The sequence below is a fragment of the Ascaphus truei genome, chromosome 4 (genome assembly GCF_040206685.1).
Source record: "Ascaphus truei isolate aAscTru1 chromosome 4, aAscTru1.hap1, whole genome shotgun sequence".
NCBI classification, from domain to species: domain Eukaryota; kingdom Metazoa; phylum Chordata; class Amphibia; order Anura; family Ascaphidae; genus Ascaphus; species Ascaphus truei.
The window spans coordinates 57479397-57551485 of record NC_134486.1 but is presented as its reverse complement, the minus strand read 5'-3'; the positions used below and the strand labels follow the sequence as shown (position 1 = coordinate 57551485).

General features: G+C 42.4%; 1 protein-coding gene across 3 annotated transcripts; it reads right to left on the bottom strand.

Annotated features, from left to right (window-relative positions):
* Positions 1-28065: 28065 nt before the first annotated feature.
* SOCS5 (suppressor of cytokine signaling 5) lies at positions 28066-63923 on the bottom strand. 3 transcript variants are annotated; one of them, XM_075595813.1, is made up of 3 exons: positions 63626-63923; positions 57978-58067; positions 28066-36149 (listed from the first exon to the last, which is right to left on the bottom strand). In XM_075595813.1, the coding sequence occupies exon 3, from the start codon at positions 36135-36137 to the stop codon at positions 34530-34532; it is 1608 nt and encodes a 535-aa protein (XP_075451928.1). In that variant the 5' UTR covers positions 36138-36149; positions 57978-58067; positions 63626-63923; the 3' UTR covers positions 28066-34529. The 3 variants fall into 3 exon arrangements, with proteins under 3 accessions (XP_075451928.1, XP_075451930.1, XP_075451929.1); XM_075595815.1 differs by lacking the exon at positions 57978-58067; XM_075595814.1 differs by lacking the exons at positions 57978-58067; positions 63626-63923 and adding an exon at positions 42312-42498.
* Between the last annotated feature and the right edge of the window lie 8166 nt (positions 63924-72089).

Sequence of the window (72089 nt, the reverse complement as noted above, 5' to 3'; positions counted from 1 at the left end):
TTGAACTAAATGACCCATCATTACAAGAAGAAAAACATCAAAATTAATCAAATAATGTGTCATATTGGATGTGCATTGGGGCCGCTAAGATTAATATATAGATGCTATTGTACCTGGTGCAGATACATTTCAGTGTGATGTGCGACACAATAACGACTTTGTGATAGAATTTGCCCTGTGATACATAGAGCCCATCATGTTCCCCCAAAGACAACCGCCAAGGCTGGTGGCAAAGTGTATTAGCCATCTGCTGCCAGTTGCTGGGTAGCAATATATGTGTGCAACACCTATCACCCGATATAAAGTTAAGAGCGCTTTCCTTCTGGTGGGTTAGCTCTTTGGAGCAGGGCTCTCCTTACCTATTGTGCCAGTGTTTATGTTATATGTTATGTTATATGTGTAGCCATGCATAACAATGTCTACAATCATCTCTCCTGCTGGCAGTAAAACCTGGTAAGTTACAGGAATGCCAGCAGTAATCATGGAGGTTTGCCCTCACACCCTGGTGAAGTGCCCTATGTATGGATATGTATGGATGGGAGTGGCTACATGCTCTGAGTCCCTAGTTAGTGACATCAGAGATGTGCCTGCTTCTTGAGGTATATAAGGCACTGAACTGCCTAAAGTTAGTGCGTGTGGTTGCTGCGAGTTGATGGTGCAAGGTGAAGCAGCAAGTTAAAGGTGCCCACTAGTGCAGTAACTAGTGGCACTAGTGGGGTGATCTCCCTGCAGGGAGAGGGAATCCCACTCCATTGGGAGGGCGTACCTTTTAAAGGGAATCACGGAACAATGTGCGGCTGAGACAATGACTGTGAGGGGCAGCTGGCCCTTATCACCACGCACAATAAAAATGGCTTGTTTAACGAGAACCCCATGGTGTGAGTCTGCAATTACTCTCCTGGGGCCCTCACCACCAAGAAGGAGTTCCTCATCAGGACCATCTACCTGCATACGCATAGATCCTGATGAGGTGGAGGCGCTGCACATGATGTAAGTAGGACTCGCACCCACTACCTCAGCTACCTGTCTGATTGACATCCCCGAATACCATCATGCGGGAGACTCAGGAGTCCTGTTGCCTACAGGTGCACCACCATACACCGACATGTAACGGGGCTGGATAGACCACAGGGGCCAATGTAAGATTGGGTGGGTCAGACCAGACACAAACGAGCATTACATATGTATATGTTATAATCTGCTGTCCGGCCTTCCTGCCTCTCACTGGTCTCCCCTACAATCTATCCTAAACGCTGCTGCCAGAATCACTCTACTCTTTCCTAGATCTGTCTCAGCATCTCCCCTCATGAAATCCCTCTCCTGGCTTCCGATCAAATCCCGCATCTCACACTCCATTCTCCTCCTCACTTTTAAAGCTTTACACTCTTCTGCCCTTCCTTACATCTCAGCCCTAATTTCTCGGTATGCACCATCCAGACTCTTGCGTTCTTCTCAAGGATGTCTTCTTTCTACCCCCTTTGTATCTAAAGCCCTCTCCCGCCTTAAACCTTTTTCAGTGAGTGCCCCACACCTCTGGAATGCCCTTCCCCTCAGTACCCGACTAGCACCCTCTCTATCCACCTTTAAGACCCACCTTAAGACACACTTGATTAAAGAAGCATATGAATAGCACTGTGGATATTCTGAACACATGATACATAAAGCTTGGCCCCCTGCAGACGCACTTACCAGAAGTCCCTCCTACTGTCTCTGTACGTTCTCCCTACCTACCAATTAGACTGTAAGCTCCTCGGGGCAGGGACTCCTCTTCATTAATGTTACTTTTATGTCTAAAGCACTTATTCCCATGATCTGTTATTTATATTATCTGTTATTTATTTGATTTTATTTTACCACATGTATTACTACTGTGTAGCGCTATGTACATTAATGGCGCTATATAAATAAAGACATACAATACAATACAATAATGTCATTATTATTGTTTTTACACCCCATTGTAATGCACTGTAGAATATGTTGATGAATTCTAAATAAATTATAATAATCATCCAGTAAGGCTGGGCCTGTTTTTATTATTAATTTCAAAGACTGTTAATGATGAGCGCTCTAATTTCTGAGACTTGGGGCCAGAACCACAAAGTTCTATTATGTCAGAGCTCATAACGTGACGTTACCTAAAACAATAACGAGAGATAGAGGGTCCGCATTTACTTATATTAGCATATTTCCCAGGTATCTCAGGTGTGTTCACAGGTATCTCTCCACGCACTGTATCAAGGAGTGTTTTGGAAGGCATATAAGTCATTGGTACTTTATTAAATTATGGCTATCCCTCTCTAGCAAAACCCATATCTGGATGGTAATGGCGCTTTGTTTAGGTATGACCTAACATCATGCTAAATCTCTGCGTTAACCTTAACAGAATTTTGGGATTATCCTATATACAGTTCGCCAAAGCAGTAAATCGCACCATTTCCGCCCAATATTCCCCATTGAAGTCACCGACCTCTTTTGCAGATATAGAATAAGCCCCTTTATTGGCTATGCGCAGTTAGGTGGAACACCTCCTTTGCATCTCATTCTAGTTAACGCAATGCTCTATCCAGGAGAATATGTCGCTTAATGTTACGTTATTAGTCTTTGAAGATATGTGGTAAGGCAGAACGTGATGTTAGCTTAAGTTAATGTCACGTTAAGTTGCTTAATGGAGCCTTGTGGACCTGCCTCTTGGTGTTGTCAGCTATGGCTGCGTCCATAGACACAATAGCCTTGCGGAGGAGTGTGGAGGCTGAGGGAAAGCGGGTGCTTTCCCTGGCCTTCGTACGCACGCTGTCCAGGGGGCGTGTCTATGGGTGGGCCAGTGATGTCACAGAGCACGTGACCGCCCAATTTTGTGACAAATCAGTTTTGACATTTGACGCGCATCGTGCGCCCCCTCCCGCTTCCGCGCACACGCACCCGCACGCTGTATATACGCGATCACTGCCTTTAGGCAGTCTCATTGCTCAGCATGCGGACGCGTCGGCGCGGTCTGCCCTTCTATGGACGCAGCCTAAGTTAACACGAATGTTCAGAAGTGTTTTTACTTATTTTTGTATGTTTCATTAAAACTTATAGTTATTGCAACAAATCAAAACTATTTAAAACAAAAACCATTTTGTTATGTCTCCAAAAATGTAAAAATACGAAGATATTTCTGGAATGCTACATTGTAACAATAAAACATGTTTGTTTGAAAGCAAATAGAATATTGATAGGTGAACATACTTTCTATGGTAATAACTTAACTGTCCTTGTAATATAAAATCCAAACATTCTTGTGAAGGAGTCACAATATTGTTCATTATAAGGTAATTAAAATGCAACAATGCCGAGATCAGGGCAATATCCCTCAAACTCACATCTAGCTTTGTTGCTGTGACCAATCTGGCAGTGACAGAGTTCACTTATTGAGCACTTGTAGAGACAAAACAAGAATCAGTGTGCATAGCACAGGTCTTCTCCTTTTTGTATTCCTTCCAAAAATTAGCCCTTTTTTCCATTACCCAGAGCAGCCAAAAATAGAGTTGTTAAAATGTCACATTATTTAAAAGAACACACAATTATTTTCTTTTATTAACCTTTTTTTTTTTTACCAGGAGACTACTCATTTATAAGAGTGGGAGTCTTTCTGAACTCCGTATGTTATTTCTATTGTATTTGTCTGACATGTTTGTGCAATATAAATACCAGAAATGCATGATAGTAGACAGTGGAACAAGAAAATGTCAAGCAAAACTATGCACATTTATATCAATCCACACAGACCCTTATACTGTATAAAGATAGAACAATGTGTCAGAACAAGGCGATTCTCCATAAACTTTCAAACACCTTAGCGTGTACTTTGCTGTATTGAGGTTTTTTTTTTTTAAATATTAAAAATGTTTCTAAACAATAATACAGTGTACAGAATCGACTACATTACCAAAAAAAAGAGGAAAAGGAAATGTCTGAAAAATATAGCAATCGATCCAGATTGAATCTGAATAAAGAAAATGCAATTAGAGGGGGGAAAAGGCGGAGAAGATAAAATAAGATTATGTGCATCCTATAATACTTACAGTTGCATCGGCCGTTACTGAAACACTTCTCGCGGTGTATACCTTGGAATACCCACGTCATGGCGCGGGATTTCTTTCAACCTTCCCGCCATAAGACGCGGGTGCAGAAAATGGCATTTTAGTGTTCTGGTTTTTAAACACCTGAAATTGACACAGTAGCACAGTACTGTACACATTACAATTCATTCATTTCATTGCATTTAATTGCACACAATCCATGAAATTTAAACAAAACAACCACGATAAACACGTGTGCCTGGGGCGATTGGCCGCATTCATGTCGCGTGGAGTTCAGCAGCGCACAAGAAAACGGCGCCGTGATTTGTTTGAATAACGACCGCGGCACCTGTATAGAAGACTCTCTTGTAACTACTGTACAGCTACTTTAAACATTTACAACTGTAGCCATGCATGTAAAATGGTCTGCAGTTGTCTCCCCTGCTGGCAGTAAACCTGGTAAGTTACAGGGATGCCAGCAGTAATCATGGAGGTTTGCCCTCACACCCTGGTGAGGTGCCCTATGTATGGGTGGGAGTGGCTACAAGCTCTGAGTCCACAGTTAGTGACATCAGAGCTGTGACAGCTCCTGAAGTACATAAGGCACAGCACTGCCCAAAGTTAGTGTTGCTGAGTTGTTGGAGTGCGTTGGGAAGGAAGGATCCACTAGTGCAGTAACTAGTGGTCCATTTCTACATCTAAGTGGATAGGAGCCACACTGTGTCCAGGGACCTGGCACAAGGGTGATCTCCCTACGGGGAAAGGGGATCCCACTCCATTGGGAGGGCGTACCTGTCAAAGGGACAGCAGAGCAATATGTGAGCTGAGACAGCTGGCTGTGAAGGGCAGCTTGCCCACCAAGCAACAATAAAGATGTCTTGTTCAAAGATACCCCCACTGTGTGAGTGTGAAGTTACTCTCCAGTGGAAGGCACCACCAAGAAGGAGTTCCTCATCAGGACCCTCTCCCTGCGGACGCATAGACCCTGATGAGGTGGAGGCGCTGCACGTGATATAGGTAGGACTCGCACACACAACCTCAGCTGCCTGTCTGGATTGACAATCCCCGAATACCATCATGCGGGAGACTCAGGAGTCCTGTTGCTTACAGGTGCACCACCAGACACGACCATGTAATGGGGGCTGGTTAGATCACACGGGCCAATATGAGATTGGGTGGGTCAGGCTAGAGGGAATACCCGTTACACAACCATAACTGTTTTGGTTAGAAGGAGGGCAAAACTCAACAACTCGAACATTTTGCAGAAAAATGCTTTTGTTGTGTGCATTTGATAAACTGCAGTGCAATTTTAAACAACTAAAGCATTCAGTTTCTGAAGAGGATGTTTACTGGTCAATTTATAATCTACCATAATAATAATTATAATAATAATAGCATGTTCTTGTATAGCGCTGCTAGTTGTACGCAGCGCTTTACAGAGACATTTTGCAGGCTGAGGTCCCTGCCCCGTGGAGCTTACAATCTATTTTTTGGCGCCTGAGGCTCACCGTTCAACAATATTTTCTGATAATACGTAGCCATTTAATTTGGTTCCCCAGAATCCCACTAACATCCGGACCAGGAACGAGTCCCACTTGCTGCATCATTTAAAAATAGAAAGGCGACTACTTCACATCATATTGCATAGAGGGCAATGGGCGAAAAATGACATTTCCCCGCACAGTTTAAAGACACTTTGGTTGTTCAGTGAACTACTTTCTAGGTTAATAATAAATAGCATAGCATTGTAATCCAGGGTAACGATGAACTCAATTAAGAGTTGCAACATGTACTGTAAAAATGTATCCTGTATCTCTCTACACTTCTAAGGCTTTGCCTATAGTGCCGCCGATGGCGACGGCGACACGATGGGTGACGTCACCCGTCGCCGTCGCCACCGGCGAAAGTTATGTTTCACCGGTCGGCGGCATCACGGGATTCCCGCAATTTGATTTGTTAAAAGGCCGTCGCGTGACGCTTATAAAAATCAAATTTTGCTGGCGGCGGGTTTTGGCGATGGCGACGTCGCTCCGTCGCTTGTCGCCGTCGCATGCGCTTATAGGCGGCGGCGGCAATGCTTTTGTTTTCGGGCGAATTCGCGTCGCCGGCACTATAAGCGCAGCCTAAGGCTGAGTCCCCGCTGGCGCTGAGTGTGCTCATGCTTGGAGAGCGCTCCAAGCATGAGTGCCAGGTGTCCTCGCATTTACGTGCGTGCGCGTGGGGAGCAGAGGCAGAGCATTGAGCGCACGAGAAAGTCATATTTTTGGGTTTATGTAAGCGCCAAGCGCGGGTGAGCAGGTGTGCCTGCGCACGCTCACTTGCGCACCGCGTGAGTGGGGATTTGCCCTATTACTTTTATTTAACTAAAAGCAGCAAGCACCGCCCGCTCAGCACCCTCAGCACCAGCGGGGACTCAGCCTAACACTCCAGAGATATCTGCTTGTAATTTCTGGAAGACAACAACATGGCTGCCATTTCCACAGTGGGAAAAGTTTTTGCTGCCCTGCTGCTGAAGCCTTTTACTGCTGGAAGAACCTGCAATGGATTTGGTTGGCTATTTCATCAGAGGGATTGCACATTTTAGTGGTAATAGAACCTGTGAAAATGTAATGCAATGACTGAGTAGTGCTCAACTTAGAAACAGTTTCTGTATTTGGCCATGGAAGCTACAGATGCAACTGCCGGTTCTGAGCCACTTGACAGGGAACATTTGTAGCCATCTCTCAGGCTTTTCATGTGACATATTCTCCCCGTTAGCGGGTATTTGACGAGTTGATGGCGAGGTGTCCACGGCAGAGAGGTGTCCCTCCTGTATTTAGTGGAATTATTATATGTGTGTGTAAGGATCCGCGCTGCGGGTACACCCGCTTCCAGCGCCTCCTTACCTTTGTTCCGTGCCGCCAGGCTCCCCGGTGGCGTGCCTCACTCCGTGCGGTCCCCTCCTCTGCTGCTTCCACACTTCCGGGTCGCGCGCGTCACCCCTACTTCAATTTGCTGGCGCCGGGTGCCTGACTCTGCCTCCTCTGACGCGGCGCACGCATCATGCGCTTCCCTGCCCCTGCTCCATCAGGTCCGCCCCCCAGGCCCTTCTCTCCTATCAGGCCCTTCCCCGGGCTGTTCCTCCGCTCCTCCCCTTGCTCTGACAGGTCCCAGCTACCCAGGCACCTCTCCCCTATCAGGTCCTCCCTCGGGCCACTCCTCCGTTCCTCCCCTTCCTCTGATAGGTCCCAGCCCCCTATTTAGTCTCCCCTCACCATTTCCTCTTTGCTCTGCATAGCTTCTGTACCTTGGTGCTGTCTGCTGTTGCCTGGCCCCTTTTGTCTTTCAGTTCCTATTCCTGTCCCTGGATATACTGCTGACCTCCCTGGATATCGACCTTTGGCTTTGGACTTCTACTACGCTGCTCTCTGGAACCCCTTGGATTTGGCTTTGGACATTACTACTCTGCAGACTTCTATATCCCTTAGACACGGCTTACGGACACCATACTACGCTGCTCTCTCCACTCCACGACCCAGGCTTACGGACACTCTACTACGCTGCTCTCTCCATCCCACGACCATTGGCTTACGGACTTTACCTTTCTACGCTGGAACTGGCAAGTACGGTACTCATTCTATTCTTGTTACCAGGACCACCTACGCTACGTCCACACTCCGGCCGTGCCCCCGTTTACTGCTAGGTGTGTGGTATTTCTCCTTTCCACCTCAGTCCCGGGGTCTCGTCTGGCTTGTGGGCAGGCCGAGCGTTACAGTGTGGTTGCAGTTCAGCGTGTGTCTGGCAAATGGCAAAGTGAATATCTTTGCCTATGGGTGACACTGAATGCTACTGTAGAGTTTATACTTAATGTCTGAAAACAGGTGTCTTTTAGGCCAGATAAAAAGTATACATATGACAGTAATCCATTGTTAAATGCGCTTGTTCACTTAAGACGTTGACGAATGTAGGCGTTTCACATTTTATTACAAAACAGAATGTACTGTACATTATTTTACATTGCATTGACTGCTGACTGCTGACTGTTGATGAGACATACATGATGCCAACTCCTTGTAGTCGACCCAAATGAAGTTTCGCATACATTATATTTTCAGCAATTAATGCAGGGACGGATAAGAAGGCAACTATATCTGACATCTATGACTATATCATTGACAAGTAAGAATACTTCAAAAATTCACCAAACCAGCGCTGATGGAAGAATTCTATAAGACACAATCTGACTTTGAATGATTGCTTTATTAGAACACCATGTCCCGGTTTGAAAGGAGGTTTCTGGTCACTGCACCCATCTTTTGCGGGTATGTTTGATCATGGCAACTTCAAAAGGAGAAAGATCGGGACCAGCACATTGAATAATCATATCACAGTGATCACTTTTATTAAAATTTCACACGGTTCAATAGTAGACAACAGGACTACATTTCACGCTATTTATGTTAAATACATTTTTCCCAAAGGAGGTGACTTTGCTGAATTACATGTTTACAACTAATGTTGTTGAAATAGGTGTCTGGTTTGTCAATTTGTCTTGTGGAGAGACTGTTATTTTACTTTTACAGGTTTTTAATTTATTTTTTAATGTAATAGACTTTATTTTAGGCAAAGTTATTGCCCCTGTATTTATGTATGTCCCTATGGCTATACATACATACATACATACATACATACATACATACATACATACATACATACATACATACATACATACATACAGGGACAATATATGGTTGTTATGTATTTTTATTTTTAATGCCATTGAATTGTTTTTCATGCCCATTTATTGCCCCTGTATTTATGTAAGTCCATATGGATATATATATATATATATACAGGGACAATCAATGCTTGTATTGCACATGCTTGTTTTACTTGTTTTGATGTATTTTAAGTGTATTTTGCTGGTTGTTTTGAAATGTGTGTGCAATGTAATTTTTATTTTTATTTAGTTAGATGAAATTTTGAGTGGTGTTTTCAAAAGTTTATTGCAGGGGGGCTTGCTTTTAAACAGTGGCTTATTTTGGAAGCTAGATTTTGGCTGGTGGTGTTACTTTGAACTTTAATGTATTTCATAAAGGTTTTAATTTGTGGTTTTAATAGTGAATTGTGTCATTTAATTTTGGATTGGAGTAATTGATGGTAATTTATTTCGGTTTACTTCTTGCTTTGTTTTTTTTTATTTTTGTTTGGATGGCATTGTATCTTGTTTGTAATTGTAATCTGCCCGTGTCTACTACCACCCTGATCCGTTCCTGCCAGCCTCCGGCTTCCTCAGACCACTGGCAAGCCAGGTAGGCATCCTTTAGGTGAGAGGAGAAGGGGGTGAGAGAAGAGGAGGGGGATTGAGAGAAGGAGAGGGTGAGAAGAGAGGGAGGTGAGAGGAAGAGGAGGATGGGGATGAGAGGATTATGAGGGGGTGAAAGGAGGAGGAGGAGAGGAGGCGTGAGAGAGGAGGAGGAGGGGAGTATAAGGGATCTGTCTGGATACCAAAGATACAAGAGAGGATGAGGCGGAGCATCTGCCCGATGAGAAGGTAACAGACCATGACTACTGAAATCACTACAAAGGCTTTATTGGCATGGGAAGCAACATTAACACACTCTTACGCATTTCGCACGGCTAACCGCGCTTTATCAAAGGTACTCTGAGGATTTATCTTGGCTGTTCAATCTATACCTACCTCGTGCTAGAGGTTTTGGGTGCCATACTACTGTGACAATTTAAGTTTAAGTGTCGGCGGGGGACATCACGAACTGACAGCTGTGGTGATTGTGGATTTCATTTGTATAGCTGCACGCTGCTTTCATTTTGCCGGTGTTTTTTGAGTTGCGCCACTAGGGGGCGTGGGGCTCCCTTCTTCTCTACAAGTCTTGGATACCAAAGATGGCTGCAGACAGGAAGTGACCTCTCGCCTTCACTGAAGCTACCGTCGCCATCTTGATTCCTGACAATTCCTCCTCCTCACTTCCTGGCAGGAAGCCAGCCTCTCTCTGGTCCTCATTGTCAGCAGCTGCTTATGGGCTTTAAATAGCAGGCAGTTGCTCCCTTCAGTACTCGTGCAAAGTACTCTGTACTTAGTTGTGCTTGAGCCCTGTCTTTGCCTCTGTGTTTACCTGATCGTGCTTGACCTCTGCCTGGACCTGTCACCCCTTGCCTGCAGCCTGCCTCAACCCTGGAATTGGACTTGACTATCACTGCATCTCAGGCCTCAGATCCCAGGCCAAGGTCGGTGTACTACTCCCTACCTCTGCCCTGCGGGTTTGTATCCTGTATTGCAGTCAGCAACGTTACAGGGAGTGAGAGGAGGAGAAAACAATGGGGAAGATAAGAGAAGGGGAGTGAGAGGAGGAGGGGAATAAGAGAGATGAGGTGAGTGAGAGGAGGAGAAGGAGGGGGTGAGAAAGAGGAGCTACTTTATAATGTTGGTGTTTGGAGAGGGTTAGAAGAGGTTAAATGTGGGCAATGAAGTCAGTATTTTTTGGAAAGCCTTTGTCATGTACTGTACGAATCCCCTGCTAGCATGTGACCTGCATACCGGACAAGGGTTAATACTCACGCTCGTAAGTGCTCCCACTTTTCACCTTTGCAGAGGTCCCTTGAATGGACAATATCTCCCCTAAAAGACAAGGATTAATACACCGCTTGCAAGCTGCCGCACTCTAAACCTTCACAAAGGTCCCTCAAATGAGTTAGTATCTCCCTAAATCCGTCCCAGTATACCCCCATCACGAACAGCACACAATTGAGCATGTGACTTAGATATGCAACCAGGGTTAATACCCACGGCTACTCTAGCCAATTTACCTTTCGCCTGTGCAAGGTACCTCCAATTAGTTAATATTAACCCCTAACTCAATTGCAATCATATCTACACACTGCCACCACCTGTGGTATGCAAATAAGAGATGTCAAATTAATATTTGCGAGGGCCCCAGATCCCTGTTTATTATAGAAAAAACGATGCACTGTAACACAACGAAAATACGTTGTAGCAAAATATGGCCAAAAATGTAATGCAGAACATGCAACAGTTCATTCAGAGATCAAAGCATTACTGATTAAATGTTTTAATATATATAAAAATACAGTGCTTAGGTTACAGAAAAAGGATTATGAAAACATACAATTACAAATAAATGCAGAATAGCTTCTTAAAATACAAGGATAAAGAAATCAAATAGAAATTCCTATATACTGTAGTATATTACCCCAATGGTTTTCTCCCAGAGAGGTCACTGGTTCAGAATATGAGATCTCACATATTTGGTCCCAAATACCCCTCTGTTAAGATCTCCTTTTCATAATATTTGCTCAGACTTAAATATTCTTTCTTCCCATGTAAACCACATAAACCCACCCCCTGTCGTAAATCAGCTCTGAGATTGATGGTTTTACGACAGAGGGAAAAAAACCTCTTACAAATGACGTTTGAATCTTGTCTCAATATTTAAATGTACTCATGACTTTCCTTAACTAACACTTACACACATCAATATTTTCAGGCACTCATGGCGGATACATTGAGACTAAATATGAACATCGTAATACTAAATTTAAGTGACAAATTAGTATCTGTCCCTAATTACCTCTTAAACATATGGTGTGATGTCAGAACGTGACCCTCGGTGACACAATTACAGATTTGTAACTTTTATTATGCAGAGGAGATGACATCACATGACATTCTAATTTTTAATAAAGACCCTCTTGGTTTGATATTGTGAGGATTCGCCATCCTGGCGGTTGCAGACCGTCTCCTCACCTCAATAAACCTTCCATGACGGACACTCAGGATGCGCCGTCGCGTGGTCCCACTACTCGCGCACGCGCGGATCTTGCACGGTCTGATTCCCCAACCACGGATTCCGTCTCTGCTCCCCGCTCTGACGCACGATGGTGCGTTCGTCCAGCCTCCCTGCTGACGTGCGTTCCAAGCCCCGCCCCCGCTCTGGTGATAGACAGGTCCGGTGTGGGAGTGACGGGCGCCTCAGGCTCTGACCCGTCCTCTTTGACGCGCGCGGGTCGGCGTGCAATCGGTCCCACCTCCATTTGCTCTAAGGATGTCCAGGACCAGCGTGGGAGTGACGCGCACCGCAGGCTCCGCCCTATGACCTCTGTGACACGTGCGGGTTGGCGTGCAATCGGTTCCGCCCCCATCCCTGATTAGGCTGCATCCTAGGGCACGCCTCCATGCACCAGCAGCCAGTCTTCTTCCTGGTTCCGCCCTGGCTGGCTATTGGAGGCTCCTCCTTTATATATCTTCCTGCTGCATTCAGTCTTTGCTGAGCATAGTCTAGTGTGACGCCGTGCCTTGCTGCATTCCAGTTCCTGTGACCTTGCCTTGCCTTGTTTGTTAACTTCTTGTTGCCTGACCCTGCTTATCACTTGGACTCCGCACCTCTCCTCTCCTGATCCGGCTACGAACGACCATTTTCCAGTCTCCAGTCCTGACCTTGGCTAAGTACCCCGACGATCCGCTACTCTCCAATCCCGAACTTGGCTACATACCCTGACTATCCGCAACTCTCCACTCCTGACCTGGCAAGTACCAATACTATTCCCCAATCTATAATCCTGACCTGGCTTGCACGACTACTCTACATCCTTGGCGTGCCCGCGTGGCTGTGGGTCGGCGTTAACCAATTCTCTACCTCAGCACCGCAGTCGCGCTTCGTTTGTGGTGAGCTACGCCTTACAGATATGTTCTTAGCCACGTCCCATGGCCATTCATAAACCCCCAAAGAAATCCAACGTTTCGGCAGAATCTCACTGCCTTTTATCAAGAAGAGGGCTACAAAATACACCAATAATTACCACTATATATACCTAATGGGTACTCACCCCTCCATGACTGCTGCTGCCATTCAAGTACCCATTTGGCATACAGTAGAGGCAACGTTTATTCTAACATTTGCTGTAAACTAGCCGGGTTACATTCTGGGTATGTGCTGGGTATGTTCTGGGCTAGTTTGAGGCACGTTTAAGGCATTTCTGCATTGACTAACGACCCATAAGATTAACACAGCAGGTATCCCTGGCATTCCAATTCAGTTTGAATGGGACTGCCAGGGACCCCCGCTGTTAATCTGATAGGCCATTAATCAATGCAGAAATGCTGGGGCTAGTTTAAGGAAAGTTTAAGGCATGTATTCAGAATGTACCTGGGTGTTTCCTGGGTCTTTTGGGGAATTGCCACTGGTTTTTGTTAGAATAAGAGTTGCCTCTACTGTATATAGTGGTAATTATTGGTGTACTGTATGTTGTAGCCCTCTCCTTGATAAAGGCAGTGAGATTCTGCCAAAACATTGGATTTCTTTGTGGCATATTAAATATCTTTTTGCATAAATATGTGTGCCTGCTTCCCTTCTCTACACTGTATTCCCCTGGGATGTCTGGACCTCCCTGGACCCAGTGCACCGGCAGATAAGTACCTCGCTCCATCACCATACTGCAGTGTGCATGTACTCCTCTCTATGACATCCATAAACCCCCTCCAGAAAATGCTTTGAAGTTTAGCAGTAAAATAATCGTGTTTAGAAAAGTTGTCACGGGGGGCAATTTTATTCCCACCTCTGCCCTTATCTGGAGACTATCAGCAACAAGCAACCCATCTGGCCCTTTTAAGTGAGCCATACAGGATATCCCACCAGCTAAGTTCTGTTTGAAACCCAGAACCCATCCGTGAATAGTCTGGGCTTGTCATAAACCCAATACATATTGTATTTTTTTTACTTCAAACTGTAGCTCATTAACCCCTGAAGCACCATATGGATTAAAATACATAATATCTCATGGCATTATCATGACAGCCTCCAAAAGATTTTTTTTTCTTTTGGTTTCTGCTTTCTCTGTAGAAATGGCTCTATCTTACAGGGTGTAACCAATAGCCATATAGTCATTTCTGCTTTAGATTGCAGCATTTTAAAGTTCAGTGGGAGGAGGCACTAAACAAGTAACGCAATATAATCCACAGTGTGGAAAATCATCTACCAGCATTTCATAACGCAGGCCTGAGATTTGTATTATTGTTGGCTATAGAACAAACACAACTCAATTCTTGAGTAAGGCTGCGGCCATAGTGCATGCAGCACGATCAAAACCCTGAAATCATTCAGACCGGCCATACTGCGCACGATGCGGCGTGCGCGATAGTGTGATGGCACTGAAAGATTTTGAAGACTACATTTTTTTTATTTTTCGCGTCTCTGCCGTGTCTCGTGAGTGTTTGACCCAAGCAGCGCGAACCAGACCGGTGACGTCACGGCCACTCCTCCCCATCACGAGCGCATCTGAGTCCACAGATCGCTCAAGCGACCGGCGCACGTGTCTCCTTGCACTCCGTCGCACACGCCTGCACTAAGTCCGGCACCCAAGAGTGTAGGTCCAAACCGTGTTGGAGTTGGAAAACAATGAAAGCATACAGTACATCAACGTGAGATATGTATAAGGACATTGCAAATATATGAACTACAATAATAGCCTTATAGTGAAAACAATAACAAATAGAATACATAGTACTGTACTTTTATTAGCACTACTTCATAGCTAGGGGCTGTAGAAAAAGAATGAGATATTTACAAATATGCATTGATAAAACTGGCATATACGGGGGGAAAAGGTAAGAAAAGAAAAATCACAATGGTTTCCCCCAAAATGTTTTCAGATCATATCTTCTAAATAGACATCTGCATTCTGAATTTGGCCAGGAACAAATATTTAAAAATATATTTGACAGATGAAATATAATTGTTATGCTAAACCCTTTCACCTAAAACACATTTTTACTTGAGATGTCCTCATGTTTTATTGCCTTTTAGAATATTTTGACACATTAGATAACACGATGAATAATCTATAGACAGCCGGGCTTTGTTAGATTGTTTTCACATTTTGAGTTTGTTATAAAGTGATTATATTTGTATTAAAAGTATATTTCCTAAAAGAATGCACAATTTTCTGCAGACACATTTCAAAACGTTTATTGATAACATGATCTGCATGTTCATTACCATAACATTTCTCATTATTCTGACATTTTTCTTGCACGTTCCCATTTTATTACATTTTTTTAAAAACATTGTTAGGCTGTGAGATCAGAAAAGTACATATAAGTTATCAATTCTAACTATGTGCAAACGTTGTATTAATGTAATAATATTTTACATACTTATGAAATTGTCTGCACACCATTATGTATTATTATATAATTTTTCATTCATAGTGTATGACTGTGCTATGCCAAATTATCTCTGATTACATATTAAATTAAATATGACAAACCTCCACTTCTCTCTAAATATTGGCCCCACAGAAGTGGGCGAGGAGATGGGATTTAAGCCCAGCATTAGAAAAAGTGTAAGTCACATTGCATACGCGATGGCATTACAGGAAGATGAAGAATAAATATATCACCTGAAGTAACAAAGATGCCAGAAGTATGGCCCTTCTTCACTCCGATTCCAAGAAAGGAACTCTGGAAATAGTATGTACCTGTTAGCAAATTTTCTAAAAACTGTATTGGATCTATAGTTGAATGTTGCTAGGCAACTATGAACGAAATGCATTGGGTTACGGCACTGATGTCATCAGGCAAATAGAGTAAGACGAGTCCATGTCCTACTCAAGGTGCAGCAGGCAAAGCTACAGACAGCTTTCCCGGGGCCCAGGACTAAAGTATTCACCAGCAGCCTTGTGATAACCCCTCCCACCCCCGTTTTCTCTTACACCCCCCCCCCCCCCCACACACACACACCTTCTCACACTCCCCCATCACCCTTTCCTTCCCCCCTCCCTCTCTTACACCCCCAGCTCTTCCATCCCATGTATTTCTCCCCCATCCCCACACTCAATAACCCCTCAATATATATGCACACAAACAATAAGCCCCCCTCTCAAAAATACATACACACACGCCCCCTCCCCAAATACAGACACACACACACACACAATAAGCCCCCGTACCCAAATACATATAAACACACACTATGCCCCTTCACAAAATACACACCCACACAATAAGCCCCCCACCCCAAATACATACAATAAGCCCCCCTCCCCAAAAACACATACAATAAGCCCCCTCCCCAAACACACACACACACACACAAACCCAATAAGCCCCCCTGCCCAAATACATATAGAAACACACACGCAAACTTCCCAAATAGTCACACAGAAAGAAAAAGATCCCAGTTAGGTGAGCACTCAGGTACCCCTTGGTGTAGAATATGTAACTATAGTGTGAATAAAACATAATATTGTAATTGTTACCAGGTAAAATAAATTGAAGTGAGTAGATAAACACTGAACGGTAAGTAGATAAACACTGAACGGTGAACTGCAGCTGCAGCCTCCCTTGTTCTTCTCCACATTGGAGGTAAGGGAGACTACAGGTCACTCACAGCAATGGGGTTGATCATGCTCATTGGAACTATGCATTGGTCTCCTGTTGGTTGCCGGTATGGAGCCTGAATCTCGTGGCTGGAGGCGTGTAACGATACTCCGCTTCCACATCCGGGTACCTCCGAAGATGTGCGTCCACACAGCGGTCCCCCGGCACTGCGGTTTAGTGCTCTCCTAATTCCACTGCTCTCTCCTATAACAGAACAATAATATAGTAGATTCCTTGCTGAGTCCAATAGCAAATAGCCCAACGCGTATCGCCGCTACAGTAACAGCGACTTCCCTTCCCTATCTCAACTATTCCTATCCATCCTTGTCTTATATGTTGTCTGTCTGTTTTTTGTTGTTTGTACTCTGTGGTACTATACAAAGAAAAACCTGGCACCAAAAGTTCATTGGATAATCCTGTACTCCTCAGGGGATCAGCACACTTGCTTGACAGGCCATGTAGGGGAAAAAACACAAACAGACACAGATCATAGTGCAACACTGTAGGGTTAAAACAGGTCTACACTAATAGGTAAAATGATAGGTGTGTAATCAGCGCTTTTGCAAATACAATATTGGATAATAAAAAACCTTTGATACAGAGTCCAATGGGTAGTCCTGGAGCTGCCTTAAAAAGATTATTCTGGTATCTTCTACCCAGAAATGGATTGAAGGCTGGAAATGATCCTTTCTGGCGCTGAGGTGAGGTTGAGATGAGTGGATTTGTAATTTCTTCTGATGAGCTTTGACCTCAGGAAAAGGAGAAAAGAAAAAGACAAAACATGCAGGGGACCTGCAATGGTGTATTACCCAAGGGATAACAGGATGATACAAAGAAGGAGCAATTTATTATTAAAATAACAAGGTTAAAAAAACATGGATTACAACTTAATAACATACATTGTATATGATAAAATGAATGATGGACAGGTGCCTAGGCACTATCCGCACTCTTGTGATTTGGAACTTAGTCCAACAGTTCCGTTCTTTGCTCCGCCTGGTCTAAAATTGAAAACCTACTCACCACAGGTAAGTAGTATATAAGCACTTGGTTTTGGTGGTCTTGGCCGTTGATCTCGCCGTTCGCCTGGTGATGTAGTCGTCTCTGCTGCCGGGGATCCGATTCAGTGTTCCTGTGAGCGCTGCTTCCTGGAATACACACGATCCTCACGGCGTGATGACGTCACCCGTATTGGTCCTCGGCTACGGTGGCTCAGCGGTACCAGCAAACCTTCCAACGCGTTTCGAAAGTACAAATGATGTCTCTCTTCATTTGTACTTTCGAAACGCGTTGGAAGGTTTGCTGGTACCGCTGAGCCACCGTAGCTGAGGACCAATACGGGTGACGTCATCACGCCGTGAGGATCGTGTGTATTCCAGGAAGCAGCGCTCACAGGAACACTGAATCGGATCCCCGGCAGCAGAGACGACTACATCACCAGGTCGAACGGCGAGATCAACGGCCAAGACCACCAAAACCAAGTGCTTATATACTACTTACCTGTGGTGAGTAGGTTTTCAATTTTAGACCAGGCGGAGCAAAGAACGGAACTGTTGGACTAAGTTCCAAATCACAAGAGTGCGGATAGTGCCTAGGCACCTGTCCATCATTCATTTTATCATATACAATGTATGTTATTAAGTTGTAATCCATGGTTTTTTAACCTTGTTATTTTAATAATAAATTGCTCCTTCTTTGTATCATCCTGTTATCCCTTGGGTAATACACCATTGCAGGTCCCCTGCATGTTTTGTCTTTTTCTTTTCTCCTTTTCCTGAGGTCAAAGCTCATCAGAAGAAATTACAAATCCACTCATCTCAACCTCACCTCAGCGCCAGAAAGGATCATTTCCAGGTCTACACTAATACACACACTACACATATAACATAGAGACTCCTAGTGACTATAAAAACAATTTATTAAATAAAAAGAACTATGCCATAAAATGGTATGGACAAATGAGAACACCGCTGGTCATCCAGATGGGAAAAATCAGAGCCCTACTTACAAGCAGCTGCTTGTAAGTAGGGCTCTGATTTTTCCCATCTGGATGACCAGCGGTGTTCTCATTTGTCCATACCACTTTATGGCATAGTTCTTTTTATTTAATAAATAGTTTTTATAGTCACTAGGAGTCTCTATGTTATATGTGCAGTGTGTGTATTAGTGTAGACCTGTTTTAACCCTACAGTGTTGCACTATGATCTGTGTCTGTTTGTGTTTTTTCCCCTACATGGCCTGTCAAGCAAGTGTGCTGATCCCCTGAGGAGTACAGGATTATCCAATGAACTTTTGGCGCCAGGTTTTTCTTTGTTTTCACTTTTTCTGTTAGTACTGACAGTATTACTAGGCAGCCTTTATATATATATTTTGTACATGTCACACTGGTGTTTTAGTCTTTAGCGCTTGTTCACATTTTTTCTTTTTCCCTGTGGTACTATACACCTAGCTGTGTGGTCTTATACTGTATTGTATGTATTGAATTTCTTTATTTATATAACGCCAAAGTGTACTCAGTTTTTATATAGCACCAAAAGTGTTCCCAATACAATTTCCCCTCATTTTGGTGTATAGCGTTTGTTTCCTGGACATAGTACCAGCTATTGAGGAGGAAAGCTTTAAATTCCTCATTATTATGAAGATAAGATGTAAATCTCCAGATTCTATTTTTGTGTTCCCTAAATCCTACATTTATCTCTAACCATACTGGTGTGTGGTCTGATATGATTATTGTGACGGTGAAGAGGTAGCCAGGCCCACTAATAAATTATAAGCCCGTTTGGTTACCTCAGATCCATGTTTTGTGGTTCAGGAGTGTCAGCTCTTGGACTCAACTGTTGTAAAAGCATTACCTGTAATTATGAGACAATAAACCATTTTTTTGTTTTTACCTTTCCAGCGATGCCAGCAAGCAGTGTTTGCTGTGGTATGAGTTTCAGGGATGGGGGAGGGAAGGTTTGCAGAGAAAGTGTTGTCAGATTGTGTCTATTTAGTCAGGGCCCAGAGTTGCTGGTTCCCCTAAAAATGTACCCAGGAATCAGGTAGGATGCCTGGAGGTGTACAAGAAAAAAGGACCTAAAGCGCATGAGAGAGAAAGATAGAGATAGAGATTCTATCTCTCCCATGCGCTTTAGGTCCTTTTTTCTTGTACACTATCGACTTTTTCTCTGGATGAGAGTTTGGGCCAGCTGCAGGGAGTGTTAGACTTATTTATCTATCCAATTGTGTATGTTTTTTGGGTGAAGTATTTGTATATTGTTTTGCGCAGTTCTGCTCCTTTCCTATCAGGAGGCCTGGATGCATGTAGACACATTGTCTCGGTAATATCTCCCATGCAAAACACTTGTGCGACTCACCACTAGGGGTCCCTGCTTCAGCACAGCCCAGAAAAGTGAATAGGGCATAGGGATGTGAGGTGTCCCTGAAACGGTTAAGGGGTCCCTAGGTTAATGGGGATAACCAGTAAATGCCCAGGTCACCCATAACGTGTATAGGGGTTCTAAGGGACTCCAACCATGCTTCAGCACAGACCAGAAAGGTAAATGGGGCATAGAGATGTGACGTGTCCCTGAAACAGTCGAGGGTCCCTAGGTTAATGAGGATAACCAGTAAATGCCCAGGTCACCCAGAACCAGTATCAGGGTTCTGGGGGTACTCCAATCATCTACAAGGTTGTGAGGGACTTTTAAAAGTCCAGTCCTAAGTTTATTGTATAGAGTGTGGGGAATATGGCTAGTAAGAAATAACGTGCAGCTTCTTATTCTATTTCCCATAACCAAAAGACTTAGGATATTTTTAAAGTGATATTTTATGAAACTGTGTGTTTTAAAACAGATGCTTGAGCACAGAGATGAGCTGGGATTTTCAGAGACAGTGTTCTGAGTGAGCCAGTGGGCTACCAACTTGGGTGCTACTGTGTCTACTCATACGGTAGAGATGAAAGCCACAGAGAATGTGTCCAAGGTGTCAAGACCATTTAGACAGGAGGGAAGGATTCAAGTATCCACATCCTGAGATCAATGGACGCCCTTTGCATTTCCATTGATCCCACCAGACTGACTGGAGCGGGTGGCATTGAGGGAACCAGGGCAGAGGTGCCAAATTGCCCATGCCCCTTGGTTCATTCAGATTTCCAGGTAACCCTGTTGTGTCTACCAGCATGTCTCTGATTGGTGGCGGAGAAATTGCTCACGCTTTGGATTGAGCTATAGCATTTTTTGAATGAAAGTCAGAGGTAATATAACCGCTTGCACCCATTAGATAGAGTGCTTTTCCAGAGTTCTCCAAGTTCTCCCAAAGTTTTCTAAGATTCTAAGCACCAAGTGAATTCCAGCCCTTTGGAGAGAGGGGAGCTATGGCATTTGGAACTGCAGGTTGATTTGAGTTCCAAGACTTTTTAGGGTAAGCTTTGAATTGATGAGCCCCTACACTTAGGAAAATATAGTTTTTCTACCCCAATTCCCAAGTAAGTGTGTCTTTTTGCTGTAGTTTGTGTAACATTGTGTGTTTGCCTTTTCCTGTGAATAAATGTAAAATGTATTTCATTAACTTGTTTTGCTCAATGCATGATCCTGGTAAAAAGGTGTAAATAGCCTGGTCTCCCGGGACAGGCTATACTGAAGCTTTACGCATCCTAAGTATGTGTTTTGGCTGTGTAGATTCATCTAAATAGATTTTCTAATAAATTACCTGCCCTATTACCGTACTTATAAAGGTTAAGGTCTCTAAATTGGAGCTTTTTTTTTTGCTTTCTGTGTAGCCATATTTTGCATACATTCTTCACTTCTGTGTATTTGTCTCTGTTTTCTGGGGTGGGATTTTGTTTGAAGTGACAGAACGCCCTGCTGCGCTTTTTTCCTCCATGCTGTATTTCTGTCTCCTTTCTGAGGTTCTGTCCTCCAGTTCTGCAGCATGCTGGTGGATAAAGCGCTCTGCAGCTTTTGCTTCTGAAAATATTTTGGCTCCTCCATTTATAAAGACTCTTAAGGTGGCAGGATATCCCACGGAAAAAAAATATTTTGCTTTTATAGCATACAGGCAGTCCTCGGTTATCCAACGGAATCCGTTCTGGAAGTAGCGTTGAATAGTGAAACCATTGTAAAGTGAGTCCCATGTTAATCAGTGGCGGTGAGCATTGGATAACGCATTCTGACAACGAAAAACGTCCCTTAGGGTTGCATTGTAAAGTGTTGGATATGCCATTCGTTGTAAAGTGAAACGTTGAATAACGAGGACTACCTGTACTGCAAACTTTACTGAATTCCCGTCTTTTATTTGATACTGCAGCAGAATAGTCCTGAAAGATTAGGATCTTCTTTCCCTCATAATTAAGGCCAGCCAAATTCTTATAGGTTCTTAATATTGTTGATTTTTCATAAAAATCAAGAAACTTTGCAATTACTGCTCATGGCCTACCTTCCTTGTTCTGCCTAACCGGACCAAGTCTATGAGCCCTTTCCACTTTGATGTTAGTGTGATCATGTGGTAGTCCCAGAGATTCGGGCAGCCATTTTGTGCAGAAATCCTGCAATTGAGACGGTTTCACCTCTTCAGGGACTCCTATTAATCTTATATTATTTTTGGGAGACCTGTTTTCCAGGTCCTCCACCTTGTCTTCTAAAGTTTTATATTTCTTTTTTTAAGAGTTTGAATGTTCTACTGCATTTCTGAGGATACATCCTCTAGGACCCCCTCTCTAGATTCATCTTCCCCCATCCTGGTGTTTTGCAGGGTTAGTTCCCTTTTAAGATAATCTAGGGATTTTATGAACAATTGCAAATGTTCATTTAAAGCAGACATCAATACTTTTGCTACAGCCCTGGCTAACTCACCATAATCCCGGAGAGTTTCTGTCTCTTGAGACACCTGATTCCTCCTGGTCTGTATGCAGCTCATGCATGTGCTTGGAAGCCACCTTGGTGTGCTCTGCCTTTCTCCTAGCTCTCCCCTGCTTTTGCTGATATTTGGGGGACATCAGTGTCTGCCTGGAGAAAAATGTCTCCATATAAATGCTTGTCCTTACTTTTCAAGCTACTATCCTTCTATGGAGTTTTTCCTGCTCCCCCCTCTGTTCAGCTGGATTGAAACTGAGGGTTATATTCAGCCTGATGTCTCTGCAGAGATTGGCTACACATGCATCTCCCCCTCACAGTAGGATGCAAAGCCTGTCTGCTTCTTGCTGTTCACAGGATCATTCAGTGAGTTTTATCTACTGCCTTAAATCATTTGTTCTGGTTGTTTAAGCTGCTGATCTGTGTAGTAGATGTGGGGCTGCAGGAGCTCAGGGGGATGTGACTTCACTCTCTGGCGCTATACTGGAAGTCACAGCAGTCTTTTAAAGGAAACAGAAATTTACCAATATTTGAGAATTTTGGATCACATCAGAAGGTAATCCTGGCACAGGTCCAAAGGACCTACAGTAACTATTAGTTAAAATAACCATAGATAAATCAAAAACATAAAAAAACAATATTACAAGTTAATTTACTAAACTTAATCAAACCAAAATCAATTAAAGAAATCATGGAAGAAAATACTGGCTCAACAAATAAAACAAATTAGTATACTTCAAATAAGTACCAAAACTACATATTACAAAAAAACATAGAGGGGGGGACAAGTGCTAACCGTGAGTTGCAGGGCGGATGGCCGTGGAAGGTGCTGATGTGAAGTCCGGACTGCACCGACACTCGCCAGGTCTCTCCTCTGCTCGAACTTGTCGGTTCCACTGTCCCGACCCCTAACGAAGCACGCAGTTGCGAAATGCGTAGAGGTCACGTGAGGCTGTTTAGCGCGCTCACCCATTGGCTGCGACAGTCGAACTGGGAAATTCGAGTGGAGGAAAGACCTGCCGAGTGTTGGTGCATTCCAGAATTCACATCAGCACCTTCCACGGCCATCCGCCTTGCAACTCATGGTTAGCACTTGTCCTCCCCTCTGATGTTTTGTAATACAGTATGTACTTTTGGTACTTACGTGAAATATATTAATTTGTTTATTTGTTGAGCCAGTATTTTCTTCCGTGATTTTTTTCATTGGCTGAGGTCTAGTTAAGTTTTTACTTTTAATATTGTGTTTTATTATGTTTTTTATTTGTGTATGGTTATTGTAACCGATTGTTAGGTCCTTTGGACCTGGTATTACATTTTATTCATTGTACTGATAGCAGATGCGCTGTGTGCATATTTCTTATCGGTTTTATGAGATCACCTTTGGGAGATCTCATTTAGGAGTTTCTGTGGAGTTACTCCACGCATCCAGATGCTAGGGGTTCTATTGCTACGATCAACAAGACAGCACGAGCGCGAATTCCTTGCTTGTTATCCAGTCATGGTACAGGGTTAGTTTATCTGCTAATAGAAGTCTACTCAAAGTCTAGTCTAAATGTAAGGACAGAATCACTAATATTTTATGTGAAATAACATGAGCTATAAACCTCTCTGGATAAGTATTTATTTTGTCGTTTTTATCCTCCATCCTAGATGTACATTATCTGTATGATTCTTCCAATTTCTCTCCTTTCAGTACCCCCTTAAAACTAGGTATTGTTTGAACAGGGTTTAGGCTCTGTGTATTGCCTCTGAAAGGGCTCCCAAGAACTACTCCCTTCTGCACGGAACAAGGATGCTAAGGGTTAACATCCAGAATGTCTTGCTGTAATATGCTTCGTCAGCCCCACCCTTCCATTATGACCCTAGATAAAGGAATTTCTAAGCTCAGTCAAATTAATTCAGAACCCCTTCAGCCTACATCTGCGTCACCCCAAAAGGCGGACAGCCTTTGGCAGCAGCCGATGGGTATCAGCCGTTTGTTGCCCGGTTACAGGGTTACAGGGTTACAGGGTTGGGTAAAGTCTTAAAACACAGCAGATTGTAGGCCTAACCTACATTAAAACTCCATTTTAACCTGGTCTGTAAAGGTTATATAGGCCCATAATCATATATTATCTCTAACCGACCAGGAAATGTCTGTAAATGTAATGTATTACTACTGTTCATTTAATGCAACCATGTGCTATCATAACTCTGTGCTCAGAACCTACAGTAATTGAAAACGAGAGATAACTCTCAAAGTATTACTTCCTGGTAAAACATTTTATTAAAAGAATACTTCTATTTTTTTTGTGCCCATTATTTACCATCCAGAGTCATATCTTCAAGTTGTTGGACATATCTCTTTTTTCAACCTCATCTACGATGTGACATCTGTGATTATGCAGATTATCCATTTGTCTGAAGCCAACTGAGGGATAGTATGTCCATAAACTCTCAGGAATTATGTCTAATGTTATATATGGCCAATTGGTAGCTCTCGAGCTGTTCACTGTAGCTATATTGCCTAAAGTGGCAATACAGTTTGCATTTATATTTTTGGTATGCTTTAATGAAATGTAATTACTTAAGCTGACGATCGATTGGTTCTCCCATGACCGATTGGCAAAGATCCTGCTTCCCCGGGTTCACACTATGGCCGCCTATTTCAAAAGAGAGTGGTGTGCCTTTGTAAATGGTTGCTATAGCAACCCAAGGTTGCTTAATACATTAAAACTGATTAAAAAAAGGCATAAAGACTGGAATAGGGGGGAGAATAAAAAAAATAATATGCAGTAGTATCCAATACTACACAACTGATTTACAGAAATCCCCAAATCTTTAGAAATGGTTTTGTAACCCTTTCTAGACTGAGGTCCTCAGGGATTTCTTTTGATCATGGTATGATGTGTTTCCACACACCTATATGGTGAAGACCACTCACAATCTTTATATAGGGGGGGGGGTCCTCCCAAACACACCTGAAGATCTACCTAATTGAAAACAGCCAATTCTAATTCTTCCCTTTAATTTAGCTTATAAAACCAGGATTTCTTACTTTTGCAAATACCGACTCTTAATTACTCATTGTTTGCTTAATTCATACATAATTTTGTTTCAAAAGACATAGGGGCCTATGCAGAGAGCAGCGCTATTTCGAAATTCGCCATTTTTTGGAGAAAATCGCGCAGAAAGCAGCAGAAAATGGCGAGTTCCGAAAAACGTGCCAATTTTCCTTTTCTAGTTATAAAACTCGCCTCGCGGCTGGCGAGAACCTCAATCTCGCCAGTTTTAAAAATATCCGTATGCAGAGAGGCGCGAACGACATCTAGCGGCTGTTCGCGCCAATAAAATGGCGCGATTGTCTCAGTTTTAACTCGCCAGAAAAAACTGCCGCTCGCGGCCATTGCAAAGGGGAAAAAAAAGCCGCGAATTTGTTTTAACACATTTCTGAAGCGCGCATCTCGCCAATTTAAACTCGCCACACGCATCCATGTTAAACATAGCAGAATTCGCACTTTTCTGCATATGGAGATTAAAACTCTCCAAAAAAGCTACTTTTTAATAAATTCGCCAATTTTAAAATTCGCTGCTCTCTGCATAGGCCCCATAGAGTTGGTTAATATAAACCTTATTGGATATTTAAGAAAAAACTGGCTTTGACAGAAGGTTATCATGGAAAAACTATGGCATTTACATATTTATCATGGAGGTTCACAACCTTTTTCTCGCCGCTAATCATTAATGCAGTGATATTGTCCGGAGAGAATAGAGATGAAGTCTAGCTCAGGAAACAGAATAGGACTATTAGCCTCATGAAAGCCAGACTCGAAGGATTAGTCCGTCTGAATCTGTTGACGCACCAAATAATTTGCTAGTCTTATGAGAGATAAAACACTTAATTTTTTTTTGCCAAAATGGAAGCATCTTTTTTCGTTGGTACTAAATTGCTTTTCTTATACTTTATGAGCAAGTCACACTATCAAATTTTTTTTGGACCATCTTTACATGATCCAAGGCTTCCTTTTCTGTGGACTATACCACCTGGTTATTGTCTAGATCAGTGATTTTCAACTGGGTTTCCACGGTCACCAGGGGGGTGAGCTGGGACAACTCTCCCATGCAATCCCATGTCCGGCAGCACCCCCACATAGCAGTGACTCGGCGGCCCACCCGGTCACTGCTATACTTCCTCTCACAGTCTGCTCTGGTCAGCGCCGGAAGTGGCTGACAGGAGGGAGAGCAAGGGTTGGAGTTACCCAGAATTTCACAATCGAATTCTGGGGTTCCCTAACCAAAAAATAAAAGGTTGAAAACCACTGGTCTAGATCTAGGAGGATGGTAATCTCTTTTGGACCGATATAGGCTGCTACTACTACCAGTAACTTTGAGAAGACCCTAAACACTGTTTATATGCTGAATGGTAGGCATTTGAATTGGAAATGCCGATTTCCTTTACAAAGCGTATAAACTTTTGATTGGATACCATTAATGGCATGCATCTTTCAGGTCTATAGATGCTAGAAAACATTCCACCAACCCAATTACACATTTTAGGGTCTCTCTCGAAATGACAAATACTACAACATTTGTTGATTCAAAACAGTCAGCCTGCGAACTAGGAATACAATTGAGTATATTACGATTTTGGTACCAATGTTCTAGCGGTGTTGTCCGGCAAAGCTTGTATGGCAGAGGACAAGGCTTTGGCTTTTTTTCAGCTGACTTGGTATTACGGACATCAAAATGTCTCTTTTTTGACTTCTAAAATCTAGAACATACCCTTGGGAGATAGTTTGCAGACAATAGGATTATTTTGTGATCATTGGGCCCAACCAACCTGCTACCTTCTGGGATGGGCTGTACAATCAGGGCCCACCTTTTCCTGAGGAGCGTTGCTACTTAATGGGGAATCAGTTGGTCTGGGGTACCTTAGAAGCGTGTGTAACACGTGTTAGGCGGAGGCCCCGGTGTCTGCTCTGCACGCGCGCCTGCCAAGCTGGTGGCGTGTGCAGCTGTGATCCCCGGTCTGCGGTGAGCTGCAGGGGGGGAAAACAGGAGGGGAGGCGTTGCCCTGAAGTCACCCGGCAGGTTCGTAATCATTGGCTGAACTGCCAGAGTGGGGGGGGGGGGGGTGCCCAGCACTCCGTTGCAAGTCCTTAACAGAATTTTCATCTTCAGAGAAATCTGCTTGCGCAACGCGGCGGCCAAGGCCGGTAGCGGGCACGGCTCGTCCCTGCAGCGCACGCCACAGCAGGCACTGGAGACCTTATTGCGTAACGGCACAGTTTGCTCTTACCTGCTCATCTCTGTCGGCATCTTGTTGTAACGACGTGTCAACACGCCGTCGCATGGCGCTGCGTTGCCGTGAGAACGTGACATCACATGACAACGCAAAGATGAGGAGCAGGAGAAGATAAGAGGCCGGGTACTGGCACCTTTTGCAATATAGAAATAAATGGGGAAGGGGGGGGGGGGGGGGAAAGCACCCCGATCTGCAAAACACCCCGATCTGCAAAACATGAACATAATTGCTCAACGTTTCGGCTCATCCTTTTGTTTTTTGTTTTATTTCCTAGATGGTATGGATGGTACACATTTTGTGCTGGTTGGCGAGTGCTCTGTTCCCAGAAATATTTTAGCTTTGAAAGTAAAAGAAATGGCATTTATTTTTAATCCCACCCTACTCAGTATTTCTACTGTGGGTGGTGAGTGGGGCGTCAACTTTCTATAGGTCCATAGCTTTCTAAAAAGATGCAAGAAAAATTGTTTGATAACAAGAACACACAAAACAACTAGAAACAGGTACAGAATTAGATATTTATTAAGATTTAAGACAGGATAATGGATAAGCACCAAGAATGTCAGCTTTTGAGTAAAATAAATTGTGACCTCTCTAAAAAGTTAACTTCAGAGCTATATGATATTCACCAGGTTTCACTATAAAAACTGAAAAAAGTGGACATGTTTAACAAAACTGAAAAGATTGTACAAGGAAGAAAAAAAATTAGATCAAATTATTACTTTTATATTGTCAACAAAAAAAAATGTTAAGATTAGAAGTGAAACATGTAACTTGGTGTAAGAGTAAAATTGTACTTTAACATTTGCATTGCAAAATAAGCAATAAATGACAGAAATTGCACCAATGTTCTGTATAAGGCATTGGAAGCATCAACTTTGTGATGGTGCCAGGTCTAACGTATTTTCTGTTTGTAACAGATGAGACAGTTCACATAATTGTATTATGAAAAGAACGCAAAATCAGATTGTAACCAAGAAATGCAATTTAAAAACAGCTGCCATTTAGCATGCCCTTTGAAAAAGGTACATTACTTTTACCATGTTCAGGGGAGCAATAAGGAGGATCACAAAGTCATAGAAGTAGAGACCCATTGTACATTCCTATATCCTAATGCTTTGAATTAGAATCATCTTCCAACACCTAGCAATTTCTAGAAATATATATACACATGGTCTATTAAAACAACATTCTGGCCCAGTAATTTAACACCTAACCATTTATATTCACCAATCACTTGGTAAAGATATCTTGTGCTTGTGAACCAAATAATTACATTCAATTTTAAGTATAAACTAAGGAAAATGAATGACATTCCTATAGTTCTTTACAGCTTGAAGGGCCGGTAGGCCTATCTAGCAGTGGAGGGCATTGCTGTTCTTTGTACCAGTTCCATCAGGTGAGAGACCAATCATAAGCAGGGGGTGGGTGGGAAGGAAGTGTGACATGAAACGGTAAAACTAGCATCCCACAAGATCATGAGGACCCCATGAGAGAGTGGAGTTTATAAAGACAAACAACAAAAGGCACACACAAGTTTAACTTCCACAAATCAAAAGAGTGGGATTTTTTTTAAATCGCCAAATATGGTTAAAGTTTAGATTCTGCCTCCTACTTTACAGAACTACTATGTTGGCTTTGGTAGATTAGCAGTGACCTTGAACAGGGCCATATTAAATCAGGGGATACTTGGGTCATTGGAAGATAGTAAGTATGCAGTGAAAGAGCAGTGGTAATTATAGCGCTTCAAAACCTATTATGCTCTCAGTTGCTCCTACTTATAAAAAGATTGACAAGTTACATTCCAGTTTGTTGCACTGTCATGCTTTTTTTTGCTGATCTGGAGATTAGGACTATATGTTTTGCACTAATTTCTCTCCAGTGAAATTCTGTTCAGTGTATTGAAGCACATGGAATATTTTCAGGAAGTGTTCAAAAATGTATGGCCTACATCACCGGTCGGTGTCCACCGGTTATTGTGATTAATTATTTTTTGATTTCATAGGAATATGACACTGCCTGCCTATATCGTTGATAAGGAGATTGCTTTAACTTGGATACTAGAACCTAATTTATTGAATTTAATAGTTGCTTATTGGATGTTCCCCTGTACATTTTTTGCAATGAACTTATAGGGAGAAAGGAAAATTATTTTGAACTTGTGAAAGTTGTCCAATTGTAGGTCTCCTCAAATGCAACAACTACTTTGAAAGACCTCCGTTAATCATGATTGCATCTCACGGTTTAATGTCAACTGGAACCCAAATGGTGGAGAGATTCACAAGCTTGAGGAGAAGCTTGGTTTTAACGTTTAATTAAAAAAATGATAAAGGAACAAAATGCCTTGTTTTGTGCATTTAGGAATGTTTTTCACAAACATATTGAGTTTAGTACTTTACTTTCTTTGACGGATATTGGCTATAAAGTGAAGACAAATGTGTCAATTTGTAGCTGGTCAGTCATTTTCCAAATATTTAAGCCAATACTATACAACTATTTAACCAATGTAATTTCAAAGAATTTGGAAACTAATGCTATTTTTTCATAGCACAACATGTAATGCAGTTAATATCAACTTCTAAGCAGTCTAACTTTTCTAAAAGAACAGTTCAAGAATTAAAAAAAAAAAAAAAAAAACACAAGACCAAAATAGAGAGCTATTTCCCATTTAGCATAATCAGAGAAGAGTCTGCCTAACAATTAAAGAGGAAAAGAAAAAAAGAAAACAAAAACATGTGAGCAGTCTTTACTAGCAATTTGAAATGGACAGCTCCTCAACACTGCAAACAGCAATTAATGAAGGCGTAAACATTTACTATAGAGGTCACATGTCTGGCAGCCAAATGAAACAAAGGAAAGACCGTTCCCTGTTTTGGGACAAACGTGGGTGGGGCTTCACACCAGCACACTAATATGTCAAAGTGTGGCAATTTCACTGGAATAAATGCATAGACACAAAGTATACAGATCTGGTGCAATTTCATGCTGGTGAATTTCTTTTATTATTATTATTTTTTTTTTGTAAGCAGCTACATTTACATATAGCACTCTTTATACTTTGAACTTAAATGTTTCTATGTACTGTACACTCACAATATCGGAACATACTGTACACATTTGATACTAGCACGTATACATGTTTATCTAAATCTTAGAAGTATTTACATGTTCACATATACTTCCATTACAAATACTCAAATCTTTATAATCCATGATAAATGAAGCGTTGAGACCTATATCTAACATTTTCAGCAATCAACCTCCTAACAGTTACTTATATATCATACATTGCAGTGTGTTAGTGAAGGGGTTAGTAATCAGGGAGGCTGCATATTTAGAAAGAAAAAAACCCAGACCATTTCCCTTAAAACTGTATGATCTCCATAATGTCAATGTTCCACTTTTGTATCATGGCAATTAAAGTGCACACTTAAATATCATTGTTCCAGCACAATTGCATATAACGCCCTAGTAAGCTTAAAATACTTTGGTATATGAATGAATGGGAAAATTACCCATTAGGGGACCTTAAACGTGATTGTGGCTCCCAGCACGCACGGGTAATGTAATAAACAAAAAAACAGACTACACTTTGGTAGAAATTGGAAGCTTTGGACAGTTTATATTTATATTGTGGATTTGCAAATTAAGTAGCAATGCTGTTGCTGGATTCTTGGTCAAACAGATTTTAACCGTTTCACTCCAGTGAAAATGTGCATGACAAGCTTTATACATGATCTATGACAGGCCTGCACAACTCCAGTCCTCGGGGGCCGCAAACAGGTCAGGTTTTCAGGCTATCCCTTCAGCACAGCTGGCTCAATAAGTGGCTCAGTATGACTGTTGTCCATGCTGAAGTAGAGATATCCTGAAAACCTGGCCTGTTTGCGGCCCTCGAAGACTGGAGTTGTGCAGGCCTAATCTATGATGACCATAAGATTGCAATGTACATGAGACTCTTCAGTACTATAAAGCCTTGAAAAAAATAAATTGGGATGAGCCAGCAATAGATCTTAAGAGCAAGAGACATGGTATGTCTGGACAACCCAAATAACTTCTGGTTTGGGGGTAACATATTACATATCTAGATTACAGAACTTGAGCTCGAGCAGCATGGACTGCCGTTTATTTTATTTTTTTAGACAGCGTGAACCCTCAGGTGACCCCACGACTTCCGTTAGACAAGCAGCTATTCCTGTCCATTGGAGACAAAATGGCTGCAATGTCAGGGCTCGCACTGGTGGCCAATAGTAAATTGCAACGCCTTCGGTAGGTGGCCGTTTGACTTTATATTTATGACCATCATTGTAGTTTTGTGTCAAACACACAATAATGACAAATATCTTGGGAAGCAGGTGGTCGTCAGAGAAGAACATAACCCCTCCTTCTCCCTGGTTTAGGCAAGCCAATAAAAAATAAAATTGGGGGATGGGGTTGCTGCTTTAAGTCAGTCACTTGTTCTAAAATAGAAGAGACAAACAAATGTAAAAATCCCATGTATGGTAGTTTATATCATGTTGTGTTAATGCCATTTCCAGTCACAGCATTATTGCCATATTTAATCATCTTCAGACGATCTCACTTCTGGGATGGTTGCTTAATAATTACAATTCTGCAAATGCCCACAATGTATGTGTAATTCAATATAAACAGCCACCAGGATTGAAAATGTAACCCCTTCAGCACAAAAAAAAAAAAGGTACCTGCAATGCAGTACAGAGCATAGCATTTCAAGTTTAACCAGTACTGAATAAATTCATCACCGTTTCCTTTTGATCTCACATTTTCTGAAGTTCCAGATCATTGGGAAAAAATACACATCTCTTCATAATCAGGTAAGCTTTTCAAATGGTTTAGTGAAATGGCTTTACAGCTGTAAAACTGTCTGTTGTGAGCAATGAAATGAGAAAAGAACAGGTATAGGCATTGGTTAGAACCATACACAACTTCTGCATTCATTAATTATCTTAGTCGTCTGAAATCTCATTAAAGAAAGAGGTCGGTTATCGCAATCGTGCAGACTTCTACAGCAAAGCCCATACATGAGAACAATAGACATCGCATTTAAGGGAATAAAATTAAAACAAAATTATACAAGGCACAGGAAGCAGAAACACTTACAGTAGGGAGTAGTTATGCATATAGATGTAAGGTCTTAGAATTGCAGTTAAAGGGTTCACTACCTCTTCCTGTAAAATCCATAGAAGGATGCAGGTATGAATATCTTGTAGCAGTTGGTTAAGGAACGAGGTAGCACCCATGCTCAGACAAAAACATACATGAATAAAACTCAACATTAACATTTTAGAATGCTCCACCAGAGAGCATTTTCAATACTGTCCAAAGCTACTCCTGATTGTACATCTTTGCCTCTTTTCAGACAGTAGCAGAGTACAATATTAACCCCATTCAGAATTGAAGGGGTTCAATATTAAAGTGCTAATGCAGTCTTAAAAAATATTTACAATTACAAATAATGTACAGTACTTTAAAAACCTATGGAATTAGGTTTCAGATTTTTCATAAGGTGAAAGACAGATCCACCCTAAATATTTTATCAGGTAGAACTGGGGAAAAAAAAAAAAAAGTCAGGGTCATTCTTAGTGGGTGTGTAAAAAAAGCACAGCCAAAATCTCAACTATTGCAAGAAATCTGTATATCATGCCAACGCGAGGACATGTTTTTATAACCAAATACTAAAGCACTATAACCCATATACTGTATATTAGTTGGAAGACCAATTGTGTTTGGTAACCTACAACAATTTTTGGCAACTTTGTCAGTCATCGGAGGGTATGTTTTAACTGGGAGAAATGTTTTCCGTATTAAGTTCAGTCTCACATAGTAGATTTGTGGCCTCAGCACATTGCCCCATCATATTACTTGAAACTACAGGCAAAAAAAAAAAAAATAAGAACACTGAGTGATATTTCTCTCCAAAATTCAAACTATTTGTCGGCATGTAGCAAAAAGTGTAAATTCGGTCACTGTGTGTCAAATAAAAAATGGAGAACATGGAAAAGTGAAAAGTAAAAAAGTGGAGTTTCAGAGCTCACCACATTCACTTGTGTTTAAAGCATAATTACACACAGATTTCTTGCATTAGCCCACATTTCTCATAGTCACTCAAAAATGGACATAAATGGAAATAAACAATTTTGCTAGTCACCTGTAAGGCCAATCCTGATGGTGTAAATTGACCGGCTTATTGCAACATAAAACCCACATTTTACAACAAATCTATTTTAAATTACCAGTTTCTGGCAATAATTTATTAACTGAAAATACCAATTGATTAAATCTTTATATAAAATCCTTTACAAAACGTTCACCTTCAAAATCAGTTATTCAAATCAACTGAGCTTAAAGCACCAATTGAATAGCTTGATTTTCTTAATATTTAACGAAATAACTCATATTGCTAATTACTCAGACATAACCGGATCCTAGCAATTTCAGCTTCATAAAAATGCAAATTCATACTCAACGGGGTTACTGTGAGACATGAACAGTTTACCTAGTGCCACTTGTAGGAAATCTGGGACTTTCTATGTTATGGGAGAAACACTCAAGTTATACGCAAACATTTGCATTCAACAAGTACTTGAAATCTACTGCACATTTGTGTATATGTTTTGTGATTAAAAAAAAAGCCCCTCCTAGTACTTCATTTGCCACTACAGATTTAAAAAAGGAAAGAAATGCAATCATTAGTACAATATTTTAGTGTAGGCATTCATGAGAACATGCAGTTTAATGTTCTGCACATTGTTTCCAGACACTGCACAATTTTCTTCCTTACAGGCAGCATATCATTTATTCAAACACTTAAAGCTTGAAGAGTGATACTGTAGTAACTCTAAATACATGTGCTTTCTAAACTGATACACAAAGCATATGCTAAGTCTATGAGGTTAAGTATTAGACGGTAAGGAACAGGAGAACACCAATGCATTTCCTTTTTATTTTGACTTAATGGGTTCCCTTTCCAACCATCGCACTCTGACTTTTTGTTTATAATGATATTCCTTAAGGAAGTCTTGTAACATGGATGGTAGAGGGAGTACATCAATGCCATCATATGTGGTAGACCTGCAGATTACTGCCCGGCAGATATACTGTAGACTGAAAGGAAAAGTTCTATTTAAGGGTACAGTAAGCAAAGGTTCGAAAAACATGCAAGAGCTAGGATCTTTATAATGTTCTAAAAGCCCTGTAACAGTAGATGAGTGAAACACACATGGGTCATGAGCATCAAAACTGAAATTATGATTCCACTGCTCAATGCGAGCATGCAAAGATCGACTGTAACGACGGAAGCTCACAGAGAATAGGTAGTCCTCTTGTGCAGAGTCCCTGAGCAAAAATGTGCCTTCTGGCCTGCCTTCTAAGAGAGCTTCTGCCTCATAACGGTCCATGACACCCCAGTAACAGGGGTTGCTTGTTATTTCGATCAAGTCAGGTACAAGGCAGTGAATATAATCAATCTGAGTATGCACTTTCCAGGCCCCCTGTCTATTCGTTTGAGTATGGCTGTCTCCTGATACCTGACGTTGCTTCTGTCTTCGTGACTGCAAACAGAGAGTTGTGGTATCTTCTTCAGACTCACACCCACCTTGTGACACTGCACTACTGTCCCCAGACATGTCAGCCATGCCAGGTGCTAATTTTGGTCCAAGCTTATATACAGGGTTGACTTGTGCTGTAGCTTCAAATGTATGGATTTGGGCATTTGGGGGAGGGTCTACACCTTCTTCAATACTAAGTCTACGTCTCTCACGTAATCTATCTTCTTCATCTTCAGTAGAAATCAAAGATTGATCAAATGTATCCAAAATACTTGAATGTGGGCTGACAGGTGCTGTGTGCTGTTTAATCAGATGCCATTTTTGGGCCAGGTCCGATCCAACAGGGAAAGGACATTTTTCAAGCATTAGCTCAGAGAGATGAATCTTCCGCTTATTAGAAAAGAGGGGTTTTGACGGCCTGTTATATGTTCTAATTGGAAAACACAAGCCAACAGTCTCATTTAACCGCTGCCGTAAACTGCGACTGCCTACAGCCCTACTGGACACAGTTTCCATGTCATGGACTAAACTTACACCATATCTTCTCTCTCTCCGTTGTAGGCCACTCCTCGTCCTATTGATTTTTTTATCAGGATCAAGAGAGTCTTGAGTTTTCGTGGAGCAAGAATGTTTTTTCTTTCCCCCCCACGGTGCATGACGAGTGTACGAGTCTCTGCGAGCTAGGCGGGTTGCTGCACTCCGACCCAAATCACTGTCCTTTTCAATGCTAATCTCAACAAGTTGAGGCATTTCAGTAACACAATTTTGATTTCTCCTGCTCAAACTATTGCAGGGACTCAAGCTCAAGTCAGAGGAAATGTTCTCTTGCAGAGGGCTAATTGATTGCATGGAAGTCTGATCAGCGACATTTTTATCACTCCCACTTAAACACCTGTTGGCATTAACATCTACAATGTCATTTTGGCTCCCATCTTCCTCATGACTGAAGAGATTCTGACACCGGTATTTGAAAGTGTTCCACATCTTTCCAACTTTATCCATTGATCAATTTACCTAGAAATGAGCAAAGAAAAAAAAAATATGTTACACAGCCAAAGAGTAGGGATTTATATAATTATGTGTACCGTTTTATAAGACAGGAGAATAAACTGGCAAATGTAAAATCAGATCTACAAATCATAAAATTGACACTCGTCATTGCAAAAGCTTTGAATTTGCCATGTTTGGGTCACTTAATTAAAAACTTAATTGTGCCTTAAAATGCAATGTAGAACTTGAAAGCAGCAATGTCTGGTTTCATTTATAGCCTGGAGGGAGGGAGGGGCAGGGTGTAGACTATTGAGCTAATTATAGTTGGCTACGGAGACCCCCTGAGATACTTTAGTTTTAGCCATTTTAGTTACATTTCCTAGAAATCCTAAGGATGGCTACTTGTGTCATCGAATAGGAAGCCGTAACATCATCCCTCGATGTGGCTTCCATTGGCCCGAGGGACCAATGCCCATTTAGCGCCCATTTTTATTTCCTGAATGGGAGCAGAAACACTGGCAACTAGAAAGGTATGTTTTTCAGCAGATAAAAATAACACTGTTAAAAAATTTTTTACAAATATCTAGACTACATTGTACATCTGACAAAAAGAGCAGTTTTGATTTCTGCACTGACACTGGGTAATAAAACCAAACCAAACAGTCCATATCAAAAAAGTTCTGCATAGAGCAAAAAAATGCAGGTTGCAATGTTAGGGAATATACTGCTGAAACATGCCAAAGTCCAAGAGCTATGCAAACTGGGATCTCATTACATCACAATCAAATTAAAAGAAAACTATGCACGCAGAGCGCACCACGGATTTGATATAAAATAATATTTTAATGCAATAAATATCTGGTCCGAAGACAACAAAAAATATCACAATAAAGGATATACACGATACAATAATAAACTAATATACCATAACACTTTACATGAAATATAAGACAATCTCACACAGGTGGGGGAAAACCCCAAAGTTAGCTCTATTAGAAGCACAACGACAGGGCACGTGAATACCAAAGTTTACTCAAAAAACAGTCACAGTGAGAGTTCTATGGAAAACTTGATATATAAACACAATGAGGGGAATGGATACTAACCACAAGCAGCAGCGGGTTGTCTGTGTGAACGCGAAACAAGTCAGAAAAAAGACCTGACAACTACGTGCGACGTCACTTAACGTGAACTCCTGACGAAGCACGTAGTTGCCAAAACGTGTCGAGGTCACGGATGGTTGCTCTGCGCATTCACACATTGGCTGGAAGGGAGCTGCGAGGAAGTGCTAGCGGAGGAGAGATCTGCAGGGTGATCGCGCTGTCCGGACTTTTTTCGCGTTCACACAGGCAACACTCTGCCGCTTGTGGCTAGTATCCATTCCCCTTGTGTTTATATATCAAGTTTTCCATAGAACTCACTGTGACTGTTTTTTGAGTAACTTTGGTTTTTCCCCCCACCTGTGTGGGATTGTCTTATTATATTTCATGTTAAGTGTTTTATGGTTTTTTAGTTTATTATTGTATCGTGTATATAATTTGTGATATTTTTTGTGGTCTTTGGACAAGATATTTATTGTATTAAAATATTCTAATAATAATAATAATATGTTCTTGTATAGCGCTGCTAGTTTTACGTAGCGCTTTAGAGACATTTTTGCAGGCACAGGTCCCTGCCCCGTGGAGCTTACAATGTATGTTTTTGGTGCCTGGGGCACAGGGAGATAAAGTGACTTGCCCAGGGTCACAAGGAGCCGACACCGGGAATTGAACCAGGTTTCCCAGAGGCAGTGTCTTTACTCACTGAGCCACTCATTCTCTATCTAATCCATGGTGCGCTCTGTGTGCATTGATTTGTCGTTTTGGGAGTTCATAATTATAGGAGCTTTTTGGAGGAGTGGTTCCACACGTGCAGCTGCAAACTGATTATTTCTAATCAACTTTTAACGACAGCACGAGCGCAGAAACCTTAACTGTTTGTTTTTTTACCACAATCAAATTAACTCTGCATTATAAAATTGTTCAAAACATTAAAAAAAATAACCGGTTTCAAAAACCAATAAACAAAAAAAAGGCGGCCTTCCTTTTCTGCACCATTTCAAGATCAAGGCTACCACTCATTGGGAATAATATGCTTGCATGCCCTTAAGAAACTCTCTTTTCTGTCTTATTCAATGCAGCAACTACTATCCAGAACCTCAACCTGTCCACAAACTAGTATGCGAAGGAATTTAAAATGGAAGCTGTACAGAAGCCATACTGGAAGAGGACAATCGTTCAATATTTGTGTTCAGGGGTTTCTCCCAGAAATAACATCAGCTTTAGAAGATTGGGTTCAGACATGCTCCCCCACACCCCCCAAATGTGGGGGTTCCTCTTTAAAGCCATAGCTATGATCTGTAGTTAATTCCACTATGTAAGAAATATGTCTGTCTGTAATACAGGATTGGATCCATGTGACAAATTTCTGCTAAATCTATTGGCAACTTTGTATTCTTGACATTTCTGCTGTTTCTCTTGCAAGAAAAGGAGAAGTCATGCTACAGGATTCTTCAAGATAAGGCCGCACGTATAGTGCGGGCAACCAGGCCATTGATTGGTTCAGGGGCTGTCACATGAGGCAACAGCCCCATAAAAATCAAATATTGCCGGCTTAAAAAGAAAAATCGCGTCTCCACGTCGCGCTTACTATAAGTGCACGCAGCGGCGACAATGCATTTGTTTTCGGGCGACGTCGCCGGCACTGTAAGCGCGGCCTAAGCAGGAGAGGCCCAGGAGATATACAATGTGCCTTTCAAAGATAACATGTTGAGATAAAATCTTGGTCCAGGGATTATGCAAGGAGTATCCTCCTGATCATGGCACAGATAAATAATGGAGGTTAATTTTATGGGCAACATCTACAAGTTTGTATGCTGACACTGCAAGGAATAATCGCTGACATCGCATAACAAATCAACCTGATTGGCTGGGACTGTTTTTAGGGTGTGGGTGTGGTGTGTTAGAGAAAGTATAATAGCTATAGCTCCAATGTTCAATAGGAACTTCACAGAAAAGCGCTGTGTGAACTGGGCAAGATATTCAAAGAACAAGGCTGTACTACACCTGTATTATATAGTGAGGCTATTAAAAGTGAAGTTACTTTGAGAAAAATCTGTGTGTCAGAATTATTGTTCCTTCACTAGTGATTGTATGGCCAATTTTTTCACCTAGCTGCATGCTCCTTACATGGATGGAGCGCAGGTGATCATATATTTGTTTTGCATTTCTGTTAGGCCGATATTAATTCTTAGCTGCACGCTCCTATGGGGGCCCCACTATTAAGGTGTAAATATAATTGGCCTAATTGCCTGCAAGTCCATATATAAGCAACTTGTGGGAGACTAACTCCTCCCTTTTCTAGGTATTTTCTCAGTATGGTCCCTGGATTACCACGTTTCACTTCACATGTAAGTGTTCTCACTGGTATTAACCAGTTTTTAACTGCACTAGATATATAAGCACATGCTTGGACATTTTAACCCCATTTGGGGCATTTTCACATAACACTAGTTGCAGTCAGTGTAGGGACCTGCCTATGAGACTTACCTTGGCGTTTGGTGGCAGGCTTGGGCATTATTTGATCAAAGGATGTAACTAAAAGTCTCCTTTATCTCAATAGATTTGCACATCATGTATATATATTTATTTCACATATATTGTTAACCCATTAGGCAGAAGCGCAGGGATTCACTTTCCGTTTTTCACTATTAAAAGTGAAGTTACTTTGAGAAAAATCTGTGTGTCAGAATTATAGTTCCTTCACTTGTGATAAAACTTTGATTTCATCAAATTGCTTTCCATTTTTCTTTGAGGTAAATTGTTATTACTACTATTTTAATGGATAATCTAAAATATAAAAGTAGAAATCAATTGGTGCATGTTTTGTCAGGTTTACCGCTGACAATAAAAGGGATAAAACGCACTTATTTGCCTTAAGAACAAAAAAGTGAAAACAAAATCGAAATACATTTTTCATGGAATGGATATATAGCTTAAACTCGCTTACATTTTTTTCTTGAATTGAAAAATGCTCCTGACTAGCCCTTTCCAAAAATAACAGAAACATGCTCAAGTAAAAGAATTGCTGTTTAACTTCCTCGGTTTTCTTGGCTTGAAACCGCTGAAAATAGGGCATCACTACCTCATTCCACGATAAAAATTTATATATGTATAAAACACACATATGTACACACACACAGCCACACACACAACCACACTTTCTTGTGGATGTTGGCTAAAAGCTGCATATTTTGTTTTCCAATATAGCCATTTACATCACATCTGGTTAAGCAAAATGTAGTGTGTAGATCTTACTTATTCAAATACGGATAAGTGACTGAATTTGTATGAACAGAAAATGCCTACTTGCTCTAAAACCTTCCAAAAAAAAAAAATCATGACCAAAATAAGCATCATTCATATGTCCAAGCCTTCACAGCATCTTTTTTTTTTTTTTTTTAAAGGCTAAACTAGTTTATTCAAGACCTACTTTCTAATGTAGGTTTGCTGCAAAAGCTCTTTATTTGTTTATTTTTTAATATAAATTTCGGGCATTGAGGGTTTAGCATAGTTGGAAAGGTGGTAATGTGAATGAGGAGGCTGGAACGTAAAGATCCTAAGAGATAGGAGGAAAAAAAATACGTTTTAAAACATGCCTGTCTTCAAGAACAGTGGGACATGTATATTTTGGTGGCTAGAGGGGGGTAGATTAAGTAGTAGATAATTAACCAGATCCCTCTCTCCCTATATTAAAAAACAAACAAACAAAAAAAAAATCCCCTGTAGATTTGTATAGTTTGCAATGAATATAAAAGTCTATCTTTTAAGCCTTAAACCACCGTTCTAACTACATTTTTACTTGTTAAATGGTAGTTGCCCAACACCAATTAAATTGAGAGTGATATAAATTCTGTTTAACCAATGTCTTACCTGGTGTCAATTGTTTAATAAGAAACCTTTGTAAGGGAGGCATGGTGAGAAGACAGAATACATCTGACCGGCAAGTAGCGAATACTACCAAGAAAAATATGCCTCTTAATAGATCATGTTCTACTGTACATATTCTCATGAAAACCACTGGTTTCACTTTTTTTGTGCATGTTGGATTCTACTTAATTTACTGATAAGAAAGATACCAATAAAAATGCTTTAATGACCTCTTCGTGAAGGCATTAAATGAATGACACTCGAAGCAAGGTGTGCATCAGTAAAGGAAAAAAACCCTATATTTGCATTCATGTATATTTATATCAGACTTTAACTGTAAACAGCAAATATTATTGGGTTACAAATAAGTTTGCAAAGTTATGTAAGAGTAAATTGGTACCATGAACACCTCTGTTATTACTTGTATGATTCTTGGAAGTTTGGGCCACAACAAACAAACATTTCCCACTGATCATACTCCTTGGCTTTGAAGTAGTAACATCAGTGAAATAGTTGTAGAGGGGATTAAGCAATGTGAGAGCTTTCAGTACAAGAAGGCATCACGCCACTGGATAGAATGCAGATGATTTATGTTATACTATAAATTGAAAAACTATATAGAATGCCTTCTCTTTCCCTCCCCCTTACAAGTGGCAAGTCCGTAGTAATAAGAAAGTATAGCAAATCAAGTTCCAACTGTCAAACTTTACCAGATTGCTGACAAATAATTACTTATTATTAATCATATGTTTTATTTATGAATATAATATATCACATATATACACATATAGTATGGAGGTGGGTGTTGGGTTCAGAGTTTGCAGGGATTATTATGTTTGTAAAATATCAACTGGTAACAGTTGTTTGGATGGTGGTCATCCCTCCTCCCTGGGTTTAAAGTTCATGCACCTGTGAAATACTGGTCTATTTAAGACATTTCTCCCTCTTCTGCAGAGGTAAATGAGGATTTTCACAGATAGTGTTAGGACCTGCAAAGGGACCATACCTTGCAGGGCTGCAGGCTTATAATGCTTTGACCAGAGTGTTAACTAAAACGAACCTTACGTACGAGAAGACAAACAAGTATTTAAACTACCCTATTTCCTCGATTCTAAGACGCATCTTTTTCCGATTTTCACGTCTGAAATCGGGGTGAGTCTTAAACTCTATGTATTTAAAAAAAAAAGTGTCTACAGTACTAATCTCCGTTTTTACTTACCATGATTCAGGAGAGGTCCCATGTCAGCGGAGGACGAAGCGGGTGGCGGGAGTGCGGCAGGACAGGTCCAAGTCTGCAGGTGAATGAAGATAAGATAGCAGGCGGGCATGCGGAGGCAGGAGATCATAATAGCAGGAGAGCTGAGCAGAGCGGAATAGGGGATGGCTTGGGAGGTGCACACTGTAACCGGAAGTCAGACACCGGTCAACTTCCAGTGTTAGTGTGCACCTCCCAAGCTGTTCCCCAATGCCGCTCTACTCCTGCTCACCTCTCCTGCTATCATGATCTCTTTCCGCCACCGCACGCCAGGTTGCTGTCTTCTTACCTTCATTCAACTGCAGACTTGGGACCTGTCCCGCCGCCACCGCACTCCCGCCCGCTGTCCATCTTCAACCATCTGCAGACGTTGGACCTCTCATGCCGCTGCTGCCCGCTTTATCCTCTGCTGACATGGGACCTCTCCTGAAACGTGGAGTGAAAAAGTAATTTTCCTCGATTGTAAGGGCTAAATCGATGGCGTCTTACAATCGAGAAAATACGGTATATAAATTTGTCACATTGGATGTAGCATTGAGAATTTCTGTTGTATGCATGCATGCATGCATAATTATTTATATACCGCCATTAGTGTACATAGCGCTTTACAGTAGTAATACACGTGACAATCATAAATAACAAATACAAATAACAGATCATGGGAATAAGTGCTTCAGACAAAGTAACATTTAGGAAGAGGACTCCCTGCTCCGAAGAGCTTACAATCTAATTGGTAGATAGGAAGAACGTACAGAGGCTGTAGGAGGGCATTCTGGTAAGTGCGTCTGCAGGGGACTAAGCTTTATGTATCATGTGTATAGTATTAGCCACAGAGCTACTCATATGCTTCTTTAAGCAAGTGTGTCTTAAGGTGGGTCTTAAAAGGTGGATAGAGAGGGTGCTAGTCAGGTATTGAGGGGAAGGGCATTCCAGAGGTGTGGGGCAGTCAGTGAGAAAAGTTTAAAAGGCGGCAGAGGGCTCTAGATACAAAGGGGGTAGAGAGAAGACATCCTTGAGCAGAACACAAGATTCGGGATGGTGCAAAGCACGAAATTAGGGCTGATGTAAGGAAGGGCAGAAGAGTGTAAATCTTTCAAAGTGAGGAGAATGGAGTACGAGATGCGGGATTTGATAGGAAGCCAGGAGAGTGATTTCATCAGGGGAGACGCGGAGACAGATTTAGGAAAGAGTAGAGTGATTCTGGCAGCAGCGTTTAGGATAGATTGTAGGGGAGACAGGTGAGAGGCAGGAAGGCCGGACAGCAGGAGGTTACAGTTATCGAGATGGGAGAGAATGAGGGCCCGAGTCAGAGTTTTAGCAGTCGAGCAACAGAGGAAAGGGCGTATCTTTGTAATATTGCGGAGGAAAAAGCGACAGGTTTTAGATACGTTTTGAATGTGAGAGGAGAATGAGAGAGAGGAGTCGTGTGAGACCCCTAGGCAGCATGCTTGGTTGCAAACCCAACAGCACTCCTTTTGACACAGTGTGGTGGGTGTTGGGTTCAGAGCTTGCAGGGATTGTGTGCGTTTGTAATATCACCTACACAGGTGTATAACGTTTGATCACAGATATATATAAATATCACTTATCCAACGGAAAAATATATTGCTATCGTGAATGTAAAACCAGGATTGGTAATCAGATGCTCCCCGATTTGCAGATGCCTTTTGGATACTACATGGATAATTATACTATGTCAAATTAAAAAGATAAATTATAGATTGCTGGGGCCCAATACTAATTTTTCTTGCAAGAAATTATAGAGTTTTACTAAGAGGAGCATCAAAGCAGGACTGCTTGACAAAATAGGTTTTCTGCATGAGATCAGCTGTGACTTTTTAGATCTCAAGATCTCAAATTCCTAAATTGACACAGTGAACCAAATAAATACACTGCAATCAGTAGGACATTATTTATATATAGCAAGAACTGATCTTGAAGTGAGGACAATTGGAACCAGAACTGCCTTTAGGTCCATTAGGAACACAGCAACTGTTCTTGTATTTTTTTTCATGATCATTACATGGTTTAAAAAAAAAAAAAAAAAAGGGGAAGAGCGCGGAAGCGTAGGTCTTACCAGAATTTTACATTTCCCCACTTGCCGGCACGCAGGGCCGGTCACGTGAGCGGTTCGTCCAATGAGGGCGAACCAGCTCAATGACGTCACTGGCCCGCCCCCGACACGCCCCCTGACGAGGGCGAACCAGCTCCATGACGTCACTGGCCCGCCCCCGACACGCCCCCTGACGGCGCGCTGACTAAGGCCAGGGAAAGCACCTGCTTTCCCCGAGCCGCAGCGCGCCAGCAGGTAACATGGCCGAGGCCTTACATTGTGAATCATTGGAGCACATACAATGGTATGTAATATGTTGGGCTTCTTCTAAGGGATTTGGAATGAATGCAGCATTGTTACACAGTGTAGATATGAACAATTACCAAGTTGAAATAATTAAGAGTTACACAGTATGTGTAAAGAGTTAGAATGCTTGTCATACTGAATATGCAACACAAGCAAAACGACTTGATATTAGTATTCATTTGATTTTGACAAATGCTGAAACATTTGACAGCGCTGCCTTTGCTTGACCCCCTGTAGGGGGTGAAAGGCCTCACAAATTTCATGTTCTGTTTACAAAGTAACATCGTTCACTTTGAAGTTACAAAGAATAGCTCTCCTCTGCATAAAACAAGCTCTGTTTGTGACTGGTGTGCATGAAATACATTTGCAATGATTTGAGTGATACAGTGGTAACAGAGTAACAAAGCAACGGAGCATTCAATATCGCAACTGCCTTTCATAAAAAAGAGCATCACAATTTTAAATCAATTTTGCTCTGGAATAAAATTTTTTTTTTAAATTACTGGAAGATTTCATTATCAAGTATCTGAGCAGGTTAAGTTTATTTTTTTTTTTTTTTTTTTTAGGAAATGCATCTCAAAAAAGGAAGGAAAAACATAACATGTAGCCCCCATGGTACATAATAGATGTGCCATGCTATTTTTGGTAATTTCACCCAAACACTAATTAATGTGCAGTTGATTAATCCCTGAAGTGTGAGAATCCCCAGCAACCTGTAGATTTACAGTAGGTTATTTATCAAAGTCTCCCAGCTGCAACTGGGATAATACCAGCGCAAACACAAAAGGGAACAGATTAATCCAAGTAAAAATGTAATTGGCTACCACTAATCTACTACATGCCCTCCAATTATATTAGTTTTCACTCCATGAAGGACATAAAATGGGATTTAACATGAACAACACTAAGTAATAAGAAAGGACAAGTCGGTTTCTGCATATTTTAATACTTTTGATACAGGTAAAAATGAAGAGTGGGCTTAAAAATGCTGCTAAAGTGAAAGTTAGGAAGGCAAAGAGTCCCATTTAGTGATCTAGATTGAAGTTGCAACCGTGAAAGTACTTTGAGTGTAGCAGCTTCTCTATCGTATTTAATGGTAGTTTCAGATGGGGTTATGATCTAGGGCAGGGGTGCGCAAACTTCGAGCTGCGGCCCCCTTGCCGGAAACCGCAGCATTTGCACCCCCCTCTCCTAAAACTTTGCGTCAAATGATGTCGCCGGTCATGTGACGTCACCCCGCCACGTCATTTGCCGCGTGTTACCATGGCGACACGTGACCCGCGGCATCATTTGACGCTGCATTGCCATGGCAACGTGTCGCCGAAGACCGGGCAGAGACCAGGTAAGAGTTACAGAGGCCTCACACCTCCCCCGGCATTTAAATTAAACGCCGTGGGAAGAGCGCAGGACCTCTGTAACCGGCCGCACCCCCCTAGAGATTATCGCGCCCCCCCCCCACTTTGCGCACTGCTGGCCTAGATCCTTGAAACATGTTTTGATCAAAAGATGCAACCAAAAGATTCCTTTGGCACAGAATTCTAAATGTAAACAGGTCACTAGTATATTGTAGCCCAATTAGTAGGAGTGCAGGATTTGTTCTTTATTTTTCATATATGCAAGGCCAATCCTTTTACCAAACAGCATACTTCTAAAGTGAGGAGTGCAGGTAATATTTACAATGATCTGGAGTGTGTTAGTGTTGATCAGGCCCCAACGCACAGAAAACCCACTAGACTTGCAGTTTGTGATGTATTACTGACAAATTACCTGATGACAATGCGTGTCAAAACCGGTCGGGTATACAGATGTCCTGACCCGTGCTGGTAATGTTGTGCAAATATAGTTTGCTTTAATTATGGACACTGGGTGTTGTGTATGCAGCATCGACTATACAACATCTCTTCAACCATTTTAAATGCAAATCGCCAAAAGTAGGATCCGGCTTTGAAAAGCTCAGTGCTGCGATCTTCAGCCTGAGTTTGGAAAGTATTTGTAGATGGACTTGACCACTGAAGCAGAGCACCAACCCATAGCTTTTATTTACACCGCTCCTCCACTAGAACAAGTCATTCATAGTTTTACCACTTAAGGGCAGAAAGCAATCTGTGAAGACCAAAATAATAAATATCATGGAATATATAGCAAGTTCTGCACTTCCAATGAATGAAGGGGTTCAGATCAAAGGGATAAAGCTGGAGCAGTTCCTATATTGTTGTGAGTAAGGCCCAGCTAAGAAGCAATTCATTAAAAAAAAAAAATAATAATAATAACAGGAACGATTGTAGAAGGTATGATATTTAGCACATCTAATTTACTTTCTCCTTTATGCAACATTAAAGCGGCCTTTAATTCAAAATCCTTTATAGTGGACTTTGATTTATGCGACTTCGGTTAACACGAATTCACACCTGTGCGGTTTTGTTTTTAATACCAAAAACCCAAAAAGTGTGAGAGGCGGTTCGAACATACGCATGTTGGCACGAGGTAAGGTGAGAAGGTTGTTTTAGTGTCCATGCGCCATCTCAACAGCTGTCCTCGTCTCGCCCAGCAGCGCGCGTCCAAAAACCGCACCTTGTCATTGGTGAGTATTAAACTACTGTATTCTTAAAGTAAATTTGTACAGTGCCTGGGAAGTGATGGGAATACTTGGTAGACGTATGAGTGTAAAAAACAGACTTTGAGCCGAGAACACATCCCCATTTAACCTTCAGTTCAATGTTTGCAACGTTTCCAGGTATGCATCTGCATCCCTCATGCAAAATTGAGGTTACTGTAGTTTTTCCCCCCCCAGTTGTGTAGTATTAGATAATACTTACATTTATAAAGAAGAAAAAAAATTGTTGTCCTTTTAATGAGTTTTAATGTATTAAACTTCCTTATGTCCCTATCGTAACCATTTAGGAATCTACAGCACTTCCTCTTTTGAAGCCGGCAGCCATACTGTGTGCCCTGGGAAGCAGAATCTTCACTGATCAATCACGGGAGAAGGGAGCAATCGGCAGCTCAGATAATTGCAATAATAAATGCAACAACTGCATTAAAACAAAAAAACAGGCAATGCTGCTTTGAGTGCAAGTCTAGCTACTCACGTGTTTAATAATGGGTGAGGCTAGACCAAACCTGATCTATATTTGGATCCAAATTAAAGAGGAACTTTAAAAATAAACCTTGTTTTCGATTTAATTATGCAGGGACAAGTCACATGTCCCATGTTATAGGCAGCTGAGGACACAGGTTCCTACAGATGTAGAGCTCCAGCTCTTAATAACTTCTTAAACTGACATCTCATTTATTTTTATATACAATTTACAGAATGCAAGAAAAAAGTTTAGATTTCGCTTTAGTCTAGGGTCCCTTTATCCTCATAATTACATATGAAAATACTTGGTTTGCAGATATACTGTATGTTGTTGCTATGTAAGCCCCCCATAGAAAGTCGGCTATTTTTAACTTTAGGAAAAGTGCTTTATAACCAAGCCTTGAATACTTGTGGCTTATCTCAGTAATGTATGAGCCACTTGTAAAAGCAGCATTGGACATAACATGCTATTCATTTTTACAACATTCGTTAAACTTTCAATCAAGATATGAAAAAGCACTCAACATACCCTTCTATATTATGAAACAAAAAAAATGGTAAACAGTGTTCTACTGAGTGGTTTCACTGTACAGCAACCACATGTCAAAGCCTTGGGTGACCCTTTCACCATCTCCCTGTCCTTATTACCCAAGAACAGCACAAAATTAGCATTTGGCACTAAAGTTGTTCTCATTAGAGTACATGATTTTCTGCTGTCAAGGCAGCCGATTTCTCCCTCTTTGGGGATCATTTTGCCAAGGATAGGGTTACATCATATCCCTCGAAGGTTAAAAAAAAATGAACCATGATGGCAGCCATTTTAAAACAACAAATAATAAATATATAATGGATGATTTTATATTTGTGTGGAGTCTTTCCACGCAGATCTACCAAGATTCTTTACCTGAAATAATACTCCATGACAAAACCCCCATCCCTGATGAAGGGCTCTCTATGTTTGGAAAGAGCCAGAGGGCAACAGAGTTCAGCAGCTGCATTTTGGAAACTGTTCCAAAGCACGTGGAGAAGCATTCTTATACAATGTACCGTATATTCCGGCGTATAAGACGACCCCCAACTTTTCCAGTTAAAATATAGAGTTTGGGATACACACACACACACACACACATATATATATATATATATATACACACACACACACACATCACTATACACACACACCACTATACATATATATATACACACACATACATCACTATATACACACACACACACATCACTATACACACACACATCACTATACACACACACACACATCACTATACACATATATATATATATATATATATATATATATATATATATATATATATATATATACATACATACACACACACACACCACTATACATACATATACATATATATATATATATATATATATATATATATACACACACACACACCACTATAATATATATATATATACATACACACACACACATCACTATATATATATATATATATATACATACACACCACTATATACACACAAATCGCTATATATATATATATATATATATATATATATATATATATATATATATATATATATATACATACATACACACACCTCTATATACACACACACACATCACTATATATATATATATATATATATATATATATATATATATATATACACATATATACACACATACACACATACACACACACACACACACACACACACACACACCCATCACTATATATATATATATATACACACACATCACTATATACACACACATCACTGTATATATATATACACACACACACACATCACTATATACACACACATCACTATATATACACACACACACACATCACTATATACACACACATCACTATATATATACACACACACACACACACATCACTATATACAGACACATCACTATACACACACACACACACACGCGTGAAAGTACTACTGTACTGCATGCTTGGCTCCCCACGCTGAACACTGGAGGAGTAAAGACAGGAAGAGGAGGGCTTGTGTCTGTGTGTAGAGGGACGCCCCGCCCCCTCTGCAAGCACAGGGAAACAGCAGCAGCAAGGAGCTTCTGCCTGCCACTGCTCTGCTCTGCCCCCAGGTTTCGCCGCACAGGCTGCGCCCCCCAGTCGGCGTATAAGACTATACCCGGCGTATAAGACGACCCCCGACTTTTGAGAAGATTTTCCTGGTTTAAAAAGTCGTCTTATACGCCGGAATATACGGTACTAGTATTAAACCATGCGCCTCCCTTTGAATGATGATATAATGAATCAGATATTAAAATTGTAAAGTACTATGGGATCATCCTTGTAGGACTTCTCACACTCCATTCTTCTCCTCACTTTTAAAGCTTTACACTCTTCTGCCCCTCCTTACATCTCAGCCCTAATTTCTCGTTATGCACCATCCAGACTCTTGCGTTCTTCTCAAGGATGTCTTCTTTCTACCCCCTTTGTATCTAAAGCCCTCTCACGCCTTAAACCTTTTTCACTGACTGCCCCTCACCTCTGGAATGGCCTTCCCCTCAGTACCCGACTAGCACCCTCTCTATCCACCTTTTAGACCCACCTTAAGACACACTTGCTTAAAGAAGCATATGAATAGCACTGTAGATATTCTGAACACATGATACATAAAGCTTGGCCCCCTGCAGATGCACTTACCAGAACTCCCTCCTACTGTCTCTGTACGTTCTCCCTACCTACCAATTAGACTGTAAGCTCCTCGGAGCAGGGACTCCTCTTCCTTAATGTCTAAAGCACTTATTCTCATGATCTGTTATTTATATGATCTGTTATTTATTTGATTACCACATGTATTACTGCTGTGAAGCGCTATGTACATTAATGGCGCTATATAAATAAAGACATACAATACAATACAGCCATGGTGCTGCATTTTAAAGTACCATATTTAAATTAAATTGTATTGAAAAATGTGACCACTCTATAGTCCTCATCTCATGCTTCCCAGTGCATGATCACAACTCTCATACTCCAAAGGGAACGCAATATTTCCGATTTAGTGTATGTATGTATGAATGTATGTATATACACATACACAATTTATTTTGAATCACTACCCGGACTAATAACAGGGTTACCATCGCTTGACCTTGTGTGATAGGACTGTGCCTTGCTAATATGCTAGGTGAAAGTTGAAAGATTTAATCTCCCCCCTGTTTCAAGTATGCAATATGAGACGTGAACAGCTTAAACTTCTCAAGAAGCCGCCAGGTAATGTCAGTGGAATCTGCCGTTTTCTGGGTAGAGAGCAGTTACCACTGTCACCTATGCCAAAAAAACAATCAATATCAAAATGGGAAACGTGAGCATGAACCAAGAACTTAAAGCAGCTTAACTATGTTCTTGTCACCTGAAAGCTATTTAACCTCTTCACTGCCACCGAGGCCTGCAATACGCTCGATTTTGGACTTTTTAACTGGAGTAAATGTTACTCAAGAAGAAATAGGTTTTTACCTTAATTTCAACATCATTCCATACCTAATTGGCAAAGGTCTTCATGTATTTCTTTTAGGAATTTTATTTATTGAAGTATTAATCACTGCAAATAAGGGGGAGGTGGCAAAATCAGTTTAGTCTGCAAGCAAGCAGGCTTATGACGCTTTGGCCAAAGGGTTAACCAAATAACCAAGTATTTATTATTATTATTATTATTATTATTATTGAAGTATTTTACTTTATACTTTTCATCATATATGTTTTGTCAATGGGATGTAGCATTGGGCACCCCCTGTCTCTTGTTGTATTCAATTGCCACACTCAGTAGCTCTCTTGTTGACATAAATATATATTCATCATGTGGTGGGTGTGGGAGTTTGAGCTAGCTGGGAATGTGTGTTAATCAATGTCTGACGGGTAGCAGTCAATTGGAGGCTGTGGCACCTCCCCCCAGAGCTCACTCCTCCTCCTTCACCTTTTAACTTGGGAGGTCATTTCATTTGCTGCAGGAACAAGACCTATAATGGTTCTTCCCCTCTTACAGAGGTAAAAGGAAGGGTTCACAGTGTAGTGTAGTGTAGGACCTGCATTAATTTGGTTATACCTTGACGTTGGTATGCAGGCTTATGACGCTTTGGCCAAAGGGTTAACCAAGTATTTAATATTATTATTGAAGTATTTTACTTTATACTTTTCATCATATATGTTTTGTCAATGGGATGTAGCATTGGGCATCCCCTGTCTCTTGTAGTCTGCAAGTAACTCTAATTGACCTGCCATTGGCAGATGTTGGGTTGCTATTTCATGTTCTGCTGCTTTTTAACTCTGACCGTACCTTAGGCTGAGTCCACGCTGCCGCTGAGCTCGCTCATGTTTGGAGAGCGGTGATGTCACCAGCTCTCAAGCATGAGCGATCGCTGTCCTGCAACATTTTTAGAGCAGGAGGGGAGGGGGCGTGGCTATTAGGGGAGGGGGCGTGTCATTGGCTGAATAGGGGCTGTCTGTGTTTGTCTCTCCCTCCCCCCATTGCTCTCTCTCTCTCTCCCCCCATTGCGCTCTCGCTCTCTCTCCCCTCATTGCTGTCTCCACCCATATTGCGCTCTCTCCCCCCCTCTCTCTCTCTCTCCACCCTTCTCCCCACACAGCAGCACTCCGTTTGCCCCCCCACCACACAGCAGCACTCCATTTGCCCCCCTCTGTCCGTTTGCCTCCCCCCCTCAGTCCGTTTGCCTCCACCCCCCCTCAGTCCGTTTGCCTCCACCCCCCCTCAATCCGTTTGCCTCCACCCCCCCCCCTCAGTCCGTTTGCCTCCACCCCCCCCTCAGTCCATTTGCCTCCACCCCCCCTCAGTCCGTTTGCCTCCACCCCCCCCTCAGTCCGTTTGCCTCCACCCCCCCCTCAGTCCGTTTGCCTCCACCCCCCTCAGTCCCTTTGCCTCCACCCCCCCTCAGTCCCTTTGCCTCCACCCCCCCTCAGTCCCTTTGCCTCCACCCCCCGAGTCCCTTTGCCTCCACCCCTCAGTCCCTTTGCCTCCACCCCCCTCAGTCCCTTTGCCTCCACCCCCCCTCAGTCCCTTTGCCTCCACCCCCCTCAGTCCCTTTGCCTCCACCCCCCCTCAGTCCCTTTGCCTCCACCCCCCTCAGTCCCTTTGCCTCCACCCCCCCTCAGTCCCTTTGCCTCCACCCCCTCAGTCCCTTTGCCGCCTCCCCCCCCTCAGTCCGTTTGCCTCCCCCCCCCTCAGTCCGTTTGCCTCCCCCCCCACTCAGTCCGTTTGCCTCCCCCCCACTCAGTCCGTTTGCCTCCCCCCTCCTTTCCACTTCTCTCTGCTGAATTCAGTGTCAGTGTGTGTGACAGGGGAGTAGAACACGCCCCCTCTATCTTCCCATTTGTCAGAGCAGGGTCATGTTACCCTGCTCTCAGCACCAAAGTATCTCTCCCTTGTCTCCCCAAGCAGAACGCTTGGGAGAGCCCGTGTACACGCGTATGAGCGCGCGAGCACAGCGGGAGAGGGGATGTGCTGATTCACATAGAAGGTAAGCGCGCCAAGCGAGCTCAGCGCCAGCGGGGACTCAGCCTTAGGCTGGGGCCATAGAGGGGGTAGCAGGGCTGAGGCACGCTGACGCTCAGGCTCGCCTGCTGAAATCTGCGCGATTTCATGCCCATGCAGGCGAGCCAGCGGGCGCGATCAGATGGCGGGGGGAGACTGAGGGAGGCGGGGCAGTGACGTCGCTGGGCCAATCGCCCGTCAACGCGCTGTGACGTTGACGCTGCTCCACACTGATTGGATATTTTCAGCCGACAGCGCTCTGAAAAACAGCTTGGCTGTTGGCTGAAAAATCCAGCGCCTCAGCACGCCTGCGGACGCTCGCATGAGCCCCCTCTCAAGGCATCCTCATTGAGGATGCAGGGGCTCAGCGCGGAGCGTCCGCACGGCTTAGCGCGGCCTGTCCTTCTATGGACTCGGCCTTAGTTTGCCATAAGCACTTTTTTTCCCCCTTTCTTCCTTTCATTCAATATGTACATCAATACAATCTGCACACTGACAAGTCATTAGCCAAGTTGCCAACCGATCCGTTCTCCTGTAAATCGATCGCTGAAGATTCGGCTCAGGAGTTCTTTATATCAAAGTTAGGGCTGCAGAAGATTACCCAAGATGCAAAGTTCTGTGTGGAAGCTCATGTGACCAGGCCACACTAGATACATTTGGTGCACTGCTAGAGAGGGGGCAGGGCTCAAAAAGGGGTGTGCCAGAGCCTGTTTCAGAAAAGGAAGGGGATGTGACTTTGTAAACGGTTGCTATGGAAATAAATGTTTGTTACATTAGAATACATTAAAAAAAAAATATATATGTCTTCATACATTGTTGCAGCATTTTTTTTGAGAAAAAAAAATATATATTACATTTTTTTCCCCATAGTACAGTACTGATTTATTAAAAAAAATCTAAAAAAAAAAAAAAAACCACATGTAGGATACTGCTTGAATACGGCCATGACGTCACGCGGCTGGTTCGCCCTCATTGGCTGACTGCCGCCATAACGTGGCCAGCGCTCCGTCGCCACTAGCAAAGATAAGATTCTTGTCTTTGCAAAAATGTGGTCGCGCATTGCGAGCTGTACATGCTCTTGCAGACAGCTACTGGACCCGGCACCATAGAGGGCCGGATCTTGTTCCTGCAGTGCACGCCGTAGCGCTCGCAGCAGCCTACACTGGGGACCCAGCCTAATCCTTGACCTGGCCATATACACACACCTGTTCTCACCCACATCTCCCTGCCTCCTACACCCTCCTAAGGCCTCATCCCCACTGGTCGTGCTATGGTGTGCACGGAGTGAACAAGATACGGCTCTCTACGCTTCTGCCATTGCGCCTGAAGAAAGCACGATGCGCGACAGCTGTTGCCAAGACAGACAAGATGTCTTTTGGCGCGGCGGCTGAGCAGTTGTCACGTCACAGTGGTGGTTCAGCCAATGAGGGCGAAACAGCCGCATGACATCATGGCGGCGCCCCCGTCGCCCACCTCCTGCTCTTCTCATGACGCGCAAGCACAGGTCACAGCTGAAATTGTTGCGCGCGCCGCCATGGGCTCCGACGCGCGCACGCAGTGTCTGGGGCCGTAGCCTAAGGGTGTTAACCCATCTAACTTAAAACTGATTTCTTGTCCCAACTTCTCCTGTGCCCTCCGGAAATGTCCCCTTTCTCACCAACAAGGCTCTGTCTGGCCTCTTATGTTCCCACACTCTTCATCGCTTTGCTCCAACAGAAACCTGGCTCTCACGATATGACTGCTGTTGTGGGCTCTGTCTCACTCTACGCCTGCAGGTCTCCTATTCTTGCTGCCAACATCAGCTCTGCCCTATGCCTCCATATGTTTCTCTCCCGGTTCACACTGTTCAGCTTTTCTACCCGCTCTCTCTGCACGTGGCAATCATCTACAGACCACCTACATCAACATCCCCTGCATTCCACTAAGACTGTGAATCCTGGCTTTCATTCTCTCTCTCTCCTATCCCTTCACTTGGGGACTTCAACCATCGTACTGATGATCCTTCAGTCTTTTGGGCATCTCCCCTTCACCAATGGACCAATTCCAGCACCCAGAAGGATGGTCCATACTAAAAACTGCTCCCTTTCTAATTTCTCCATCCCCCTCGCCCACTTCCATTCTGACAATCACCTCTTTCATTCCCTACCACTCATTACCTCACCTCCCTCCTTCTCTCCATTTACCTCACTGCTCTGGCATCTACCCTGAAAGCCAACCTCTCCTCCCTCTAAGGCCCCGGACATCTTCCCTGCATGCTTGCGGAAGCGTGCTGACGCGCGCTCCCGCTCAGCACTGAGCCCCTACAGCCGCAATTAGAGCGGCTTTAGTAGGGGCTCACCTGCGCTTCCGCGCGCTTGCGGAAGCGCAGGTCTTAGGGGAATTTAAAATTCCCCCGCTTGCCGGCAAGACAGGCCGGTCACGTGAGCGGTTCGCCCAATGAGGGCGAACCAGCTCCGTGACGTCACTGGCCCGCCCCCGGCCAGTGACGCGCCCGACTCCGGCCCGTCCCCTGACTGTCTGTCCCCCTTCTGCCCGATCCCTGCCCCTCTTCTGCCCCGATCCCTGTCCCTTCTGCCCGATCCCTGTCCCCCTTCTGCCCGATCCCTGTCCCCCTTCTGCCCGATCCCTGTCCCCCTTCTGCCCGATCCCTGTCCCCCTTCTGCCCCGATCCATGTCTCCTGTGTGTGTGTGTGTCTGTGTATGTGTGTGTTTGTGCATTGTGTGTGTGTATGTGTATGCATGTGTGTGTATATGTGTATGCATGTGTGTGTGTGTGTATGCACGTGTGTGTGTGTGTGTGTGTATGCACGTGTGTGTGTGTATGCATGTGTGTGTGTGTATGTGTGTGGTGTGTGTGTGTGTGTGTGCCTTTGTGCATGTGTGTGTGTGTGCCTTTGTGTGTGTGTGCCTGTGTGCCTGTGTGTGTGTGCGCGTGTGCATGCATGTGTATGTGTATGTGTGTGTGCGTGCCCGTGAATATATTTATCAAAGTTGCACAATGTTAATAAATAATTTATTCTCACAACATGTCTTTTTTTTAATTTTTTAAATATTATATAATACACACATACACACATACACACACACACACACGTTCCCCAGTGACACACACACACAGTGATACCTGCCTCCCAAGCGCTTGCTGTCTCCTCTGTAAGGACAGCAAAAAGCTCCTGGTAGAGCGAGCGGCAGCAAGCAAGAGCGAGCAAGCGCCAAACATGGCCAAGGCCTATGGCTGAGTCCATGGTGACTCAGCCCGTGCAGAGGCGCGCTGAGGGAAAGCTGGTGCTTTCCCTGGCCTTAGTTAGCGCGCCGTCCGGGGGCTTGTCGGGGGATGGGCCAGTGACGTCACGGAGCTGGTTCGCCCTCATTGGGTGAACCGCTCATGTGACCGGCCCTGCGCTCCTGTGAGCGCGCAAATTTAACATTTTCTAAAGACTTACACTTCCGCACGCTTGCGGAAGCGTGCGCGAGCCCCTGCTAAAGCCGCTCTCATTGCGGCTGCAGGGGCTCACTGGTAAGTGAGAGTGCGCCTCAGCACGGGTCAGCGCCTAAGCGCTGACCATGCCAGAGGCCTTAACCTGACAATCTTAACTCTTACAACTATCTTCCCCTCTTGATGTATATGCCCCGTCTCAGCTCCGACACATCCGTGGCTCTAAACGGCCTTAGCTAATTTCACAAGCATGCTGCCTTTGCACGGCTCCTCTCAACGCCTATGGAGCATAACTCGCACACATATGCCGATTTTCTGCACTATAAATTTTTGCCTCTCCAGTTTTAACTCAGCTCTAAGGCAAACAACACTACTACTCCTCACTCATCAACACTCACAAATCCAATTCATGCTGTCAAAACTCTGTATTTGACACCCTCCTTCAACTTCCCATCCATTCTTCAATCCTCCTCAACCCTCTGTCATCCACTTTAAAGGCAAGGTGGAGGCTATCCACACAGATTCTTTCTGTACCTTCCCCCTCTCTGCTTCTACATAAACCTTCTTCCACTCGACTCCTTTTTTCCTGTTACAGAGTTGGAAGTTTCTACGCAGATTTTCTCTTTCCCAACTCTCTCGCTCTCTGCTGCCTTCGATATACTGTCAATAACTCTTCTTCATATTCTAAACGCTCGGGTATCTGCAACAAAGCTCTACCCTGGTTCTCATACCTCTCCCATCGCACGTTTTCTCTGTGGTGAACATGTCTACGTCTCCTGTTGATCTGTCCGTTGGTTTGACCTCAGGGCTCCGTTCTGGGACCTCTCCTTTTCTCCCTCTACACACTATTGCTTTGTGACCTTATCAACTCTTTGGCTTTAAGCAGAGGAGTAACCTTAATATTTTATTAAATATTCAAAAAGTCAATTTTCACACACAGGTTAAATTGCCACTATAATGGGGATTTACTGTCCACCACCATCACCTCACAGCAAAACAACAGTCCCAATCTCTACAAATAGGAGCTAATTAGGCAGCGAATGAGAAGGTAAAAGGGAAGTACCCAGCACATTAAACCAGCATGAAAAAAAACTGTCAAGCTCCCACTTAAAGCAGCACTGCAGGTTACAGTTTGTTTCTTTATTTTTTTTAGTTATAGGATTGAAGCAGGGGATATCCGGAGCCTAACTTAATTTCAGCCCCCCCCCCCCTCCTCCCCGAGATACTTACCTCAGTAGGAGGTGCCGGTATCTCCATGTTTAAATCTCACGCTGGCCAATAGGAAACCGCAAGGGATGATGTCACAACTTCCTCTTGGTCCTGCAAGACAACGGGACATTTAAGCCGCCATTATGTTAGCCCCAATAAGCCCAGTCGAAGCTTCTACCTGCAGAAATACTGGCACCCCCCCTATGGAGGTCAGTATCTCATGAAGCAAGTGGTCCCGGAAGATGAAATTAACGCAGTGCCACTACGGAGCAGTCTAGGATGTTTGGCCAGGACCAAAACGCCACTGGCATTCCGCACACAAGTTACTGCGCACTCCCACATCCGACAAGCCAGGTCTAAAAAGTGCATGTTTAAATGTCCCGCTCGTTACCGCTACACTGCCTAAACCAGCCGCTCCAATGTGCCGTCTTTAAATGTCCTGCGTGGGATATTTAAAGAGAACGCGTCGGAGCAGCCGGTCTTGGCAGTGTAGCGGTCGTGCATGGGACATTGCACTTCTCAGACCTGGCTTGCCAGAGCTGGCGGTCAGACGTGGCAAACCTGGTTTAATCGGGTCGGGCGTGCGGCGGACATCGCGGCAAAATGTCCCGGCGGTGATTTGTCTGCAGCCAAATGTCCTATTTTTGGCTCTGGAAACCCCCTGCTTCAATCTTCTCATTATTAAAAAAAATAATAAAATAAAAAAAACTGCAACCTGGAGAGCTGCTTTAACGTTGAATAATTCTTAAAATGTACAATCCCATGTAGATCAAAACTTTTACAGTGGTATGTTAAATTAGTTAAAAACCAAGTGATTAATGCACTTTTTCCTTTGAAAGTCTAGAAATTGTTCATGTTTTCATTTACAACTGGACTTGAAAGGGGGTTATTTATCAATCTTTTTTGCTCCACACTTCAATGAGCACACACAAGATTGATGCACACCCACTGCATGTCAAATGACCAAATAAAAAGCCAGCCAAGCAAGGAGAAAACAGAAGGGCATTTAATCTTCAAGTTATCATGTGTAGACTATTTCGACATTATACAGGGAAAAACAAGGAATCTGTAATAACCAAGTAACTTTTGTTAGTCCTGAATGCATAGCAAGATAAAATAAAACACATATTGACTTCTGGGGGAGGCAAGAACGTGACTTTATAAATAACTAGACATTTACCCTGGCATTTCATCAATAATAAAAGTTACAATACCAGACCATACATCATAGGAAAGAAGTATGACAACTTCCGTGCCCTTCCAATACAAACCTCTGGCACTGTACCACAAGTGGTAAAATAAGGAGTATTTGGTCATCTCTTAAAGCCTCTGTCCCCATAGCCACTTTTATGTACTATTACATTAATTATGCTTTATACCTGACAAACTTAAATTATTAAAAGTGTAAGTCGTTTTCCAATTTGAAGACATTTGAATGATAAAACAGGTTTTGCTTGCCCACTTATCACTTTTAGTGCAGGAGTGTCCGTGAGCGCTATGGACATTGCTCGTTGTAGCTCCATGGTACCTGAGATCACAAGTGCAAGTCAAGAACAGAAGAAATCCTCCATTACTGTTCACACGTGGCCACTGCTCAGAGGGCTATAATAAGCCCTAATTACAAGCAAAATTGGTGAGATGTTCAAGGAATGTTATAAGGGCCATGTGAGAGCTGTCACTTGTGATGTTTGATATTCCTTAAATGTCACAAAGAAAACAAATGTTAAACCAACTTTCCAAAAAACACTTAAAGGCCTGATTAATACCACTATGAAATCGAGTTGGCCAACAGCTAGTAATATTCCGTTGAAAACAGCAGCTTTAAAGAGTAAATTCAAGCCTTTTTGTCTTCATTGTTTTAGTATAGGATTGAAGCAGGGGGACTCCGGAACTCCATTAATTTCAACTCTGGAGACTGCCTTCTTCCGGATGCATTTGCCTCCGTACTGGGTGCCAGTAGCCACCACTCCAGGGTTCACTATATAGTGGCTTTTCAAAGCACCTGTGCCCTGTGGGCCAATAGGAAGCCGTGACGTCATCCGGTGCGACTTCCTAATGGCCCATGTGACGAGGAAGCTGAAAACTGCAGAAAACTGAAGAAAAGAAAGGACAAACAAAAAAACAGCTTGGATTTCTCCTTTAATAAAGACAATGTTGCAACGTAAGCCGGATCATAGCAACCCCACATCACTTTCCCCACTGCTCGTAGATTGCGTCATACGCCCTCCTCCCCAGAGGATTACTCATTCCAGCTCTTCAGTTCAGGGATAGACATAGGGATAGATGTATTTCTAAATGTAGCTAAAAATATATGTTATTTGAAATAAATGTTAAATATATTATGAAAAAAAGTTTTCAAATGCATAAATAAGTTAGTTAAAGCATTCTTTACTATGTAAGGAGATATAGTTCAATAAATCTGTCACTATCGTTATTGTTAGATTTTTTTGAACTATGAAATCACTGCTGCATCATTGGGTATGAGAGTCCATAACTACTGTAGCTCCTTACACTCCACTACTGTGTCACCAACTGCCTCTTTTTCTCCTCCTAGGTGTCCCACTACTATCTCAGGTTCACATGTCCAAACCAGAACTTCACCTATCAATTCTATCACTACACCCAAATTCACACCATACTCCCAATAGGCCAAGTGCAAAATCTGAGTCAATTTTGACTCCTTCCTCTACTTAATCCCACATATCAGACTTTCACAAAGTGCTGCCTCTACCCCTTCTGCCATTAGAATAAAAAAAATAATTAAAAATTCACCTTTGTTCTGTCTCCAGTCTATTCAAAAGAATGTTTCCATGCTAGTTTCTCACAGAGCACTCTCCCCCACCACCTCACTCATCTTTGTTGATAGATATTAGAGACATCATACTTGTTTACCGCTACGTACATTGTAGCAAGCTACCGTTGAAGCATTTGAACCAGTTGTTTCTATGTTTTTTTTCTTTTTCATACAGTATATTGATAAATATTTTAAGTATACTGGAACACAGGTTCCATGTATGTACCATACTCCTTTAAGATTGCACCCAATTAGTCATTATAGATGTGTGATATTAATCAATGACGGATACTTAAGGGAAAGTTTGTGACAGCCCACATCTTCACCCCTGAAGAAGCTAACTGGCAAAACGCGTAGGGTGGAACTCAATGCCGAGAAGGCGTTTCCAGGAGGAACAGAGGGCACAGAGCCGTACTAAATCACGTCATCGCAGGGGTGGAGTCAACAAACAAGCGTGCAAAGTACTAGTCTTCAAAGTGCAGGTTCTCCGGTGCTATACGGACTCATCGGCGTACAGATAAAATTTTAAAAAAATACTTTCTGCGAGTGCAGAGTATAACTCTGCTAATGATTAAAGAAGATATTGTGCTATTTTCTGTTCTTTTCTCATACCACGATTCTCAGAGGTTCTAAGGCTCTACATAGCCCTACAATTCCAATGAAGGGAGATCAAGATTCGCCTATATAGATATCATGGTATAAATGAATGCAAATTTCTACCTTGTGAGTGCATTACGCATACATTAATTTTTCACCATTTGTTCAGAAAATACTACACCATATTCGTTTTTCCACCAGTGTCCATGGTTTCTGATAATGTGCTAGAGTAAGTTTATTAATAAAGTAAATAAATAATTGTGGTGTTTTAATGCCTTCCAGTACCATAAGAAAAAAATTAAATTAAATTTAAAACAAAAACACAGCCAAGTTACCATGGCCTACATTCAAGTGCTGGCCATGAAGAGATTGTGTCTATTAATATATTTGTAAGTTTTCTTTCATAATTAGGTTATGCTGGATAAAAGTGACAAAATGCATTAGTCAAATGAAGAAGCTAAGATGCTGGGTATACTCCACTACAGAAGAGAGGCAGAGGGCGCCGAACGCTGCAATAAATTATGGACAGATTTGGCAGATAGGGGACTATAATATAAAATGTGTAGGTGTAAGTAGTTCAAGAAGTGGTGCACTCACAGTACCCAGTATATTGGCTACCGGTGCTCAGCAACAGTGGTCCTGCAAACAAACAGCTACACCGACAGTCCAAAGAAACAAAAAGGTAGTGGCACTGGCATGGTCTTCCAAATTAAAAATAAATACATTAAAAAAAACAAAAGGGAAGAAGGATACCTAGTTTATTAGACAATGATCAACGTTTTGGTCCGCTTGTGAAACTGTCTACCATCTTGAGAAAAGTTTGCAAGCAGACTGAAACGTCGATCCTTGTCTAATAAACTGGAGTGCCAGTCTAATAAACTGGAGTGCCACTACTTATGTATCTTTAGGTGTAAGTAGTTACAGAAGTAACAATGCTCAGTCTCTCTAGCACCATGACACAGTGACAGTCTGTAATTAATTGCACAGCTCCATTTCACAATGAAAGGATAATAGTACAAGATGAGCAAAGGTAGATTTGCATATTATTCAGTGATAGAATGCACTGTTATTTTTTAAACATTTTTCAAATATATTCTACCAGGGTTTGTACATGGAGTAAACTATGTTGTTTTCAAACATGTTCAGTGTTTGAGTACATAGTTAACAATATCAACCATAAAGAATCGTATTCTCAGCACCAGTGGGATATGTTACCCTGCTCTGCAATGCTTTGCTGGCAATGAAAAAAATACATTTGCGAGGATAGGTCTGTGGATAATAATGGAGCGATATGTATTACGGTCCTATTCAAATAGGTTCTAATAAAAAAAAAAAAAGTGTTGCAATGCTTCGATGACACGGAATAGAATCTAAAATACAATGCACTGGATTTTGAACAAAGAATAAAAAGCAGCACTGGTCTCGAATACCATTACACAAGAAAAAGCAGCACAGGTAATAATCCTGCTCTCCAACATATTACTGACCTCTCAAGATAGATAAAATGGGAAACTGGACTATTAAGAGATGTGTAGAACAATATTTCTCAAAATGTGGGTCCTGGATCAGACCGTGTACAAAAACCTATTTTGACATTTCATACTTTTCTGTGGCATTTCAGTTAAATTTCTGTCCAGCAGACAGATTAAAAAAATATATATATATTTTTGTTTTGTTTTGTTTGTTTCTTTAAGCAAGTGGCTCTCCAACTTAAAAAAGGTTGTTTCTTGTCCACTTCAATGTCAATATTACGGAAAGGTACCACACACACACACAATATGTTAATACATACAAATTGTATATTTAAAATCAACAGGAGTGTGTAGTTAGTGTCTGAAAAGCATCAGGTCACAAATGGACCTTAATTAATGATCTGATAGAAAAAGCTATGGGCTGCAAAGAAAACTAGAATGTTTTTCAATAAAATCAAGATTTAAGTCCTGTGGGTGATTTTTTTTTTTTTTTTTTTTTTTTTTAATATATATATATATATATATATATATATATATATATATATATCAGAATAAATGAGTACTGGACTAACACGGCTGATATATATATATATATATATATATATATATATACACACACACACACACACACACACATTGAGGCCCTTATGTAAGAGAAGTTGAGCTCTGAGACAGCCACACAGGGGGTGCACTGGCGAGTGACTAATTTGGATGGCAGCTAATACTTGCCAGGCCCAGGCCCGGGCCCCTGCGGGAGGGGACACAGGCGCTAGGCCGGAGAGGGTGGGGGCGGGGTGCTGACGTACCGTTGAAGTGCTCGGCGTTGGCTGTCCGTCTCCCCAGCCGGCGGCGCAGACATGTCCCTGAGGCGGCGCACTGCAGGGCCCGGACACCCCGGCCCCCGGCCCGCACTCAGCGGCTGATCCCGGGCCCCCCCGCGCAGCCAGACCAGACACGTCCGTCCCCTGCTCCTCTTTCTGCCAGCAGTGGCTGCTACCAATGAGCAGCGGAGTCCAGGACGCGGCGGCTTCTCCGCAGACACTATGGAGGCTGCACAGCATCCCCCCCAACCTGACGGAGTCGGAAAATAACGAAGCACTGACTGACAGCGTGCTTCCTCCAATCCCAGGTACCGCAACGCCATCGCCACCAATCAGCTGACGAGCAGGCGAAGAAAGCGTGGCTGAGGGCTGCTCCGTATAGCCAATCAGCGGCCTGTTGGCCCACACGCGCAGAAAAGGGCGGAGATCGTTATCGATCCAAGGGGCGTGGCCTGAGGCCAGTAACCCGGTAGCATTGGAGCTGAGTGGTTGTGTGCCTGCTGCAGAGCAGGAAGACACGGGGATGTGTGACATGAAACATTGAAAGCAAATGGTGGTGGTGCTGAGCTTCTCACGTTATTAAAATTAGTTTTATTTTTGAAATCCTAAAAACAATTTTTTACAACTTTTTTTTTTTTTTTTTTTAACCTTTTGGGTTCATGTAACAAAGTACAAATTCGTCAATGATTCAGTACACATGTCAAAATGGGGGAAGTGCTTCAATCAGAGCAAGAAATCAGCTCACATAACATAATACCTGCATAGAATTTACTAGGCCCGATGGGCAGCAGAAAAAAATGGGCCACAAACCTATTCAAAGACATATTTTTTTGTTTTATAGAATTCCTACCCTCCAACTGCACTTACTGTGTTTGCAAGTACTGTCTCTATTAATGTTCTGTATCTATCAACTGTACCTATTTCTGCCAGTGGTTAGCTGCAGCTAATTAAGGCTTGTTATATAGTGTGCGCGCGTGCCAGTGCCGCATGCTTTTTGTGTGTGAGCTGTGAGTTGACAAGGTTGTGTGTGTGTGTGTGTGTGTGTGTGTGTGTGTGTGTGTGTGTGTGTGTGTGTGTGTGTGTGTGTGTGTGTGTGTGTGTGTGTGTGTGTGTGTGTGTGTGTGTGTGTGTGTGTGTGTGTGTGTGTGTGTGTGTGTGTGTGTGTGTAATGTATTATTTATGTAACCCTCTTTCCCTCTGACTAGACGGGTCTACTGGTGCAATCTTTATCTGCTGGCTCACAGTGGTCTGAGCCTCCGCTAGCTGGGAGCCTGGGGCCACAATTTATTTTATTTATTTATTTATTTATAAAATATTTTACCAAGAAGTAATACATTGAGAGTTACCTCTCGTTTTCAAGTATGTCCTGGGCACAGAGTAAAACAAATAGTGCATGGTTACAAGTACAGTTACATAAATGAACAGGGTATACATTATATACAAGACATTGCGTGCACAGTTAAAGAAAATATATATTATGAGCATATGAAACAGTTACAGACCAGGTTAAAATGTGAGACAGCCTTAGATTTGAAAGAACTTAAAGGATAGTTAGCTGGGTTTGATGTATTCTGGTGGAGATTGTCAGAGTAATATTGTGCTTTTGCATGCCTTGTTTGCCTTGTGCACATGTTCCGCATGCATCTGTAGTGATTGAGATCCTTGGTAGTGCCAGTTACTTTGTAGCTTTTCCACAAGGTATCCCTGAACTGGTAGAGTGCTATAAGGTCAGGTGTAACCCATGGAAGGTGGGCCCCCCGTACTCTTATTTTGCGTAGTGGAGCATGGGTATCGCAGAGTTTTAAGAACTCGGATTGGAAATAGCCGAGCGCAGAATCAGGGTCGGGAATTAAATCGATTCTGTGCCATGGGCAGTTGTAAGATCATCTAGATCTGTTGTGGGTTAAAGTTTTTAACTGTTCTAGTGAGGAGAACTTTAGGGCTTGAATGGGGCGGTTTAATTTTCCTTACACAGTACACTATTGCATGGTCACTGAAAATATCAGGAAGGATGCCAGAGGATTGGATTCTGCTGGGGTTTGAGGAGAGAATCCAGTCTAGCAAGGAATGGTTATGCGATTTCAGGTTTATCCATGTGGGTTGGGAAATGAGTTGCGATAGGTTAAGTGACTTGAGTTGTATCTGGATTTTGTGGTTTTTAGGGTCAAGCCAATTGAAGTTGAAATCCCCAAGAACTACCAGCTCACTCTTCTCATTCAGAGAGGAAATGGAGCCAAGAAATTGGGTGATATCAGTCAAGGATTGTAGAGGGGCTTTAGGGGGGCGGTAGATGCCAGCGAGCAAGATGGGCTTAGAAAAGGGGAGGCAGATTTTGCCAACTAGAATTTCAAAAGAGGGTGGGCTTGGTGGGCAATTTAACAGTGTAAATTGTAATGTGTCTGCAATATAAAATAACACCCCTCCTCCTCTCTTTGACCTATCTCTCCTAAAAATGGAGTATCCCTGAATGGCGATATTTGCATCAGGGGTTTTAGGGGAAAGCCATGTTTCTGTAAGAACGATGGCTTTGGGTTTATGCATAAGGCACCATGCCTTTAGTTCGTCCAGTTTGGGCAGCAGGCTCCGGATGTTTATATGGGCGACAGATAGCCCTTTTTGGAATTTAAAGGTGGAATTCTCAGGGGCTTGGGACAGAGCTGAAATGGGATGATCTGGGTTAGGTTCAATATCACCTGCTAAAGAGAGTAATAGTATGAGTAGAAATTTGGTTAGTTGTTTGCAAGTTGTAGATTTGTGGTGTTTGCCATTTGAGTGAGCAGTGGTTGGAGTGCTAGTTTTTAGAGTGCTCCACCAACATTCAGTAGATAGTGCAAGGCTTTTGAGTAGTCCAGGGTGTATGGTGATGTTGGGTGTGGGCCAGGATGGAGGATTTTGTAGTGGATAGAGGGAGTAACATCTCCATGAGGCCAGGAGAAAGAAAAAAGTTAAAATGCATAGCAGGTTCATGATGCCAGAGGTAGGCAGTGCTGCAAGGAGCTTTTGTGAGCAGAGTGAGTGTGAGCAGACTAAACAGCAGGTTTGTGCCTGTTCCTTGTCAAATGTTTAGCTGTATTGCAATGCTAGAGTCAGTTCAGGGTTTCAGTGTATTGTGCAGTCAGTTTTGGGAGAGACTGCAGTAAATAAGTTGTAAAGGGGTGGGGGGTTGAAATAGGCAGGTAAGCAAGCATGGGATCATAGTGTGAACTGAATAGCTTACCGTTTGTTATCTTGAGTAAAAGAGTGTGCAGTAGATCCAGTCCCCAGTCACCTCTAGTCAAACTATAGTCTAACTGTATTTATCACTTAAAAAGCTCACTTTAATTGCCTCACTGTCTAATGCCAATTGCAGTTCCTGCAAATTGCAGGAGAGGTGTTGGTATTATACAGATAAAGCAGTCACATGACCCTCCCCCTCCCCAATCAATCAGCTTGTTCCAGTTGGTCAATTAACAGCACAGAGTTTAAAAAAAAAACAAACACTTTTTAAATTCAAACATACTAACTTATATCAATTCTACAAGGCCAGAGTCAGTCTGTCTTTTACACAGGTTTTGCACATCAGGGACATACCTGTGAAGAGAATGCAATTAGAGCCATGTCATATCAGCTGAGATTATTGGTCTTGCATGAAGAAAGTGAGTATATTAAATATAGTCTAACTGTATTTATCACTTAAAAAGCTCACTTTAAATGCCTCACTGTCTAATGCCAATTGCAGTTAACAATAGTTAATTGGCAGCGCCTCCACTTGCCCCGGATCCCCAATATGTGAGATTTCTCTGGACAAGACAATAACAACACCCAGATATGTGCAAACCTTTACTATGGACATATATATATATATATCATACAACACATCTGGCTGATCAATAACCTTGGCAGTAATATAATAGCATATAAACATATATAAATATAAAAGTCTTCAGCTTTAAAACATACATTGATGATGAACTTATCCCACGAGGACTCAGAAGTAATTTAGCTCCAGCAAATAACATCATAGACGTACAGTTTATGAAGGACTGGATATTATTCTGGGCAAATGTTCTAAATCACTTATGCAACTATTGGTAGATTACCAAACGATACAATTAAAACAACAAAACACCACAGTTGATTCTTTATTGGTTGAAGTAGAACAATGGAAACACATTCAGAATTTATTGACTTGGAAAAGAAATTACAGTCCAACATAGACAAATATACCAGGGGACCTGAAAGAAAGAAATAAAAAATATCAGAAAGACAAAAAAGATTTCAAGGAAGGACATATCTACAGATACCATTCCAAAAAAACTAGTACGGTTACTCAACAAGAAATACTTGAAACCTCAACTGAATACGGGATCTCAGATGCTGAGGAGGAAACTCACAAACATCCCAAACAACACCATATGCGGTTCCAAGAATCTAACCCTGTTTTAGAGGGCACTGGGCCTCAAAACCCATACAGTGGAAGAGGAAGACCAGGAGGGGGCAGAAACGGTCAAGGAAGAAACAGGGGGGGTTGGGGACACAGGAGGTACAGAGGCAGGGGATGCAATTGAAGGATTTGGGGTTTATTCATCCAGGTCAGGGATCGGATGAGAGTCAGATTATAAACCTTTCCAATCTAGAATTGAACCCACACCGTCTTAGCGTCCTATCAAAAGGGCTATCTTTCTCACCAACAGGTCGCCTAGATATATTTGAGTGGGTAAAAGACCTTAACTTGTTTGCTAGGAAGCTTCTCCTACACAAAATGTTCAAAAGAAGGGACACTCAAATAACAGACGACCTAGGTCTTGAACCACTAGATCTAATGAGTAGGGACAATCTGGACACTAATGGAACTTATGACAGTATCAGATTTACCACTGGGCGAAGGGCCATTTACGACCTTACGACCGAAATCTAGATTTATGCCCTCCTCAGATGCATGTTCAAACATAGCGGTCTTTGTATCTTTGGTCACTAAAGACCTTGAACATCTCAATAAAACTGCTAGGGTAACACATGATACTCTGCGCTATTGTGAAAGAGCTGCTCTTAAAGAGCTTGAACAGGACAGAACAATAACCATCAAACCCTCAGATAAAGGGGGTAACTTGGTCATCCTAAAAAGCATAGTTTATGTTAAAGAAAATGAGAGGCTACTCTCAGATACGGCCTGTTATTCCATTTTAAAGACTGACCCCACTGAGAGCTATCATCTTGAACTTAATGATATCTTAAATATTGGTCTAGTAGACAAAGTGATCAGTGAAAAAGAGAAAGAGTTTATACTAGTCAAACAGCCAAAAATCGCCACACTGTACAGTCTACCCAAAATACACAAGGGGAAGACACCTCCACCAGGAAGGCCAATAGTCTCAGGCATTGGGAGCCTTACTGAGAATGCAAGTGACTATATTGACCGTATCCTGAGGCCCTTTGTTATAGCCCTTCCATCACATCTTAGGGACACCAAAGACATTCTCTGTAAAATTGAGAATGTCAATGTTACTATAGATACCATCTTGGTGTCCCTAGATGTTGAGGGGCTATACACAAGCATACCCCATGAAACTGGCATCTCGGCAATATCGTACTTTCTGAAAACTAGAGGGAATCACCTCCTGAAACACAATGAGTTTTTTCTAAGGTTGTTGACCTTCATCCTCACCAAGAACTATTTCTGGTTTAACAAAACACTCTACCACCAGACCCAGGGTACAGCAATGGGCACCAAATGTGCACCGTCATATGCGAACCTGTACCTGGGCTGGTGGGAAGCCGAAATAGTATTCGCAGAGAATATGGAGAAATTCACTGACCACATAATGATGTGATATAGGTATATAGATGATATACTTTTACTCTGGAATGGGACGCTAACCCATCTGAAAGAGTTCATCAACACACGTAACAAGAATGAGAACAACCTTAGACTCACTTTAGAAGTAGGCCCCACTGAGATTTCTTTCCTTGATCTTAAAATCTCGATCAAGGAAAATGGGGACCTATCATCAACTACTTTCAGGAAGACGACTGCAACTCATAGCATTCTCAGAGCCAACAGCCATCATCCCCCCAACCTAATAAGGAACATTCCTGTAGGCCAATTCCTTCGTATTAGACGCAACTGTACCACATTCTTGGAATTCGAGGAACAAGCTATACTCATGAAAGAAAGATTTATAGCATGTGGTTACAGTAGGAATAACATAAAGACAGCCTATAAAAGAGCCAAGAGTACCCCCAGGGAAACCCTTCTAAAAGACAAAACACATGTACTAGAGCCAAGTTCCATTAGGTTCATTGGAACCTTTAATTCCCAGTGGGACCTAGCCAGAAATGTATTTCAAAATCATTGGCACATTTTAAAAGCAGATCCAGACCTTAACGAAATACTTAAAACCCACCCAGAAATGACACCATGAAGAGCTAAAAACTACGTGACCACTTGGTTAATAGTCATTTTGAAGGGGAAAAGAGCCCTAATACATGGTTACCCGAAAAACCCAATGGCTGTTTTAGTTGCTACAACTGCAAAGCCTGCAGGTCAATCAAAACATCTAAAACATTTCAAAATTGGGATAATACCAGAACCTTTGACAGCAGGAGATTTATCAATTGCAGATCTTCTGGTGTCATATACATGGTCATCTGCAATTGCCATAAGAAATACGTGGGAAAAACAAGACGCCCATTGAGACATCGTGTGCTCGAACATTTAGGTACCATTCGTAACCAAATGGACACACCAGTGTCCAGACATGTTCACGAGCACCACAATGGGGACAGTAGTGTTGTGACATTTGTGGGTATTGATCAATTCTCACTTGGACTTAGAAAAGGGGACTGGGGTGAGATATTACTACAGAAGGAATCCAGATGGATATATACACTAGGGACACTCACCCCCCAGGGGTTAAATGAGGGATTTGTTTTCCATCTGTTCATCTTATAACAATCCCAGACTATACCATCCATCAGTATATTCCTTTATTTATCTGCCTCTATGTGCCTCCTTACATTACCAGATTTAACCACCAGAGGCCCCCAGATAGACTTTGGACGCACTGACGTCAGTGGGAGTGGCCTCTCCATCATGATAACTGATGGACCAATCAGGATCTTCAGAACCCCTTTAAATAGCGGATGTTTGGAGATTCTTCCAGCCTTGACAAAGCCACTCAGTGAAACGTACGTCGGCATTGGACGTACTGACGTCAGTGGGAGTGGTTACAGAGACTACCTGCCCGCTACCCACAGCTAAGACTGCTTATACTTTGAATTCTCCCTTCTTGTCTGGAGTGCAGACGCTGTTACGATCGAACAAGTCTGCACTTCTTGCAGGGAGCCTACGGTGCTTTAGTAACTAGGGTAATTACCTCCTCCGTCTCCAAGTGGCTTTATTGGATCCAAGTGTGATCGCGAGAACCCACTGTTATACACTGAGTGGGGTTTCCCACCCTGGAATATATCCACCGTATTTATTTTAATTCGCCAATTTGTCATAGTTATGCCTCCCTTCTAGGCATACCTAATCATTGACTTTATTTTATCTGATTTCTTTAATAAAAGTTATTTTAATCAAACCACCATTGCTATTAGAATTGTTCAGTTAGGTGTCTCTCTCTTGGTGTTCCTTTATCCTAGCCAATTTGAGTGCTCTCATTATAGGAGTTTCTTTTCTCTTTGTTCGATCAATAACCTTGGCAGTAATATAATAGCATATAAACAATATATGGGTAACCTTGATGTAAGAACCTTATACCTGTGGCTCTGGCCACGCTACACTCTGGAGTAGTGTCCCTCTCCCACCACTGTGTACACCCCACACCATGCCCAATGTACTGAACTAAGACCTTGGTCATGAAAAGTTCAGTCCGCGCTCTGGCTCTTTAAACTTGGAGTGTTGGTCCCTCTCAGTTCTCTTGCTGCTTCTGTGTTTATGAGGTGTCTCCCCCACCTCCAAATGTGGTCTCCACCGGAACCCCGATGGTGATACCAATATCAGCAAAACAAGAAAAAACACAAAAGCGCACCAAGATGAGAAATAGATATTGTATTAGCAACAAATAATAAAATTAGTAACTTACATATAAAATTTCTTTAATAATCCCCGATTCTGGTGTCTATCACAGGAGTAGGGCATCACATAGGAAGTATGAAGGGTAATCTCAGTTCTGAGAGATCAGACCCGCGCGCTGGGGCTGTCTCTGTTCACTCTCCTGTCCTCCACGTGTGGTAGCGTGGTGCAGAGTGTAGCACACATGTGCAGGAACCGGGGCCTTCAATAGGTGTCCTTAGGATGCCTGTCCGTTTTTGATAGCATAGAAACGATCGGAAATAAGCAGGAACGGTACACTTGAGTGTGTACTGGTGGTGGGTAGTAAAACCGCCAGCCACAACAGTCGCGACGCGTTTCGTTTAACAAAGATATCGCCTGAAGAAGTTTACTTTGTTAAACGAAACGCGTCGC

What these genes read in the sequence shown, in the direction of transcription:
- SOCS5 (XM_075595813.1), bottom strand. Translation starts at nt 36,137, where the DNA reads ATGGATAAAGTTGGAAAGATGTGGAACACTTTCAAATACCGGTGTCAG.